Below are 69778 nucleotides of genomic sequence, written 5' to 3'. Positions count from 1 at the left end.
CTGAAGCAAATGAGGCGGCTAACTTCGCAGCGATGAGTGAAGCTTCTTGCTCAATGTCAGGAGGCGGAGCGTTGAGTCCGTGGGATTTCGAAGTGATGCCGAATCAGTTATTTGTTGATCAGGTGAGACTTTGAAATTTGAGTTAGAAGTGTTTCAAAAGTTGCGTTTCAACGATTGCTAATTTAGAGGACTAAATTTCAGCTCTGATTTTTTAATGAATGTAAGTTTTTCAGGTCCGCGTCTTCGAAATGCCCGGTTCGAGTCAAATAAATTCGTGTTCTGCTTGCAATTCGGAGGGCACCATTCACTGTTTTCATTGTAGAGGATATGGAACAGACAAGTGCTCATCACAGCACCCTATCACTCCAAAATCTACTTTTAAGGCGTCAGCGAGACGGGAAACGCGTCAGAAGTCTACTGTGCGCATAACGCGATAAAAATGTTTTGAAAATGTTTTCACCGGAAAAACCAACTTTTCGGAGATTAAAAATAAGTTTAGGGGAATTTTCGTAATTTTTTTGCTATAAAACACCAAAACTTAACTGAATTCGGTAGAAAACGGCTGATTTAGTAATTTTGGTGTACTGTACAAAAACTTTTTTGCTATGCGCCTTTAAGCCTACAGTAAGAATTTGCACTGCTAAAGCGTCAGCAATGCCATGGGTCATTTGGATGCGTAAGGACCAGTGCTCATTACAAAATGTCAGTCATTGGAAAATATGGAAAATATCGGTTTCAACATCCTGCTATTTTACACCGTCTTTGGAATATTTATTCACTCATACGTATTACCTCGAAAAAATTATCGTAACTTTTCAGAGGAACCGGTATGAAGTCAGGAGTGGCGCACCCGGCTGTCTACACTCATCCAATGATCGCCACATTCCCACATGCAGATCTGTCACGTGGATATGCATCATCGTCGACTGGTCAGGCACGGTGGGTCTGGAAGTGGTAAGCATATTTCGTTCATGCTTTTGTATCTATTTTTGGTTTCATTTTATTGATTTGAATGTAACTTTTCTACTGTTTCGTGTGTGTTGTATTTATGTAGTTGTCTGGAGAGTTCCAATGCCTTCGTTGTTATCCAACATCTATAATTAAATGATTTAGGAAGCAAGTCTTACGGGATCGGAACCCCCATGCATTTCATGTCGAAAACTGGAGTACCACCACCTGGAATTGGTACCCATGATTTGTGTTATATGTGTCATGGAAGAGGAATAAAAGAGTGTCATCATTGCAAGGGAGGCGGGAAGAAGCCGTGTACTTCTTGCTCTGGAACGGGTTCGGTCAGGAATTATACGAGGATTAAGGTTTATTTGAGAGTTATATATTCGTGTGCGGGAATAGTGGAAAATATTCATTTGGAAGCAAGACCACATTTTGAAGCAGTGATTATACCAAACTTGCACAAGGATGTTACTAGATATAATTATTTTTTCGATACGCTGAAGCAATATTTCAAAATCTATCTATTTTGTAAAAGCACAACTTGAAACAGTAAAATGTAACTTTTCAGCAAAAACGAAAAATCCGAACACTACACGGAATGTGAGATACCTGAGAAACTACTATTGCAAGCGGAAGGCAAACGGATTTTCGAAGAGGAACAAGACTATGTGAGTATACTGTTCCAGTATCTATATATTACATTGGGGCTGTTGTTAAATTTAATTAAAATAACTTTTTCAGATCATCCCTATCTCGAAATACCGCCAAGAGGACGTGAATAATATGTCGAAGCTGTTTTGTGCACAACATCTTCAGAAATGTATGGGAGTGTGTCGAGTGATTAGGGATAATTTGTTTCATTCGGCCCATCTTTTTAATTAAGAATTGTTTTATTAATGTTTATGGAACACAGAAACTGTGTTACTTTCCTAATTTCCCATCGAAATGTGTGATTTTGTAATTTATTTCTCTTCAGCTTTTACCGTGCTTTCAGTCGAAAAATGAATTTTTGACCACAGTTTGTTGTTTAGAAGAACGAATGAGTTTCAAACATCTGGCGCAGAAAACTGCCTTCACACCTTAGATATTTAATCAATTTAAAAAAAACGTTCCGAATCTACATTATGCAATTGAAACGGAAAGATTTACATGTTTCAAAGACGAAATAATTTGCTGCTTCTAACCTCAATGTTTTGTAGTAACAGTAGTACATTTAGACTACGTATATTTTGTCAACTGTACAAGCTATTATATTTAACAAAATATTAGAAACAAAAGTCAACATCCAAACATCACGAAACAGTTCATTTCATTCAGAAGAAATTGACCAACTGGAATTATAATTAGTTGGTAAAATCAAACTTGAAGAAGAATGGAATCCGTAAATTTTCTACTAGTTTTTAATGTTTCGTGCATATTTTATTTATGGTTTTTCAATAGGAAGCTGATCCCGAAACTGCTCTACTACCTTTATTTCGGACTTTGATGATGAGCATGCAACAAGCATGTGGTTCTAGTCGGACCCTCTTCTTAAATCGATTTCCTTAAATACTGATACTGTAGTTACACATGTCAAAGTCAAATAGTCATTTTTCCAGAATGAGAAATTCAGCTACACAGTGAAGAAATTTTCGTTCTAGGTTATTCTATAGTTAGACATTAAGGAGTGCATTTATTGTAATTCACTGTAATTCGACTCCAAACAAGACTCTGTGAAACAGAAAATGCATTCAATAAGATGTTTATCAGAGTGAAAACATTGCTGGTTTTTCCCTGTATTACATAGTTTGAGTAATAGCATTTATTTTCGGATTGTAACATTTTCGAAACTGTTCTCGTGAATATCATGTCAAAGTTGTTTTGTGCTCAATATCTTCAGAAATATATGGAAATGTATCGATAGATTAATGTAATGAATTATCTTTTCTCTTCTTAGATAACTATTCTTCCATTTATCAGAAACACCATCAAAAAAGCTAATAAAACAAATGTTAACTTTCTCTGTGTAGTTGAAAAGTTTAGTTTCGTATTGACAGCTGAATCAAAACCATTCAATAAAGGGACCAACAACTGAAAAGTACCCGGTTGAGACAGGAATAATTTTTACTGCTATTTTTTGAATCTATGAAATCTCATAACTGCTACTGTTTCAGCTACAGATGAAAATCACAAAGATGTGTTTCTATTCAGTGTGAATTGTGTTCCATTCATTAATACACTGCCCGACATAAATATAGAGCCACTTGTGATTATTGACTACCTCTCAAAAATGATGATACTTCAAGAAGTTTTCAGAACGGTAAAATATACATTTGTGAACTGTCGCGGAATTAATAGGTCTCAATTCACGACCTAACACAATCTACCAAAGCCACAACGGCTCCAACATAATTACAACTGTCTCCACCAGACTACAACTCCACATTAATAATACACTAACTAACCTACGTGACCCTCCAACCGTCTGGCAATGCTAATTTTCTCGACCACAGCAAATACCCGTGACCTTGGCCTTCAATCGTGACCGCGTGCCCTGGAGATAACGATCTGCTCTACATTTTGGTGCATAAAAGGAAGAAGAATCGACCAGAAGTTCACTCAATCCGCTTCCTGTGAAGCCCTGCTACAACCTGCCGACAAACCGTCTCCGCATCCATGCCGCCTCCACCATCGACAGCCCCGAAGGGAACCGTCCCGAAGAAAGAAGATATGCCGCCACCGCCCATCCCAATGGACACTTCTGAAGCCACTGGCCTGAAGCCGAAGATCCCGCTTGTGAATGAACATGGTTGGTAACGTATGATACAGTGAATTACAATAAATGCACTCCTTAATGTCTAACTATAGAATAACCTAGAACGAAAATTTCTTCTCGGTGTAGCTGAGTTTCTCATTCTGGAAAAATGACTATTTGACTTTGACATGTGTAACTACAGTATCAGTATTTAAGGAAATCGACTAGAACCACATGCTTGTTGCATGCTCATCATCAAAGTCCGAAATAAAGGTAGTAGAGCAGTTTCGGGATCAGCTTCCTATTGAAAAACCATAAATAAAATATGCACGAAACATTAAAAACTAGTAGAAAATTTACGGATTCCATTGTTCTTCAAGTTTGGATTTTCCAACTAATTATAATTCCAGTTGGTCAATTTCATCTGAATGAAATGAACTGTTTCGTGATGTTTGGATGTTGAATTTTGTTTCTAATATTTTTTTAAATAGCTTGTATAGTTGGAAAAAATACGTAGTCTAAATGTCCAACTGTTACTATTATACAAAACATTGAGGTTAGAAGCAGCAAATTATTTTGTCTTTGAAGCATGTAAATCTTTCCGTTTCAATTGCATAATGTGTATTCTGACTGTTTTTTTAATTGATTAATATCTAAGGTGTGAAGGCAGTTTTCTGTACCAGATGTTTGAAACTCATTCGTTCTTCTGAACAACAAACTGTGGTCAAAATGTTCATTTTTCGACAGAAAGCACGATAAAAGCTGAAGAGAAATAAATTATAAAATCACACATTTCGACGGGAAATTAGGGAAGAAACACAGTTTCTGTGTTCCATAAACATAGAATATTCCTTTCTCATTTCCTAATGAAAAGTGTACTTTACTGATTGGAATTACATTCATGTAGTGACGTTGCTGAAAAATAAAAATAGTCAATTGAGAAGAGAAAAGGAAATAAATTACCCTAATCACTCGACACACTCCCATACATTTCTGAAGATGTTGGGCACAGAAGAGCTTCGACATATTATTCACGTCCACTTGGGGTACTTCGAGATGGGAATTATCTGAAAAATTTGTATTTAATAAAGTTTAACAATAGGTACAATGTAATATCTAGATACTGGAACAGTATAATAACATAGTCTTGTTCTTCCTCGAATATCCGTGTCCCTTCCGCTTGCAACAGTAGTTTCTCAGGTATCTCACATTCCGTGTAGTGTTCGGACTTCTCATTTTTGCTGAAAATTCACATTTTACTGTTTCAAGTTGTGCTTTTACAAATAGATCGATTTACCATTATTGTTGGTTTCGCTAACAGTTGTTTTGAAGACACTAACTGATAATTATAGTAACATCTTTGTAGGGTATAATCACTATTTCAAAATGCGGTCTTGCATTCTAGTCCACTACTACCCCAATCAATTTGAGAACTCACAAATGCACCTTAATCCTCGTATAATTCCTGACCGAACCCGTTCCAGAGCAAGAAGTACACGGCTTCTTCCCGCCTCCCTTGCAATGATGACACTCTTTTATTCCTCTTCCATGACACATGTAACACAAATCATGGGTACCAATTCCAGGTGGTGGTACTCCAGTTTTTGACATGAAATGCATAGGGGTTCCGATTCCGTAAGAATTGCTTTCTAAATTAGGAATTATAAGTTGCTATTGCGCCGCAAACAATGGAACTCTCCAGACAACTACAAAAATACAACACACACGAAACAGTAGAAAAGTTCCATCCAAGTATGAAAAATGAAACCATAAAAAAAGAAACCAAAATTGATACAAAAGCATGAACAAAATATGCTTACCACTTCCAGACCCACCGTGCCTGACCAGTCGACGATGATGCATATCCACGTGACAGATCTGCATGTGGGAATGTGGCGGGAATGTGGCAATCATTGGATGAGTGTAGACAGCCGGGTGGGCCACTTCTGACTTCATACCGGTTCCTCTGAAAAGTTACGATCATTTAAAAATCAATATGTAGGTATGGTTGAAGCAATATTCCAAAACCAGCGTAAAAAAAGAAAGATGTTGAAACCGAAGTTTTCAATATTTTTCAATGACTAACATACAAAATGAGCACTTGTCTGTTCCATATCCTCTACAATGAAAACAGTGAATGGTGCCTTCCGAATTGCAAGCAGAGCACGGATTTATTTGACTCGAACCGGGCATTTCGAAGACGCTAACCTGAAAAAAGTTTTGGCCAAATTGAACCCTTTCCCCATTGTTCTGAATTAGCAATCATTGAAACACAATTTTTAATAATTCCAACTCAAACTTTGAAGTTTCACCTGATCAACAAACAACTGATTCGGCATCACTTCGAAATCCCATGGACTTAACGCTCCTCCCCCTGACATTGAGCAAGAAGCCTCACTCATCTCTGCGAAGTTAGCCGCCTCATTTGCTTCAGAAGTCGATCTGGCCTCAGTGAATGACCCCAGAATGTACTGAATACTTGTAGATGTTTCAATCCTGTCGAAATTCAATTTCTTGACTGCCTTGGTCTTCCAGTATCGATGTCTTTTCACTTCTCTTTCCAATGCTTCTCGACATTCAAACTCTCCAAATAGAATGATGTCGTCGAAGTATTGCATTTTACTTGTCGCTGTTGCTGAAAAAGATTTATTCGCGAAAAACTTGTGAGCAATAATCAGCAGGATTCACAGATAATTATCATTACCATGAAACAGTATGGAATTTTAGACGGCGAACCTGATTTGCTATCTCTCACAAAAAATGTATGGCTGATGTACACGGACACTTATAGAACCACCCAGTCACCCCTCCCACTTGGGAAGTAGAAAAAAATTTAAAAGCCATCTGAAACATTGAATCAGTGTAAATGTGGGAATGACTCCTGGTTAGATTGTGTTACTCTCAATGTTCTGTTTTAATGAGAAGATTATATCAATTCGTGAAATATGAATGTTGATCAGCAGAACCCTAACAGTTAATTATCAACGATCAGGTAGAGGGGAGCTTTCGAATACCATAACAATTATATATTTTCAGCACTATACGACACAAATTATAAATGTGTAACATGGCAATAAGAAACAGAAAAAACAGAAAACAGAAAAAAAGAAAAATGAAACCTTTGTCAGTTTCTGAATCAGAAAGCATTTTCAGCAAAAATTTCAGTTTCAGGAAGAAATTAAAAGCTAGTTATCAATTAGTCCTAGTTTCGCGAAATCATGATATCTGTTCTGAAAATTAATTCTACTCCATTCAAACCTAAAGTTGCCCGCTCTATACTTGGTATTCTCTTATTTCAAACTTGAACCTGATGACAAAAATCACAATTGCAATTGTTCAGTTTCAGTCGGCTCCGAAAAATAGCCTGACACTGAAACAACCATTGGTTGGTTTATGTCAAACTCATTAATTTCTAGAAAGGTCGGGTTATTTCGTGATATGGAAAGAGGATCGTAACGACCTAGAAATCACCAAAGTAAAGTGAAATTCACAACATGCCACTCTCATGAACGAATAATGTCTAACTTCTGGCGCATCTCACTTCCCTTTTGGCGCATCTCACTTCCCCTTCCTTAACACCTATGTCAGACTCTCAAACTCTCCCAGAAGACCCATGGCTCTTGTCTATCTATGTCCTCTATCTGATAACTTTTTCTCTTTTACTGTTCCGTTTTGGAATGCCATTACCTACAATGTAAATATTTTTCTTTCTCCCTCACAATTTATTATTTTACTTGATTCCTCAATCACCCGGTTCTAATATTTCTTGCCCCCTTCTTGTTGCATAATTAACAGTTTTTTCTATTCCCTGCCTTTAATTGCCTAGTTCCTTTAATTCCCCTTGATCTCAATTCCATATTTCAGTTCTAACCCGTTGTAGTCATTTCAATTGTTTCCTTCCCCCCGTTATTCTTTTTATGACATGCACCTTATTAGTCCTATTTTTTTTTCTTTACTTAAGACTATCTCGTGAGGGATATGTTTCAAGTCTTCTTTGTATCTTATAGTCTCTTATCCCTTGAAGTAAATAAATAAATAAATAACTTTCTTTCCCTCAGATTTTTCATTTTTTTTGGAAAACCAAAATTGGAGAAAGAATGAAAAAAAACTGAAAATAGCGAAACTAATTTTTCTGTCTAAACACTAAAAATTTTCAATTTGCGTGTTCTGAACTTCACAAATTTATCTTCTGCTTCAGTTGTGTTTCAAAAAAAAAGTCTGCTATACAAATTCACTGTCTTGTCTCTATTATAAATTCACAACACTGCACCGCATGGCTTTAAAGGCGCATCTAATTTTTCGAACGGGTCTCGCAGCGAAAACTTCTTACTGTAGTTCATTTTAGTTATTTTTCTCGTTACTTTAGTTTTCTCTTCTCGTGAAATTGACAATAAACAGGAACTATTTAAAAAACCATTTTTTGAAATTGATTTTAGCTGACAAATTCATGAGAAACCCTATAAAATTAACTACAGTAAGTTTACGGTGCGAGACGCATTTGGCATGTTTCAAATTCAAAAACCGTACAAGTTCACTCTTTCTATCAGTAAACCCACAGAATATTAGTGTTCCCAATGAGCAAATTGAGCCTGAGACTTACTAAAACTGTGCTTCTATGTTTCAGAATTTACAGAGAAGTTTGATTTTTCAAGTAAAGTTGTTGTGAAGATTTGATCACTACTTATCTATCAAAGGATAAATATTTTCTGAACTTTTGTAATTCCCTCTCTTCCATTAAACGAACGAAATTCTTCTTTCCCTTTTTTCCCTATCTTTGAGATTAAGATTAATTCCGCACACTTTGTCGAGTCAATAAAACAACTCATTAAAACAGGAGTTTAAAAAAAGCTATAGTTTCAATATTTCATGAAAAAGTTATCGGTGAATATTGGAAACTAGTTGTATTCAGCATTTCAATTCCGGAAACTAAAAGCCACTCCTATTGAAAATGGATTTGTGTTGTGTTTAACTTTTCCTCAAATGACGATCTCTTTCAGATTTACGATGAGTTAGTAATTTGAAAAGCATTTTTGTTGAGAAGGAGTAATGGAATTTCTCTCTAGTCTTCTTCTTTGCCGCTCAAAAGGAAATCATTGTTTTTTTTCAGAAATTGGCAAGAATCAGTTCCCATGGATAATATCGCCGTACTGTAGATTTCTTTAAATCAACACTTTGAGATCATAGCGCAACAGCAGAAATGTTTCCATATTTCATACATGTTGTATTTTTTTCAAAATATCGTTTCAATTATTAGCTTTTATCGAAAACTTTGAGCTATTCTTGAATTTAATTATAAAGACATTTTCAGATAATTCCCATTTCGAAGTACCCTCCTCAAGAGGACGTGAATAATATGTCGAAGCTGTTTTGTGCGCAACATCTTCAGAAATGTATGGTAGTGTGTCGAGTGATTAGGGTAATATATTTTCTTCTCTCTTCTCAATTGACTACTTTTATTTTCCAGCAAAGCCACTACATGAATTCAATTCCAATCAGAAAATGAGAAAGGATTCAGAAATGGTTGTGGCAAAGAGAAACTGAAGATCGTCAATTTGAGTTTTTTCAGTTTGATTCTATATATCGTTTTATGAATATATTTTTAGATGTATTCCCCCCTCATCCAGTTTTCTCCCGAGAGTTAATAATTTTTCAAGGTTGTAGATGTATTATAATAACCTATCTTTTCCTACATGCTCATACGCACATTGACAGTGTTCTTGTTGTTTTTTAAAAAGTTGTAAGAGGGCATGGGCTACTCATAATCTTTTTATAAACCTCAATCCCATCAAAAAAAAAGATGATGAATATCTTCAAGTTTTCAAATTCCTTTTTTTCTCATTATCGGAACTGACAACTTCATCACCATCTGCATATCTGTTGCTTATCGATTTTGTCCAACCCACTTTATACAATAAGGAATTGCTGAAACTCGGATATTTTTTTAAATAAAGAATAACGCAGTTACACAAAAATACTTTTATGATTCATCCTTTTTTTTCTAACCAATAGAAAATGATCGTTTTTCAATTATATGGATTGCAAAATTCGGCGCAGAGGAAATCTTCACAAAATTTCAAAGTCGACTTGTTCTTTAAAATTTTTTTTGAAATATAATAAACAGCTTGTAGAATCCACTGCGAACTTCTTGATGGAACATTAAAACATTTGCTATTCGCATTTGAAAATAATGTTTCAAGTTATCAATTAATGAGCAAGTCGCTTCAATATGTCATTAGTGAGGTTATCTTTCTGAATAAATTACCAGAATAACAGCTATTGTTTCCGAAAGCTGTTTTAATGACACGACAAGGAGTTATATTAGTATGTAGTAGAGTGTCGTATCGCGAGACGATTCCAGCTGATTCCAGCATATTCTCGCAATCGTCTCGTTTTGCTCTGTCTCGTTTTGTCCAGCATAAAGTTCAGCATATTCTCGTTCAGCATAGTTCAGCAAAGTTCAGATCAGCAAAAGTTTAGTTACAGCATATTCCAGCACGTTTCATTTATTTTTCATTCCCGCATAATTTCTTGCTGGACATTGCGAGAATCTCGCGAGACGAACGTGAATTATTTTTCTGTGAGAAAAATAGAAAAATCTATGCTAAAGTGTTATTTCCGTGATCTTTCATTGTGAATCAAGTACAGTGTTCCTTCATTTTGAACTTTTTTCGAAGGTCACGGTTCTAAAAATGTCAATTTTGCTTTATTTTCAACATTCATTTTGTAAAAATCTGCATGAAAAAATGAGTAGAAACGTCAAAATTATATTCTTTTATACAAAAGAAGGACCACGTTTGTCTCACGAGATTCTCGCAATGTCCAGCATGAAATTGTGCGGGAATGAAAAATAAATGAAACGTGCTGGAATATGCTGTAAATGATTTTTTTCTGAACTGAACTTTGCTGAACTATGCTGAACGAGAATATGCTGAACTTTATGATGGACAAAACGAGACAGAACGAAACAAGACGATGCTGGATTCAGCTGGAATTCTCGCAAAGTGCTGTAACTGATTCTCGCGGGACGACACTCTAGTATGTACAGTACCGCTCAATAGGATATGAAGTTTTGGTTTTTGGGCCATAACTTCTTTCAAATTGGCCGTATTGCCTTGGAACTTTGGGAAAACATTTATTGCTGAGTTTCTGTTATAATTGATTAACATTCTGTAAAAAATCATGTTTTACAAGTTTTTGTAAAATTTTCGAAAATCGTGAAAATTCGAGAAATCGCAAATTTTTATTTCCATGACCGGTGTATCAAAAACAGGATAGAAAAGGTCTTGATTCTCATTTTTTGACCACCGGACCACCACTCTTTACTTGTTACTCATATCTCCCGGGCTGTCAAAGTTTGGTAGTGATAATATATGGAGTTTTACACTTCAAACCCCTGTAAAACTTGTATTTTTGTAGAAAACAGTACCAAATTTTGCAAAGCTATTGAGAAAAGTGTGAAGAACATTTACGTAACACTCTTTTTCTGATAGAACCTCTTAATTAATTTTTGGAGACCTCCAATCGTCAAATGCTATTCATCTGGTTTCGATGCCAAACTCATTCCGGAGCGAAATTATACATTTATCCGGTACCTTTGGTCCTAAGTCTTACTGATAAGAAACTACTGTTTAGCCATAAAGCTTCGCTCTAAATCATACAACTGTTTCAGAAACTTAAAAAAAAATACATTTTTTACTTCACTGTATGTTTTCTTTTAACAATCTTAGGAAAATTTTATTTTGCTGAAAATTGCTACTTGTTCGGAGAACTCAAAAACTTTCAAATGTTTTGTATGTTTTTTTACTAAACATTCCAGTTTCGAGGAGTCTGTTTCTGGGCTGACGGTTAGTTTGCAAAAGTTAACATTCGAAAACAAAGTTTTTTTTAATTCTTGACATAATTCGGAAAGATATTGAGTTCAATTCCAAATTACAATAGTCTTCTCTAGTACTGTTAGTTTTCATATAAACTGCGAGATTCTATTATTCGTTTGTTATGTTCTTCAATAAGTCAAAAGATGCGCGAGAAACACCTAATTCCATCTTCCAAACAGTTACAGAACTTTTGTAACATTAAAAATATTGAAAACATCGGTATTCATTCTCATCTATCACTTTATCCCCAAGAGTCTTCTCATTGAAAGTATTTTTGTCCTGTGTTCTATTTTTTTAACAAATTGTAAGTCTGACCTTTTCTTTTTAAACGCTTTTCTTGCTGTACATGAATCACTCACATAAAGTTTTAGATTTTTAGGTTCAAACGTTTGTGAAACTACCATGCATTATGACGTTATTTCAAACTTAACGTCTGCTTCAGTTACTTTTTGTACAGAGCTTCTTTTAAGTGGGACGTAGTTACAGTACTCAACTAGTTTCCCGTATTCACCCATAACTTTTTCACAAAATTATGATACAGTAGTTTTTTACTCCTGTTACAATGAGTTTTTTATTTGACTTGACAATATGTGAGGAATTATTTGTTCTCTGAAAGATAGGGAATTACAAAAGTTGAGAAAATTTCTATCCTTTGATACTCTCTAAAAACTCTATTATAACGGCACCACCTGTGGTGCTCAAAATTCATGGCTTGTAATCTCCAGAGATTGGTATTCACATGTTTGATATACATATTTGGAATTTTCAGTTGAAAACGCCCAACTTTGATAGGCTGTCATGGTATCGATTTCTGCACAAAGTTAATTTTTTTGAGTTGAAAGGAACAATTAGTTTCCAGTATTCACAGATAAATTTTTGATGAAATATTGAAACAGCAGTTTTTTTTAAACTTCTGTTTCAATGAATTGTTTCATTGACTAGACAGAGTGTGCGGTATTGTTATCTGAACAATTTGGGATCACAAAATGTGAGAAAACATTTATCCTTTGTTACATACTAGTAATCCGAACGACCGAACAACTTGACTCGACAACTCAAACTTATCTGTAAATTCTGAAACATAGCAGCACAGCAGACTTTTGCGGAAGGGATTTTTTTCTAAAACGGAAGTCTGAAGTAGATTTTATCGCAAAGATTCGAAAACCTTAAGAGAAGAGATTATAAAATTCTCAAAAATCTGGGAAAGTTAGTTTTTGGCAGAATAAAAGCCTAATTTCTGTCCTTTTAGAAAAAAATTTTTCGGGATTCGAAATTCCGAACAACTCTGCAATGCGACACAGCTCTGTCTCAAGAACTGTGATATAGAGCTCTGGACTACTTGGTTTCCAAACACCTGGTTTCACGATCCATATTTTCTGTTTCAATTTTACGTTTTCCGGGAGAGTTTTCTACAAGTGTCGCTGCTTTTATTCCTATATACATAGCTACAAAACTTTTGAGTCATTCTGAATACATAGATTAATTAATTCATACTTTCTATATTTCTCACTTCTCATCACTCCCCTGAGTCACATTTTCTAATTATTCAACTGCTCTTTTCTATCCACCCATCCACACATCAATAACGTCATTTCCCCCGAACGACTTCTTTCCCTCCCATCTCTTTCCTTTTTCTATCAATCAGCACCTCCCCGTCTTCTTCTGCTCTCTTCCTCACATAAGATTGCATGTCAACACCATTTGCCCCCCTCCTTTTCCAATCCAAAATTGTCTCTGTTTCTTCTTTTTCCCCTTTTGCGCTCTCTTCTTCCCCCCCTTCTCCCCAGTGCCTCATCGATTCATTCACTCTTTCTTCCTCACTTTACTCCTTTTCTTCCCCCCTTCTTCTTCTACTTTTTGCTGGAGCTGCTGACTGACGTGTGGTGGTGTTGTGGCGGAGCAGTTGTAGCCATTGCTTGAATTCGGAATTTATTTGAGCAAGGGTGACGGGGAGAGAGCGTAGACATAGACATCCCCCTTTTCTCCTCTTTTCCTCCCCAATACTTTTCGACGGGTCCCCCCCCCCCCGAACCGCTTTTGTGTCGATTTTTTTGTTCCCTTCCTTTTCTTTTTCTTTCGTTTTTTTTAAGTCGAACTCCTACTTCTTCTCCTTTTTTGTTGCTCAACTTTTCACGCGAACTGGGTAAATAGTAGGTTCCAGAAGAGCTGAAAAGAATAGGGTACTCCAGAATCCGGTTGAAAGTTCTGAGAATAGTGAAACTGAATTTTTCGAAAAAAGAGAAGAAGCGTATGCCTTCACTATTTTCATCCATTTTTATACTTTTATGATTGGTTTTATGACCCCTATTGTAGTTTTTCGCTTTTAGTGTAAACTGTTTCCCAGAAATTTGTCCCTTGAGAATATTATTACTGTTTCGAAAAGTAGATATTTTGGGGTCATTTAATTAATCCGCTAATTGATCAATAAAGTTACAACATATTTTTCGGAAAAAAATGACTATTTGTCATCAATTTTTTAGGATTTCATAATCATTCATCAGGTTAATGAAACCGAAACATTTCCTGTGAGAACTTCAAAATTTCAAGTTTTTTTACTGCATAAAAAAAAGTTTTTAGTTTCGGTGGTTTTGTTTTTAACTATTGATTTGAAGCTAACTCGATGCATACAATATGTCGGATGACTCATTTTTTGTGCAGTTAAAAAAATAGCTTCACAAGGTCGTAGTCCCCTAAAAACACGTATTTTCTGATTTAGCTCATAAAATTTTGAATGTTTCAAAAAGACGTTTAACTTTCTTGCTGATGATTTTTGATGATAGTTCGTTGTCTTTTCAAACCATTTTAAATCTCATAGATATTTTTTCTCAATTCAGCATTCTCGAAGACTATCCCCAAATTGTTTGTTTCACTAAAAACAGAAAAATTGTGTAGTTCTCCTCCCACCATTTTCTGATTTTATGATTCCTTGTTTCCTGCTAGCTATGGAATCTTCTTGAACACCTTTTATTTTGTTCTGTGTGGAAGTTCTAATTTCCATACTTGCAACGGCCCGGCCCGGGCCTTCGGGCCTTGCCGGGCCGGGCCGTAAATTTGCAAGTATGCTAATTTCAAAATCTGTTTTAAAGTTGATTACCGTAACATATCCGAATATTAGTGACAACTTCTTTCGAATGTCAAATCACTTATCTGAAACAGTGAATATACATGTGCATCAAGTTGCACTTTGACCACCGAAACCAGTAGAATTTTCCGGTTTCATTGCAAGAGTTTTAATCAGGAATATCTTTTTTCATTGATTCGAAAGCATTTTGTTTCTAGGAATATAACTTAACGACTACAATGCTAGATGGTTATTTTAATTATACTCTTCCTGAAACGGAACTTTGAACTGAAAGTAAAAAACTCGTATCCCAAAACAGGTACTTCGTTGTTTCACGTTTTCCAACCCACAATATCTGCTAGACCATATAAAAAGTATCTGATTGAAGCTCATGACCAAAACTGATTGTTTTGACTGTGACAATAAACCTATCACAATCATCTGTTTTTCCGTTTCATGACGTTTTCTAATTATTTACTCGTTCTTTTTCACCATTCATGTATTATCATCTTCAATACATATTGATTTTCAGTCATTAACCTCACCATATGGGCCAGCAGAACTCGGGATTCGTGGTCGAAATCGCTAGTCCGAGGCTTGGACGATTTCAGGTAGGATCATTATTTGGTGGCAGAAACAAGACAGTATGTTCAAAAAGTTATAAGCCAATTGATCAAAAAAATTTCAGTTAAATATATCTGATATCTTTGAAACACTAATGTTCTTTTATAGTGGAACTCAAAAAACCAACTATATTTATTTTTAAGAAGTCTGGAAGTCTGGAAAGCCTAGTGTTGATAGAATTATCAATGCAGATATTTGAAAATTGTTTCATCTGTCCCCTGAAACTGTTATCAAAAAAGTCGAATTTAGTTTTATAATAATAGAGTGTGATTTATTTTATGTTCACGTTCAAAATTTTCGTGTTCGATTTTATCTGATAGTCAAATAGCCCTTGTGTTTTTAACACCCACCAGTATTTGCGAAGTGCCACCCACAAACATTTTCTGTTTCTCGAAGAACAAAAAAACCGATTTAGATATTGGTTCTGATCTCTTAGTTTTTTCAAAGATGCAAATGGTTTCCTCTGCAAGAAAAAAAGAGATCAGGGATAAAGCGGTCCTATTTCGATATTAGTACAGTTTCATGAATACGAGATAAGCTTAATTTTTGTTTCGTTTCAATTCGATTCTTCTTAATTCATCGAAAAGTTTTAAACCAGCAGGTCCACCGAAAATGTTCTAGATTTTTCAACCTTCAAAATCGGCTCAGGTGCTCCAAAGCTATGCTCATAAACCTTTTTTCCGATTCCATCCAATTTACCAACAAACTTAACGGAGCGAGACCACCAACCAATCTTCTCTTTCATTTTATTCATTTCCTTTCTCTTCTTTCATCATTCCCCCTTGGGAAAATTGAAAAACCAGACCAATCTCATCTTCTTTCACTCCAATTTCCCTTTTCTCCCCTCATTTTCCATTTGAGCACACCACTACCTCAATCTTCACAGAGAAAAAAGGGGAGATTTATGATGAAAGGAAAGGGGACCGAGGCTATAAAATAATGGAAATCGTGGGAACTGAAAATAGCCAGAGGGGTAGAAAAGGGTTCAGAAAAAGTGAGAAGTAAAAAAAAACAAAAAACTAGGGTTACTGTCAACAAAATTCTACAGAAATAGAACATAGAAATTTTCACGAATATATGGAGACTGAGAAACTTTATCAAAATAAAATTTTTACTGAAAAATTTCAGGCGGTCCCTCAAAAAGACCCAGATGAAAGCAATCCGGAATGGAGGATTACTGTAAACCCGGCAGCCGAACTTGTGGGATCACCTAGGCTACGAGCACTTATCGACAGGCTGTACCATCATCAGAAGCTACTGACCGATTTTGATGCAAAGCAGGTAATGCAAACTTTTTGGAGCACTAGTGTCGGGTAATCTTCATGTTGGGTTATATGTAGAGATTTTGAAACTGGTTTCGATGGATAAGTTACTAAATACTGACTGGATGTAATAACACTTTCTTTTTCAACAAACTATCAAGAGTCCATGAAAAATTTTTATTTTGCTCTTCCCGTACTCAAACGAGTTTTCCAGATTCTCTCCGCCCTACAATGTATGGACCCTACCGCGGAACTCCTCCTCCCTCTCCTCACTGTTCTATCAAATGCAACTGCTTATCCATCGAATCAATTACTCATGAGGGAATTCCGACTGACAAATCGAGTGGTAGAGATGCTACCGGACTCAAAACATTGGCCGAGGTCTACCAGAGTAATACTGTTACAGTGCATTGCTAATATGGCAGTGTCGTCGGATAATATGGTCAGTCTGAGTCATTATGTTTAAGATTATGATGACATTTTTTTCGTTTCCAGGAGGTCATGAAACTTGCCTTAAACCATATCGTGTCCCGCCTGACATCAGAAGATGAGATGGAAGTCGTGGTTGCCATGCAAGCCCTCACCAACCTGTCAATCAATATTCGAAAAGAACAAATCCCAAAATTTGTCCCCGTGATTCCTCATTGCTTGAACCGGCTATGGATCCGTGGAGAAGTGAACCTGAATGCCCTTCGACTACTCGTAAACCTCTCATGCTGTCCGGATATGGTTCCGTATCTTCTTGGAAACAAATCAGTTTCTGGTCTTCTAAGGATTCTGGATACTGACAGAGAAGAAGTATTGATTAGGGCGGTGACATGGATTCTGTGTACGACGTCGGCAGTGGATGCATTAAATTTGACCTATGATCGGATAGCGGAGCATAATTTGGTAGGATTAATAAAATTTTTCTCCAATGCAAGAACAAAAATTTAGCTGAAATGTGCAGTATGGAAAACAGGCATTTTATTTTAAAAAAAATGTATTGCAGGACCCATTCCACAACCCATCTCACACTTTATTCTTCTCAATATACGGACCAAAAGGAAGAGAAGAATTGGAACTACAAGCGAGACATCTCACTAATCATTCGAATAAGGATGTGGCCAGTAAATCGGTCAGGCTACTGGAAACTCTAGCTAATGTGAGTTGGATTTTTATCGTCACTTAATAAATATAATGACCCAGCACATGTATATCGGTTCACTGAAACAGTATTCTTCTAATCCTCCCTTCACTTTTCAGGTTCCCCCGTTCCCAATGGCTGGAAATCATCTAAACCGTCTCTAACTCCATTGCTCCTTTGACTTTCCATTAACTATGATCAATACGTGTTCAACGAAAAAAGAAACAAGACGAAAAAACAAGCACTTAAAAGAAACAATTCACTTCGGTGGCACCCACCGGGTACTGATTGGAAATTTGACGAATTATTATTCGATGAACGAAAATTAAATAAATGAGATTCCATTGAAGATTTCTATTATGTTGTCATTAAATTAATGATAAATGTTCTGATTTTTTTGGAAAGAAAAACAATATACACAAAAATTATTATCAGTGACAACATACTGTCGAAACAGGAAAATTTATTGGAAAGATCAGATGTGGATTTCAATTCTCGATTTGTCAAAAATTTACTATTTATGTTTTTATCAAGCCGATGAACTATTAACATATATTCAACATTGAGTATTGCATTCTGTTTCCAAAGATACAAATTTCAGTTCCAGTAGTCGTGTTTCATTTTATTTTTCATAGTTTTTCATTCTATTCCTTAAGCTTCCAAAATTCAAAATTTTGAGATTCATTTTGTTAATCATTCGTCTGGAGCTTTCTCGTGCAAAGTCTAACACCCCTCTATTGGATAGCATCCATACTATCTTGCTCTTTTCCATTCCTCTTCTCAGTGACAGTTTGAAACAGTATTCGACTCCTCCCTACTGTTGACTTTCTTTACTGTTACCAATATCACCTTCCTTCATAGAGAGGGCTCTCATTTTCATATTCTTCTTTTTATCCTAACTATCTTGCAATTCTAATGTATTTACAAAAATGATGTTTGGAAGATTTTCAATAGAGTTAGTTCCGATAATCATTTTTTATGTTAATTTTTTTTCTTTTTTACGCGTTCCCCATTTTTACTGCCTCTCAGAGCAACATATGAAAGATAGATAACTGGGAAATCGCACACAGCACACATCGTTTTGTTCTGTTGTGAATGGCTGTTATGGGGACTTTGAAACAGTAAAGTAGTGGTGCTACCTCGAAACTTTCAACTGGAATTCAAAGTGAAATAAGAGAAGTGATGCGCCCAAAACTACAAGTATAAATTAATGAAAAATATAACCCCAGATTAAACAGTGTCCGTAGTTTTTCAACAAATGTCAATTCCACTCTCCCACACTCGTCTACAACTTTTGCGTGCACGAAAACGATTAGTTTATTCAAAATTTATGAAATTTTTGACACACAATCGAAACAGAAGAAAATTTTAGAAAAGTCCGATATCAATTTCGCTTCTCAGTTTAACATACACATTGATGAGATAATGAACAGAAAGATGGTAATACTGGTACTGTCTCGTGTTCCAAACACGGGCTGCTCTCCCTCCGATTCTTCTTCTGTCATTGTAGTGATGGCTAGTTTCTGAAGGTTCCTGGGATACTTCTTCTGATGACTCGTCTTCATCTGAATCTTCGGAGCTGTCTTCTTCGGAATCCTCTCTTTCATCATTTTCTTCTTTCGATTGGTTTTCATTACTACCGTCATCTGCATCGTTATCGTTATCATCTTCTTCAGTCACTACACCCTCCTCAATAGCTTCATCTGAAACAGAATTCTCCTCGTCGTCTTCATCTGAATCCTTGACGCTGTTCTCTTCAGAATCTGTTGCGTCATCATTGTCTTTTTCTTTCGAATCATGGTTGATCTCGTCATACTCTTCTTCCTGATAATCATAATCTTTTGAAACAGAATCTGAATTCAAACCACGTAAAGCATGTTCAGTATCCAATAGATATCTCTCCACTTCAGTCAATTCGTCCCAACTTTTCCGTCCCAGCTTCTCATAGTCGACCTGGAATTTATGTTTTGATGGATTAGAAAACAAAGGATATTAAAAACTTACAGATTGAATTGTGGCAGAATCATACCATTCATTAGTTTTCTTGACTATAAGGTTTATTCTGCGAGCAGTTGCAATTGCGAAGAAACCAAGAAAAAGGATAAAAACAGGAAGTAGTGAGCGCATTTTGAGCAAGTCGTCTTTCCAAGAGGAAGAGTTGCTAACCGTATCCAAGAGTGAGTATGCCTTCTGTTAGATAATACAGTATAATGGAAAACCACGCCCAAAATAGTATCACCCACCTGATTATGGAGACCATAGCGGCGATGGGAATGTGACATCAAAGGGCGGTCTTTTGTATCATGTCGTGGGAAGACTGGGATTGAGCTCGATGAGAATTGACATTTATTCCGTTCTCAGGACGTCATGAAACTTGCCTTAAACCACATCGTGTCCCGCCTGACTTCAGAAGATGAAATGGAAGTCGTGGTAGCCATGCAAGCCCTCACCAACCTGTCAATCACTATTCGAAAAGAACAAATCCCAAAATTTGTCCCCGTGATCCCTCATTGCTTGAACCGGCTATGGATTCGTGGAGAAGTGAACCTGAATGCCCTCCGCTCGTTAACCTCTCTTGTTGCCCTGATATGGTTAACCTCTCTTGTTGCCCTGATATGGTTCCATATCTTCTTGGAAACAAATCAGTTTCTGGTCTTCTAAGGATTTTGGACACTGACAAAGAAGAAGTTTTGATTAGGGCGGTCACATGGATTCTGTGTACGACGTCGGCAGTGGATGCATTGAATTTGACCTATGATCGGATAGCGGAGCATAATTTGGTATGATTTATGACCCCTTCTTATTAGTGCAAAAAAATTTAGCGGAAATATTCAGTGGGGAAAACAGGCATTTTATTTTAAAAAATATATATTTCAGGACCCATTTCACAACCCATCTCACACTTTATTCTTCTCAATATACGGACCGAAAGGAAGAGAAGAATTGGAACTACAAGCAAGACATCTCACTAACCATTCGAATAAGGATGTGGCCAGTAAATCGGTCAGGCTACTGGAAACTCTTGCTAATGTGAGTCGGATTTTTACAGTCACCTAATAAATATAATGACCCAGCACCTGTATTATCCGTTCACTGAAACAGTATTCTCCTAATCCTTCCTTCACTTTCCAGGTCCCCCCATTCCCAATGGCTGGAAATCATCTAAACCGTCTCTAACTCCATTGCTCCTTTGACTCTCCATTAACTATGATCAATACGTGTTCAACGAAAAAAAAGAAACAAGACGAAAAAACAAGCACTTAGAAGAAACAATTCACTTCGGTGGCACCCACCGGGTACTGATTGGAAATTTGACGAATTATTATTCGATGAACGAAAATTAAATATATGAGATTCCATTAAAGATTTCTATTCTGTTGTCATTAAATTAATGATAAATATTTCAATTTCGGAGAAAGAATAAATTCTAATTTGAACACAAAAATTATTATCAGGGATTTATTATCAGTGAAAATTATTATCACTGCCAAAACAGGATAATATGATGGAAAGATCAGATGTAACCTTCAATTCTCGATTTGTCAAATAAGTTGATGCGGCAAAAATCAGAATGTGTATAATATTGGTACTGTTTCGTGTAACAAACATACTTCTCACTCTGTTTTGCGATTTTGGTCTTGTCTTAGATAATATTTTTCCTTTTGCTTGTTCTCAGGGCTCTGAATCAAGTTCTTAGAGTTGGCGCATTTTACGAAAAAGCTGAAAAAGATTTTTTCAATGTTGGATTTTCAAAATTCCACTTCATTTTGTGAAGGAATCACTATTTAAAGGTGGACTAAACTCAACTCTGATATTTTCATAGAATAATGTATGAGTACCTGTGAGTTCATTTCCATATCGAAAAAATTTTAAAAATCGGTCCGAAACCCACTGAGAGCGATCGCCGGTCAGTTTGGGCATTTCGGTGGCCGGTGAAAAGTGGTGTTATGGCCCAGAAATATGACTTCGGCCGTATGTTCATTTGTTCATTTCCGTGAGTCCATTATCATATTGAAAGAATTTTTTAATTCGGTCCATTCCCCGCTACGAGCGGCGAAACAGTTTGGGCATTTCAGTGGTTGTGGAACATTCTAGAACTTTTTCGAAAATGTTGTTTTTTTCGAGTTTTCTTCGTTTTTTCTACCGTTTTTGTAATAATTCTATCAATTTTTGCCGTTTACTTTCAAAATTATTGAAAAAAAACAACAAAAATGAACGAAAATACCGACAAACTTTGAAAAAATCAACATGGCCGATGTCGAATTTCTAGGCCACCGAAATGCCCAAACTGACCGGCGATCGCTTTCAGCGGGTTCCTGACCGATTTTTAAAATTTTTTCGATATGAAAATGAACTCACAGGTACTCATACATTATTCTATGAAAATATCAGAGTTGAGTTTAGCCCACCTTTAAGTTCAAAAAACTGACATTCATATGTTTTGGTTAACTCGATTTGCTTTGAACTTGTAAACGTCCAAAAGTTTCTTTAACTAATTCTGAAAGGTATCATCAAAATCACTATTAATACTTCAGTTTCCCTGCAAAAGTTTGAAAAAAGCCTATCTGCTCACACCGGGAAATGAAGTTTTGCGATTTTTTGATCAGATCCGTTTGTGAAAATAGAAAGGGGATTTAACTAATGCGAATCAGTCTCAGAGCAATTTACATAAAAGATAGATCACAGCCAAATATCGTTCAGTTCTGTTGTGAATAACTGTCATGTGAAATTTGAAGCATGAAAGAAGCGGTGCTATCGCAAGGCTTTCAACTGGAAGTCAACTGTGGAATGACAGACGAAATAACAAGTATGAACTAATGAAACAATTAACATCATTTTGAAACAGTGTCTCTACTTAAGCACCAAAAACAATTCACCTTGTTAGAAAATTAAAATCGGTGTGATTGGTTTATTCGAATTTATAAAATTTTGTGACTCACTATCGAAACAGAAAAAGTTCTCAAAATGAGATATAAATATTGTCATCTCAAATATTGTTATCTTGCTTCTTTCTTATTCCAAAATCTAGGAGAACTTCGTGTAAACACTTTCAGTTGTAAACATGCGTTGCAACATGAAACAAAAATAATTCAAGACTTGGTTAAACTCCGGCAGAAACTAACAGAAGAAGCAGGAAAAATAAAGAAGTGAGCTATAAGGAACCAATATTCAAAAAGTCAGATTTACATTGAGGGATGACTATAATTAAAGATATTTTGTTTCTTGAGAAAGTGAAAAAAGAGGAAATGAGAAATTCCGAGGATTTTCAATTATATACCTGGCCAAAGTCTCCCCGGCACCATTGTGACATAGAACATGAAGGCGGCAGCTATCAATGAGTAGAGTACAATAACATTGGGGAGCCATTTCTGATAAATGCGCCTGATTAATGGAAACGTGAAGTTTTGATAAGTGGAAAAGAAGGAGTTGAAACACGAATTTATGAAAAAGGCTCTTTCTGGGGGATCGGGTGCAATTATAATTTGTATATAATGTTTGTACCAGTCTGTTCACAATGCTTCCGACTAAATGAAAATATTGAAACATAAACTCACAACAACATGATCACTATCAAATCCACCATGAAAGAACACCCAATGAACTGTCGGACAGATTCCGAATGTGATGATGATACAATAAATTATGTGAAGTAAACCGACTCGGGTGCCTGGAAATATCAATTTTTGAGATTTTTTGACTGTTTCAGATAGCTGTTAATGTATGAACTGTTTTTTCCTAACTGTTCTTTCAGTAACTTCGTTTGATAGACTCACCAACAATCTTTCGCTCAAAGAAATCTTGCCGAGTCGGTACATAAGCAGACGAATATGCCGAGAAGAATGTAAATGTAAGATGTTAGGTGGTCCTGAAAGAATTTTTGTTTAGGAATGTCAAAGAATGATCGTTTCCCCCACCCGATCCCTTCAAATATGCTCACCTGGAAACAGAAAAACGCAGTGTAAATTCCATTCAAATACATTCCAAGTAGACCCGCCGATATTCCGAATATATCCATTTTCAGCCATTTCTGTCTCATCTCAATACTTGTACACCCGAATGTATGATAACTTGCTGAGAGGAGCATACACATTTGCATTCCAAATATTGATAGAGTGAACACGAAATGATCAGCTTTATGAGATCCAACTGATGGGAGAACTATGTAGTTTGTGTAGTATTGTTGATAGGTGAAGTAGATGAATCCTAGTAAATGACTCCAGATATTGATTGTCTCGTTGTTGATGTGGAAGGCGCTGAAAGATGACGAATATGTCAAGTAGAACGTATAAAGTTTGTAAACCAGTAGAAACAGATAATTTCCCTTCTCACCTCTTTGCACACATCTTTCTTTTGTCATTGCTGGAGGCATGTAGTGATTGATGACGTAGTCATTTTGCCAGAGGGTTTTGTGAATTTTATGTCATAAAGTACATTTCAAAATGATCGAATTTTCAAAAGTTCCTACTATTTTGAATTTTCAATGATACAGAAAAAAAATGTGTAACTCACTTGCTGACGAGTACCTTTCATGATTATGGCAGACGTCTGTGTGGTTGCATTTCAGACATCGTTCCCTCATTTTTTGGGAACTGAAAAGTGGTTTGGTTTGATGAATTTAGAATTCAATCTGCCGGTTCGTTGTTAGGAAACAAACGGTATCAAAGGAAAAAATTTGAAGAAACTTTCATGAAACGTCATCGAAACGTCGAAATCTTACTTCCACAGTCATGACCTGTCAGTGTGTGGTTGTAAAATGAATAATATTGTTTTCTATCTCACTTTTGAAAAAATGAGTTATCATTGTAGCTGTAATTTTTTATTTGTGATTCAAGAGTTAGAACTTTTCAAGTTCTTTGCAGTTCTTTTTTTAAAATCAAAAATAATCCTTCAGGCGTAAGCGTCCTCAGGAATATTCTTGGCGTCGGTGTGTGGTAGAATGCTTTTGGTGTGGAGAACCTCAAACTTGGGTAATTAAACCATTTATATAACTAAATAACAAGAGTTAACAAATAAAGAAAAGATATAACAAGAGAGGGGATAAAAACAATGGAGAACATAAAAAATAAGGAAAATAAAATTGAGAGAAAAAAGAAGAGACCGTCTTAACACGACGGTCTCAGAACAATGAAATGATGGAAGGGAAGAAAAAGGGGGCTCTGTCTGTCGGGGGGCGGGGCTACAGACAGAGCAAAAATGTTATGTGTCATAACTGTTAGAGAGTGTGGACAGTGCTGGAGTTGCAGCATCTGTCCAGGACAAGGGTTCCATCTTCATCTTCCCCCACACAAGCAAGAAAGAGCTTGTGATAGGAAAGATCAAGATGTCGTAATGTAGAGCGTGGGTGAGGAAGAAATAGTATAGACAGTTCTGGAGTCCCAGTATCTGTCCATGACAAAGTTATATACCTGTGGCCTCTCCCACACAAGCATAGAGAGCTTGGGCTGGAGAAGCAACAGATATATGAGATAACATTATAAGAATGATTGGAATGTGGAAGGAGGAGAAGAAAATAAGAATACACGATAATAATAATAATAAGAAAGTAAATAAAATTAATAGAATTATTATAATCGAGTATACTCCCGGCTCAGCGATTAATGTCTCCTTTCGTCCTTTCGGTTATCTCGGGACTGCTCACGGCGGTGTCCTCCTCTTTCCCTTGATTGGTCCCTACGAGGGGCGTGGCTGTCTCTTCGGCGACCATGTGATGGTCCCGGGACATTCGGGTCCTCCGAATCGTGGCTGGAGCTTCGTCCTCGGCGGTTTCCCCGAGGGGCGTGGTTGTCACCTCGGTGACCATTTGTGCTCCATTGATCGTCGTAGTCTGGCCTTCCTCGATGTCCCCGAGGGGCGTGACAATGTGGTCGAGTCGGATTGGCTGGGACGTAGTCCTCTGGAGTCCGGTGAATGTGGACTGGGTAGTCACAGAGCGAGTAGTGATGCTCTGTGACTCGTTTGCAGTACCGACAGTGTGTAGGTCTGCAGTTGCAGAATCCGTGTGCGAGGGGTTTGATGCAGCGAGAGCATCTTATTCCTCTGATGGAGTCGCGTCTATCGTCCGCTGACTCGAAGTTCTGACAATTGTCAGAATAGTGGTTGAGCCCACAAAAGGCGCAATCGTTCTTGATCGCTTTCAATTCGTAGTCGCGTGGGTAGATCCATCGTTTTGGACGAGATGGATCAACTCCCTCGTCTCTTCTTTTTGGGGGTGGCGATCTCGAACGTTGACGGCGCTCATCTTCATCTCTCTCTCGATGATCGTCTTGTCGTTCCGGCGAGCGACGCTTGTCCTTTTGCTCCTGGGATGGCCGATTGTCCCTGCGATCCGCATACTGTCCTGGCGATCCTTCACGAATACGTTGGGCTTGTCCTGGCGATCCTTCACGGCGATGTTGGGCTTGTCCTGACGATCCTTCACGGCGATGTTGGGCCTGCCCAGGCGATTCTGGAGCCGGCTCAACTCCGGAGGAGCCTCCCCGGCCGTAATACCGGATAGCTTCAATATCATTGGTTGTTGCCTCGATAGAAGTTTTCAATTCTTCAATTACATCCGTGTGTTTCTTGATGGCACTTCTTGCTTCATCCAGATCTCCTTTTATGATCTTCAAGAGGTCGACCAACTCTACTTGTTGCGCCGCCATGTCGTTATGGATATCACGGAGTCCCGTAGTGGCCTCCGCTGATATTGCGGTGAAGAACGTCCTTGCGCGAGCGATATCTGTCGTTACCTCACTTAAGCTTAATCCACGGTTGGCGAGATATCCTCGGATTTCCAAGTCGTCTGCGATTCCTAGGTCCTCTAGTCTCCCCAATGCTGCTCTCTGGCGTTCGAACTCCTCGATTGCCTGTAGGGTCTTTATGAACTCTCCAGTGATCTCGGCGTTCAATCCAACAATCTGGTGGATTTTGTCCTGATTGTTTAATGTGTGGCTGTGGATTATTTGTCCAATTTGTCTGCTTGCATCTGCAGCTCTCCTTTCTCGTCTATTCATTGCGTCTTTTGCCCTTTGCAATTCATTTGCAATGCGTTCTAGTTCCCAATGGGGCGGTCGATCTTCAGGGTATTGTTCTTCGCGTCTTGTTCTGTTCATGATGGTGAGTGTGTTCGCTGCAATTTGAACAGATTTAGTGACTGAATATTGGAGCATGCAAGGAGACGAGTAATTGTACGAAGGCATGCACATTGGACGAGATAATGTAGAACTGGGCATGCAGAAAAAGAAGATAAAAACTGTGGTTTTTAAGCCACGTGTTCCGTTTTTGGCCGACTTCTGGCGCGTCGGCGCTTGAAGAAAAAATAAATCCAACATATGATCTCGATTGGCATCATGATGATGAAAAGTATTCCTTTCAGGATGTTCTTGACAACTTTGAATCCGGCTCTTGTTATCATCGTGTATGTGAGAAGGAATCCAATTCCGACTATTACTAATACCGTGATGACCGTCTTCATGTATCCAAGGTAGCTGTCGATGACATGTCCGATGTCCGGAAAGTTGATCTCATTATAGAGCGTCGAATCTCCTCGAATTGCTCTGTAGATCGATGTCCAGATTGAACCGGAATACTTCAAGTTTCCATTGATTTCGAATCGTTCACTGTTTCCTCCGCAACTAATCGCGCATGATCGTCTAAGCTTAGCGTTGCTCGAGAAAAATGTGAGGTTCGTGTTGTATCCTTTTGGAGTACATCTGATGGCGAAGACTTCTTTACCGCAATCCACAGATCCATGGCGACTTCAGTGAACACTTCACATTGTCCTTCGTTCTCTTGAGAGCAAACTTTCTGGAATTGTGTGTAGACATCGATCTGTTGACATCCTTGCGTGAGGGGTGTCATCACAACGGCGAAAAGTAGAACGATTGTTCTCATCCTGTTGTATCGTCGTCGATTCGTTCCAGTCCAATTGCATTTGCATCTCATCCAGATGGCCATGATCAGCGCTGATGTGCATAACCATATGAATCGAGTGAGTCTCCATCCGAGTATGAATGTAGCCACTAGTTTGATAGGCGTAAAACATACCGAGTGGATAATCAGTAGACCAATGAATGCCGTTGCTGCCAGTCCCAATATTGCCCACCAAATGTGGCATTCCGGATTGAGCACGTTTGTCCAGCAAATCGTACAATCAATCGTGTCGCAGAACTGTACCGCCTGACATTCCAACTGCCACGTCTTTATCGTTTTTCCGTCGAAAATTTTGATCGTAGCGTGGTGTGGCCTTATCTTCTTGTCTTGTGGGATCCATACATCGTATTCGTTGTTGTTGTTCCATTTGATTCTGTGGTAGTTGGTGCAATAGTCTTCTACACATGCCTCAAATGTTTCGAATCGTCCTGTGATGTGTATCCCGTGGTTAGAGCAATATGGCGTAGTCGTTGCAACAGGGTTGTTTCCTCGGACGTCCTTTCCAAAGGCACTTCCTACTAGACCCATTAGCATTATCAATGTGATTGGCAGGACGGAGGAGAATGTCATTGGTGAGCTTTTTGAGAAGCAGACTTCGTGATCCACGTCTTCGGCGTAGTTCATAGCCTTTCTTTTTCTCAAATTATACCTTCTCTCCTGGTCGTCCTCTGTGACTGTCGGCGTTGATACGTCTTCCGGCATTTGACTCGTCTCTTCCGTGTCAGGTGTTTCTTGCGCGTCCGGTTCGTCTAACTCAAGTGGAATCAAGTGGTTAATCGACTTACGCAGCTCATTTCCTGTGACTGTCTTGACGATTGCTTCTCGAATTGATCCATCCGGTGTCTTCACCAATTCCTTGATCTGTCCGATTTTCCACACATTCCGAGGTGTTGGTTGTTCTTCCCAGAGAAGAACGCATTGTCCGACTCTGGGTCGACTGGCTGATCCTCGTTTCTTGTCCATTCTTGACTTGTGGTGTGTCCTGAGTTCCGTGAGGTACTCATTCGAAAATCGTCTCCAAATCTTCTCTGACGCATTAATTGATGCTTCTAGCATCTTAATCGTCCCCTTTCGTGTCTCAACTGCTTGTGCTTCTTTTGATGGCATGTAGTCGTCCAGCGAAGTGAGCGTTGATTCTATGGGCAGTGTAACTGGAAGTCTTGGCGTCATGAAGTCGGATGGTCGGATTGGATTTTGTGTTCCAATCTCGTTGTCTGGATACGTGAGCGGTCGATCATTCATCATCGCCGCCACCTCATGGAACACAGTCTGGAGCTCTTCCAAGTTGAGCTTCTGGAGACGTCGTTCCTTCATGAAGGACTGCTTCGCGATCTTCACCATCCTCTCATACATCCCTCCTTTCCAGGGGGATAGTGGTGTGATGAATTTCCATTCGATGTCTCGGATGCGTAAGAAGTTTCGTACTTCTTCTGTCAAGTCCGAGGAGTCAATTGCGTCCTTTACGATCTTGGATCCCAGCGTGAAGTTCGTTCCATTGTCCGTCAATATTTTTGTCGGCATTCCTCGAATTCCGATGAATCTTCGGAGTGATTGCAGAAATGACGACGCTCTCTGATCGGTGACGACTTCTATGTGGGTTGCTCTGGTGACCATGCATACGTAGATGATCCCGTAGGCCTTCTGTGTCGTTCCATCTGGTCCTTTGTAGTCGATCGGTCCGAATCCATCGATCCCGATATTTCCAAAGGGGCGTGTTTTCGTTACTCTCATCGCAGGGAGTGGTGCCATGTCTGGGTACTTGTATGGTAACTTAGATACCCGTTGGCAAGGTACACATTTCGCCAGATGTTTTTTCACTTGTTGACGAATCTTCGGGAGACAGTACTGCTTCCGTATCGCCGTAATGGTGTGATTTTCAGACAAATGGAGCTTTCCGTGTTCGTGGAGAATGATCATCTTTGCCAATGCTGAATTCGGTTGCAGCAATATCGGAAACTTTGTTTCTTGCTCCAATTCGGCGTTCTTCATTCTTCCAACACAAACCATGACTCCTCTGTCATCCTTTGTTATTCCAAGATCGTTCCACTTTTTGAGTTGTTGTGGCGTAATGAGTTTCTGTTGATCTTTGATAAGGATCTCTCTTGCTTTCTTGAATTCCTCCGTTGAGATTGTGGGTGAATCCGTGAATTCCATCCACTCGGGGATTTTCATTCCAAGCTTGTCCTTTCCTGTTGCCAGGCGTCTTTTCAGAAACTTCATCGCGTATGCCACAATGTGGATCATCTTGGTGTAGTCATTAGTGACGTCGCAATTGAATATTGTGACTTGTTCTTGTCCATTCGTGATCATACCATATGCGTGGTGAACCTCCGTGTTGAGGTGGAAGGTGTCTCGTTCTTGAACCCATTGTTCCAACGTTTGTCCGATTGGAATTGGTCCGTTGAACCACAGTTTGTTGTCTGCCAGGTCTCGGTTGCATCCTCGCGTTCCAATATCAGCTGGGTTCTCTTCTGAAGCAACATGTCCGAAACTCACTAGAATTCCCATGTCCGTGATTTGATCCACTGTGTTGTAGATGGATTTCAATCGATTCGCGACAAGGATTCCAACCACTTTCTTGTCCGTTGCTCCTTTCACCCAGCTGAGTGCGATCGTGGAGTCCGTGAAAATGTTGATTTCGGTGACGTTGATGTTGCCAAGTTTCAGAAATTCAATGGTCTTCAGGGTGTTGACTGTACCCATTTCAAGTGCTTGCATCTCCAATTTCGGAATCGTCCAAATTTCTTTCAATGGTTTGACTTTCGATTTGGCGTATATCAGGTGGCATCCCATCTCGTTGACCACATAAATTGTCCATGCGGTAGCTTCCTTCGAGGCGTCCGTGAAAGTCACTAATTTGTTGTTAAGCGACTTACTGATTACGTGACGTGGTATCCTCTTGCTGAATCCTTGGATGTCTTCCACCAATTGTTGCCATTGGATCTCGTGTTCCTTGTTCAAAGGTGTGTCCCAATCGTACTCATCCATCCATAGTTCCCTCTGGAACAGTTTCATAGGCAGGACGAGGGCTGCTAGCGATCCGAGTGGGTCGAAAATTCCGTGTATCACACTCGAAACGGTTCTTCTCGAATTGGATTTGCAATTGTCCAGCTTCACTTCCATGATCAACTGGTCTTCTTTGATGTCCCATGGTATTCCCAATACTTTGGGCGTGGTTTCTTCTGATGCGTCTTTCTCTGGAATCATCTCTCGCAGTTCCTTGGAGTTGGTTGTGAATTCTCGTAGATTCATTCCCATTTCATTGAACGTCTCCTTGGGGCCACTGTATAGTTTGATGATGTTCCCTGGATCCTTATCCGTTGTCATCAGAAGATTGTCCACATACAGGTTGTTCGACATCTCACGGGCCATGTCCTGGTCGTTGATTGTCTCCAGGTGATGGTTAATCGTTGCTGCTAACAAGAAAGGGCTTACATTTAGACCGAAAAGGACTCGAGTGAAGCGGAGCACCATGATGTTGTCTCCTGAGAAGTCCTTGTTGATGTCTTTGACCCACAGCAGTCTTGTAGCATCTCTGTCATCCTCATGGAGATAGACTTGCAAAAAAGCCTTTTCGACGTCCGAGGTGACAGCCGTTTTTCCTGAGCGGAAACGTAAGAGCATACCCATCAAGTCCGGAAGTATGGTTGGTCCTTGATGGATCTGATCGTTGAGGGATGATTTGTTCTTGAAGTGTGCGGAGCCATCTACAACCACTCTGCATTTTGTTGTTGTTTTCGTTGGCGTGAAGACTGGTTGGTGCGGATTGTAGTGTACAAGTCTTTTCCCCGTTCGTTCGTGTGCGTTAACGATTTCCAGTATTCCTTTCTCGAGTTGGTCTTTGAATACTGTGTCGATCGTTTTCAATACTTCTTTCGAGTATTGGCGTCCTACACTAATGAGTCTCTTCTCAGCGATTGAGTAGTTATCAGGTAACTCCTCGCGATCCTCTTTCATGTGCAAGCGAACGTAATATGACTTATCTCTCTTTTCCACAGTCCTCTTGAAATGTTCCACAGTCGCTCGCTCCATTTCTGCTTTCTCGTTGACAAGCGATCCTGTGAACTCTTCTGGCTTCTTCATGGTGGTGTCTCTCTTCTGCTGCTCCTCGACTCTTTGAGCTTCATCGATTGCTGTGTTTCCAATTGCGGTGAACATGTAGTGTTCCGTTGGATTGAGCTCGATTTGTGAATCTCTCGGTCGTCCAATAGTTGTATTCCCAAATACAGTATCCAGCAGTGCCATTCCTGATGGTAGACGTACCATGTTTCCAGTGAGAATCAGTGTGACGAAATCATCTCCGATGATCATGTCTGGCACGACTGATGTCTCGAAAGCGTCCTTGTTCATCCTGATGTCGTTCTTCAGGATGTACATCATGTCCTCTGGCGGAAGCGTCCTCTTCTTGATCCTTCCTACCAATTGATCTGATATGTAGGGTGCGATCTCCAATTCCTTGTTCGAATTTGGTACTCTGCATTTCACTTTCGTAAGTGCGTATTCTCCTGGTTTCGGTTCTCCTGATTTGAAAGTAGTTAGGGAAAACTTATCTTTCTTTATTATTGGGAGTTTCCAGGTGTTCGCAATCTTCTCCGAAATGAATGTGAGATCGGCTCCGGTGTCGATCATCAGTGAGATGCGTTCCCATTTGGAATTGTGTGGATTGTATGCTTCAGCTTGAATCGTTGGAATAGAAGTTGTGTTGTCCCCGCTTGGACGAGTCGTTGCTGCTGCAGTCTTTTTGTCTTTCGTGTCCTCTTCGTTTGAATCTTGTGACTCATGGTTACACTCCGCGTTGATGCTTGCAGCCATCGTGCGTCCCTGTGTCGGCTTCTGTTTGTCTTTCTTCTCCGTCTTCTTCTGATGAGAAGTTGAGTCATTGTTTGGACAGTTACCGAAGTGGTGTCCCGGCTTGTTGCACTTATTGCAGATTCTGCCAGGGCAATTTGACGTCTTGTGTCCTTTGCGTAAACATTGACCACATCTATCTTCTTTTTCCAAAAATTTCGTACGGTCAATTGGATTGGGCATTGTCCTGCATTGAGACATGTAGTGGTTCTCACGGTTACAGATCAAACATTTCTTCGCCTTCTTCTCTTGGAATCGATTGTTGTCCTCGGAAGATTTCTCATTGCGAGCGTTTGGTCTCTTGTCCTTCCCGTCCTTTCCACTCTTGTCTTGTGTCCGTTTTGATAGCAATTCCAGGAGTTCTTCATCCCTGGTGATGATGTTGTCCAAATCTTTGAGGAGTTGACGGATCGTCCATTCTTCAGATCGATCCAGCTTACATCCGTAGACGTCCTTCTTGATTTGGAACTTGAACTTCTCAATGATGAGTTCTCGTGTGAGCGTGTTGTCTACTGTCGCGTCCATGAGCAGCAACTGGTTGGCTATGGCCATTACTTTGTCCAGTAGTCTCCTTTGGTCTTTGATAGACTCGCTCCTGGCTTCTTCCTTCTTAAGCCTGGATAGTAAATCCGAAACAGCCTTTTTCTTGTCCCCGTACTTCTTCTTCAGGGCGGCAAGTGCTGGTCGATAGTTGGCGTCTGTCAGCTCAAACGATTCGATGTGTTCTCTGGGTTCTCCTTCCAGGGCGTTCAATAGATAATTGAGTTTCAATAACTCACGCATGTTCGTTTTTCCTATGACCTCCTCGAAGATGGTCATGAACCTCTCGAACTCCCATCTATCTCCTTTGAACTTTTTCAACTCCGTTTGTTTGACTGAATTGGCCATTTGAAATCCTTGCAGAATTTCAATGAGCGTTGTGTTATCGTTCCGTACTTCATATGTGGCGTCTTCCTGCAGCGTAACATCTTGGTTTCCTTCTGCTTCATGCAATGGATCCTCTCGGTTATCTTCTGCCTCATGAACGCTTTGTGATGAACGAGTGGATCGATAATCCTCCAAATTCTCCGTGGCTCTTTCGAGCTCAATGTTGAGGTCGTCAAGTACCTCTGCGGCTCTTTCGTATGCATCGGCATACTTTGCCGCATATGCGTCAAGACAATCCACTTCCTCCTGTGTCGGCTCTCTGTCTTCGACCGTCGCATTGAATCCTTTCTCCAGCGCTTCCATGTAGTTCTTGAGCCTCTCCATGGACCTCTGTAGCTTCTTTGCCTCGCTGGTTATGTTCTTTGCGTGATCTCTGAGAGCGTTGTTTTCGAGGGCTTTATATGTCTCAACTGAGCGTTCTGCTTCATCCGCAAGATGCGTCACCAGTGTGGCCGTCTTCGTTACTTGGGATTTCGCAGCTGACAGCATCTTCCTCTTCAATTCGGTCGATGCACCATAAAATCAAAAATAATCCTTCAGGCGTAAGCGTCCTCAGGAATATTCTTGGCGTCGGTGTGTGGTAGAATGCTTTTGGTGTGGAGAACCTCAAACTTGGGTAATTAAACCATTTATATAACTAAATAACAAGAGTTAACAAATAAAGAAAAGATATAACAAGAGAGGGGATAAAAACAATGGAGAACATAAAAAATAAGGAAAATAAAATTGAGAGAAAAAAGAAGAGACCGTCTTAACACGACGGTCTCAGAACAATGAAATGATGGAAGGGAAGAAAAAGGGGGCTCTGTCTGTCGGGGGGCGGGGCTACAGACAGAGCAAAAATGTTATGTGTCATAACTGTTAGAGAGTGTGGACAGTGCTGGAGTTGCAGCATCTGTCCAGGACAAGGGTTCCATCTTCATCTTCCCCCACACAAGCAAGAAAGAGCTTGTGATAGGAAAGATCAAGATGTCGTAATGTAGAGCGTGGGTGAGGAAGAAATAGTATAGACAGTTCTGGAGTCCCAGTATCTGTCCATGACAAAGTTATATACCTGTGGCCTCTCCCACACAAGCATAGAGAGCTTGGGCTGGAGAAGCAACAGATATATGAGATAACATTATAAGAATGATTGGAATGTGGAAGGAGGAGAAGAAAATAAGAATACACGATAATAATAATAATAAGAAAGTAAATAAAATTAATAGAATTATTATAATCGAGTATATTTTTGGAGACTGGGAGACCGTACAACAATAGGTTTTTTAAAATGCTTTTTTCCTATTTTTTGTGATCTCGTTAAGCATCCAAAATTCAATATTTTGAGATTCATTTTGTTAATCATTTGTCTGGAGCTTTCTCGTGCAAAGTCTAACACCCCTCTATTGGATAGCATCCATACTATCTTGCTCTTTTCCATTCCTCTTCTCAGTGACAGTTTGAAACAGTATTCGACTCATCTCCCTACTGTTGACTTTCTTTACTGTTACCATTATCACCTTCCTTCATAGAGAAGACTGTCATCTTCAGACTCTTTTTTTTTCCATCCTAACTATCTTGCAATTCTAATGTCTTCACAAAAATGATGTTTGGAAGATTTTCAATAGAGTTAGTTCCGAGAATCATTCCTGCTCGTTGAATTGTTTTTCTTTTCTAAGAAAAGGAAATCGACTTTAACAGAAACTCAAAAAATTTCAAACAGTTTTGAAACATTGTCTGTTTCAACAATTTGAAGAATAAAAACAATTGGCAGAGGGTGCAGTCCAAAAATGGAAAACGGGTTTAGCTAAAGAACACACGGAACGTTCAAATCGTTGATTTCTGTTGTGAATGACTGTTATGTGGAGTTTGAAACAGTAAAGTAGCGGTGCTATCTCAAGACTTTCAACTGGAACTCAAAATGAAATAAGAGAAATGCCTCACAATCAAAACAATACAAGTATGAATTTTTGAAAAATATAAATTTCAGTTTGAAACAGTGTCCCTAGTTTTTCAAAAAATGCCAGTTCTACTCTCCCACTCACGTCTATAACTTTAGACCTTGTTACTTTTGTCTTGGCACCTTGTTAGAAAGTTAAGAAGCCATTATCTTAACATTGGTTTATTTGAAATTTGAAAAAGTTTTGACACATAATAGAAACTGAAAAAAATTCTCAAAATTTCAAATATCAATTTCGCTCCTCAACTTTACAAACACATTGATGAGATAATGGACAGAAAGATGGTAATACTGGTACTGTCTCGTGTTCCAAACTGGGGCAGCTCTCCCACCGATTCGTCTTCTGTCATTGTAGTGATGGCTAGTTTCTGAAGGCTCCTGGAGTACATCTTCTTTTGGAAGACTATCATCGGTTTCTGATGACTCGTCTTCCTCTGAATCCTCGGCGCTGTCGTCTTCAGAGTCTGTAGCGTCATCATTGTTTTTTTCATCTGAACCCTGAGAGCTCTCATCATACTCTCCCTCCTGATAATCATAATCTTCTGAAACAGAATCTGAATTCAAATCACGTAAAGCATGTTCAGTTTCCAATAGATATCTCTCCACTTCAGTCAGTTCGTCCCAACTTTTCCGTCCCAGTTCTTCGTATTAGGTTGATGCATAAGTTTCTTTCTTTTTTGAAGGTGTGACTTTGGCCCCCGTTCTCTAAGCGATGAGGTTGTTTTTCAACCCAAACTTTTTTGCATTTTTATGACCTCTTTAGTGGCTAACACATAATGTTTCAAGTTGGTGCCTAGACAGTTCGTGAAAACGATGGCTTTTTTGATCGCCAACCAAATGCCTGTTTTGGAAAGTTTTTTGATTTTTGTCGCATTGGTATCGAAATAATAAGATCTTCATAAGAAATTAAACGCAATTTATAGAACAAGATTTTATCTTGTTATCTCAATTTAGTTTTTAGTCGGAATGTTGAAAACAAAAAAGTTGTGATAAGACGATCGACAGCAAAGAGAAATCATGGTTCAGCTGGGTTCAAACAGATTACAAAAATATTTGAGAGAACATTTGTACCAAACTATTTGTAAAAGTTAGAGGGGAAAATGAGTAAGTTATGCCATAAAAAAGTTTATGACACAGCTATCAAATTAAGTGATAAAACTTGGCTGATAAATTTCTTATGATTTTTGCGCTTTCGAGAAATTTTGTGTACTAGACCTGAGTGGAGTCTAGGTCTCTTCTGAACGCTCACAAATAAGTCTGAATTATTTTATTGTAAATAATCAATAGTACACACATTGATCTAAAAATGTGCAAAATATCTAGTGGATTGCTTTAGAGGTAGGAGCAGTAGGCCTCATCAAACTCAAAAATCAAGTGGTTTTGATGATGTTGACTTCGGGCTTCCTCCGAAAAAGGACAAGTGATGTGAATATTGGAAACAAAGTAAATTTAGAAAGATCAATGTCTACTTTACTCAATAACCAACATTTCCACCAATTTCCCTATCTACAGTTAAAGAAATATTGAAAATACTCGCACACTCCTAAATTGCTGATCCTAACCTTTCATCAGTTACCCGCACTGATCTATCGTTGCTTAGTTGGAATGCTTTTATTTGCTTTTTATAAATTACTTTTCTTGCTTGTTTTAATTCTGAATAGCTCACCCATTCTTGTCAACATTTTCTAGGAAAAAAATGGAGGCGAAAAATGGTACCAAAAAAGGGTTCCTCAAGTGTTTTGACGTGCCTCCGGCTGAGATTAGGCTGATGGCAGACGTAATGTCACAGGTATAATCACAATGAGTTATGGGTACTAACCAATAATGTTTTATATTATGTGAACTATTAGTCTTCTAGATATTTCATACCAAAAATTACCCAAAAAAAGAAAGAAACTTATGCATCAACCTAATAGTTGACCTGAATTTATTTTTTGATTCATTAAAAGCAAATGATGTTAATAACTTACGGATTGAATTGTGGCAGAATCATACCATCCATTAGTTTTCTTGACTATAACATTAATTCGACGAGCATTTGCAATTGAGTAGAAACTAAGAAACAGGATGAAAACGGAAAATAAGGAACGCATTTTGGGCAAGTCTTCTTTCCAAATGGGAGATCAACTAATCGTATCCAAGAGTGCACATTTTCTGTTAGAAGAGGCAGTGCAGTTGGGAGCCCCCATAACAGTCACACCCACCTGATTTTCCCACGCTCATGAGACCATAGCGGCAATGGGAAAGAGACATCAAAGAGCGGTCTTTTGTATCATGTCGTGGGAAGACTGGGATTGAGCTCGATGAGAATGTAAACGAAACAATAAACTAAAACAATGCTGAGAAATTCAGAATTTCTGACTGTTTCCAATAGTAATTAAAAATGGAAATAATGTCATCTTAAATATTCCTAGCTTGTGAAATTTGAATTTTTGAAAAATATATCCCCAGCTTGAAACAGTGTCCCTAGTTTTTCAACAAATTTCAGTTTCACCTTCCCACACTTGTCTATAACTTTAGTCCGTGTTATTTTTGTCTCTGCACCTTGTTAGCAAGTTATGAAGCCATTATCTTTCCATTATCATTGGTTTATTTGAAATTTGAAAAAGTTTTGACACATAATAGAAACTGAAAAAAATTCTCAAAATTTCAAATATCAATTTTGCTCCTCAATTTGACATACACATTGATGAGCTAATGAACCGAAAGATGGTAATACTGGTTGTCGTGACAATAATAGCCCCAGCTATATTGCCCCAACTGGTACAATCTAACTCGTAGATTATTTCCACGTAATATACAACGGTAAACTTATTGTTACTCTCAAAGGAGGATTACTTAGCCTACCAACAACGTGAAACGAACTCAATACTCTTATCATGATGACATTTGCCACGTTTCAATGTCAATATAAGCTATCGAATCGCTACCAATCAGTATCTGAAGTCAATCGTCTACGTTTCGCCTACTGGACTCTCTTCTCAACTGCACACATCGACAAGTCATTTGCGACCAACAACGCCAATGGACCATCCACCATCGTCAATGCATGAAGAGATTCCTCCAACTATGGTGTTTCTCCTTTCGAGATTGCTCTAATAAACCGTTTGTATAATTTTGTGTTGGTTAACTTTCTAAGTTCACACTCTCTCGCTCATTGCGGTCGGTTCGGGGTTCACCTGCCCAATAACCGTCGCAACACTGGTACTGTCTCGTGTATCAAACACGGACAGCGCGCCCGCCAACATGAAACAAGAAAAATTCAATTTCAAGACTTAGTTAAAGTCAGACAGAAACTGGGTTTTTCACTGCAATAACTAGACAAAGTGTTTTTAAACTAATTTCATTGAATCAAAAAAGGCACTAAAATCTACAATAAATACCCACCGGGTAACCTCGTAAAGCAAACCTTACTTACTAATAAAAAGAAAAGAGAATTAACATTAACTCCAATAATGAGATCAATAAATAATATAAAAGAAACTGGAAAAATAAAGAAATGAGCAATAAGGAACCGATTTTCAAAAAGTCAGATTTACATTGAGGGATGACTATAATTAGAGATAGAATGCGAGATTTCAGAGAAGTTTTGTTGAGGGATGAATCGATGGCAACTATCAGAGAACGATCGGTATTCTGTGAGTAGTTGATTTCCAGACTGTTGCCAATAGATCATTGCTCCGAGAATAAAGATGTGCCACCATTGATGCGAACATCCGACCACGTCGAATTTTCCTGGAACATCAAGATCAATGTTACGAAACAACTATTAAACAATTGCAAAAATCGATTTTTCAGGAAAAAGTGAAACATAGGAAATTCCCGATCAGATTTATTGATAGCATTGTATTCGATACCTGGCCAAAGTCTCTCCGGCACCATTGTGACATAGAACATGAAGGCGGCAGCTATCAATGAGTAGAGTACAATAACATTGGGGAACCATTTCTGAAAATGCATAAGATTAATTGAAAATGGAGGTATTGATAAGTGGAAGAGAATGATTTGAAATACAAATTTATGACAAATGATCTAACTGCAGGATTTAAAACAGAAAATCCTGTGCAATTCTTTCCTGGAGATCCGTTTCAATAACGATTTCTCACCAGTTTTGCAACTATATGCAAATGAAACAAAAAAAAACTACAACAACATGATCACTATCAAATCCACCATGAAGGAACACCCAATGAACTGTCGGACAGATTCCGAATGTTATGATGATACAATAAATTATGTGAAGGAGACCAACTCGGGAGCCTGGAAAATTATTAATTTTTGATTTTTTTACTATTTCAGAGAACTAGTAATGAAGGAACTGTTAACTCAAACTAGTCCAAGGGTATCTTTTGCAAAGAAAGTTCACTCGAATCTAGTATAGTTACAATGAACTCACCAACAATCTTTCGCTCAAAGAAATCTTGTCGAGTCGGTACATAAGCGGTGATGACGAATATGCCAAGTAGAATGTAAATGTAAGATGTTAGGTGGTCCTGAAAGAATATTGTTTCGGAATCTTCTGACATTCCGACCCTTCAAATATGCTCACCTGGAAACAGAAAAACGCGGTATAAATTCCATTCAAATACATTCCAAGTAGACCCGCCGATATTCCGAATATATCCATTTTCAGCTATTTCTGTCTCATCTCAATGCTTGTACACCCGAATGTATGATAACTTGCTGATAGAAGCATACACATTTGCATTCCGAATATTGATAGAGTGAACACGAAATGATCAGCTTTATGAGATCCGACTGATGGGAGAACTATGTAGTTTGTGTAGTATTGTTGATAGGTGAAGTAGATGAATCCGAGTAAATGACTCCAGATATTGATAGTCTCGTTGTTGATATGGAATGCACTGAAATAAGACTCTTGGAATCGAAGAAAAATAGATATTCAAAGGTTGTAAACCAGTAGAAACAGATAATTTCCCTTCTCACCTCTTTGCACACATCTTTCTTGTCATCGCTGGAGGCCTGTAGTGGTTGATGACAGTCATTTTGCCAGAGGGTTTTGTGAAGTTTGTGTCTAAAAGTACATTTCAAGATGACCGATTTAAAAACAATTCAAAACATCTTACGTTTTTAATCTCAGGTAATTTTGGGCCACTTTGCCCACAAAATGGGCAGTATGGCCCGCCTTACGCGGGCCATCATGCCCATATTCTGGGCCACATGGCTCATTTCGTGGGCAAAGTGCCAAAATTCGGTTCCACGCGCAGCATTCAGCTCCCTTCGCTCCCTCCCATTCCTCACAATAATTAACTAGATTACACATTTTTGTTCTTTTCTACTATTTATTTGTCAAATTTAAACACAAAATAATTAATTAAGTAATTATGGGAAGTAATAGGAGAAAATAAGCTATAATTGGTCAAAATATACTATGGGAAATAGGAATACATAAATAATACAGGAGAATGAAATCATTTTCAGTAATAACTACAAATATAGAAATTTCAACAAATAATCTACAGGAAATGCGAAAATTATCAGAGACGAGAAGTGGAGCAGCCGGAGCGCGTAGTTGATGATGATTCTCGTATTGCTGAATTTATTTCTTGCTCCGCTGAAATTTGACAAAAATTAAAAGATAAAATAATAATATCTTACCTGTTTGATCGAGATTCTCTATTATCTTCTTTTTGAATAAGTAGCATAAAATAACAGGACGATAAAATTGAAAAAGAAACGAAATAAATAAGAAAAATCGTGGCGAAAAATCAGAGTGTGCAGTAGAGCGCGATTTATCCACTTGTGCCCACTCCGTGCCCATGCTGCGCCCATTCATCCTCACCAAGCGCCCAAACTGTGCCCACATCCACCAAGTATTTCCTAACTCTCAACCTGTGGCCCAACCTGCGCCCAACCTGTGCCCACTGGGTCATGTGGCCCTTTTTGCGGGCTCTGTGCCCTATTCACTGGCCACATGGCCCAATCGAAAGTTTCGTTGCCCAACCGCTGCCCAAAAATACCTGAGATGATACAGAAATAATTACTCACTTGCTGACGAGGTGAAGTTAGAAATTTTCTTGATGAGAGTGCGCTACGAAATCTTTTAAGCTCATGAAACGTCATCGAAACAGAAAAAAACTAGCAAATGACAGAAAACATTGAGAATCTTCGAGTAATTGAGTATCAGAATTGAAAGTGTATTAAGGTCTGTTCTGATGTTTTCATATCGTGATGTATGCGTTCCCAAGAGTGCAGTAATTGAGAGAATTGTTAAATTCAGTCCAGTACTTTCTGAGGACGAGCGGCGGTCTGTGAAATGGCCGAGAAATTCGACTTCGGTCATGTTGTTTATTTTTCAAATTTAAAAGTATTTTCAATCATTATTGTTGTTGTCTTTTATTAAATTAAGTGAAAAACGACACAAGTTGATTCTAAAATAAAAAAAATGGTAGAAACAACTACTGTCAGCAACTGAAAACCAAAACGACCAAAGTCAAATTTCTCGAATGTTCTCTCAGACCAAACTTGTCAAAAATCAAAATTATTCCTCCTACTATATAACTTCATATTATTAGAGCTTGAACATATTTTCTTAATACTTGTACTTTGAAATTGTACATTAATTGGAAACCATGTCAATGTTCGGAAAACTGAAAATTTGATGCCTTGTTATACATAGTTTGCCGGTTAACAAGATATGGAAAATCAGAAAAAAACACCGTGTTACAGAATCTAAAAGTTTGAAAACAGAATTACATTTTCTCAAGTATCCGTCGGTTCACTGTTTCAACTTTGATTGAATCCACGTTTGAGTTTGAAATACTTTCCTTCATACCATACTTGCAAATTTACGGCCCGGTAGAGAATTTTCAAGGCCCGGCCCGGCTTCAAAAAAAGGTACCTATTTTTTACCAAAATGTTTGAATTGTTTTGAAATTTTACATTAAAAATTTTAAATTGTTGATAACTATCGTTTGATTGAATCCTGAAGTATAGTCAAAAGTTCGACATTTTTGGGAAAAAAATCAAAAAAAATTCAAATTTTCGTTCAAAATTTCAGTTCAAATTTTTCAGCCGGGCCAGGCCTCGGGCCCGGTCCGGCCCGTTGCAAGTATGCTTGATACTGATAAGTTGAATGGTACAAAAGCTGAAATGGGACAAAGAACCATTTTCTAGCAATTTTTTGTCACCTAGCTAGGTCTAAAACAGAACAATTTTATATTTTCAAAATTCTTTAGCACGACTATTGGTTCCCGTCTTTTCCCACCATTTTCTGTTTTCATGATTCCTTTTCTCCTGCATTTCTGGCAGAAGGTGACCAATCAAGTCCAGATTTTTTTCGTCAGTTCAAAAGAAGGAATAATAAATTGTTTTATTGAATCAAAAAAGGCACTAAAATCTACAATAAATACCCAACGGGAAACCTCGTAAAGCAAACCTTACTTACTAACAGGGTGCTCCACCGATACTTCAATACCGATTAAAATCGGTTTTTGGTAAAAAAAAATCGGTTAAAATATTCGTCGGTTTTTAGAAAAATAAATCGATTTTTCTCCGGGGAAAAATCGGAAAAAATCGATTTTCTTCGATTGTGTTTTGAAAAAAAACCGTTCGATTTCGGTTTTCATCGGTTTAGAAACCGGTTAAAAAACCGATTATTCTTCGATTTTTACCGATTTTTTCCGATTTTCATCGGTTTTTTTCTTAAAGTTCAAGTTCTACAGTAGTTTGTCACGTTTCTATCATATTTTGCACTGTTCTCAATTTAGATTTTATGTTAAAATTAATAATTTCTCATTTTTGTTCAAGTTTTCTATAAAAATAGAAAAAACGTGTGACGTTATTGAAACGTGACAAACTACTGTAGAACTTGAACTTTAAGAAAAAACCGATGAAAATCGGAAAAAATCGGTAAAAATCGAAGAATAATCGGTTTTTTAACCGGTTTCTAAACCGATGAAAACCGAAACCGAACGGTTTTTTTTTCAAAACAAAATCGAAGAAAATCGATTTCTTCCGATTTTTGTTTTTGAAAAACCGGTTGAAATTAACCGATTGAAGAAACGATTTTCACCGGTTGAAAAAAACCGGTTTTTCTTCGATTTTACCGCCGGTGGAGCACCCTGGTTACTAATAAAAAGAAAATAGAATTAACATTAACTCCAAAAATGAGATCAATAAATAATTCAAAGGAAACAGAATAAATAAAGAAATGAGCAATAAGGAACCGATTTTCAAGGAGTCAGATTTACATTGAGGGATGACTATAATTAGAGATAGAATGTGAGATTTCAGAGAAGTTTTGTTGAGGGATGAATCGATGGCAACTATCAGAGAATGATCGATATTCTGTGAGCAGTTGATTTCCAGATTGTTGCCAATAGATCATTGCTCCGAGAATGAAGATGTGCCACCATTGATGCGAACATCCGACCACGTCGAATTTTCCTGGAACATCAAGATCAATGTTACGAAACAACTATTAAACAATTGCAAAAATCGATTTTTCAGGAAAAAGTGAAACATAGGAAATTCCCGATCAGATTTATTGATAGCATTGTATTCGATACCTGGCCAAAGTCTCTCCGGCACCATTGTGACATAGAACATGAAGGCGGCAGCTATCAATGAGTAGAGTACAATAACATTGGGGAACCATTTCTGAAAATGCATAAGATTAATTGAAAATGGAGGTATTGATAAGTGGAAGAGAATGATTTGAAATACAAATTTATGACAAATGATCTAACTGCAGGATTTAAAACAGAAAATCCTGTGCAATTCTTTCCTGGAGATCCGTTTCAATAACGATTTCTCACCAGTTTTGCAACTATATGCAAATGAAACAAAAAAAACCTACAACAACATGATCACTATCAAATCCACCATGAAGGAACACCCAATGAACTGTCGGACAGATTCCGAATGTTATGATGATACAATAAATTATGTGAAGGAGACCAACTCGGGAGCCTGAAAAATTATTAATTTTTTATTTTTTTACTATTTCAGAGAACTAGTAATGAAGGAACTGTTAACTCAAACTAGTCCAAGGGTATCTTTTGCAAAGAAAGTTCACTCGAATCTAGTATAGTTACAATGAACTCACCAACAATCTTTCGCTCAAAGAAATCTTGTCGAGTCGGTACATAAGCGGTGATGACGAATATGCCAAGTAGAATGTAAATGTAAGATGTTAGGTGGTCCTGAAAGAATATTGTTTCGGAATCTTCTGACATTCCGACCCTTCAAATATGCTCACCTGGAAACAGAAAAACGCGGTATAAATTCCATTCAAATACATTCCAAGTAGACCCGCCGATATTCCGAATATATCCATTTTCAGCTATTTCTGTCTCATCTCAATGCTTGTACACCCGAATGTATGATAACTTGCTGATAGAAGCATACACATTTGCATTTCGAATATTGATAGAGTGAACACGAAATGATCAGCTTTATGAGATCCGACTGATGGGAGAACTATGTAGTTTGTGTAGTATTGTTGATAGGTGAAGTAGATGAATCCTAGTAAATGACTCCAGATATTGATAGTCTCGTTGTTGATATGGAATGCACTGAAATAAGACTCTTGGAATCGAAGAAAAATAGATATTCAAAGGTTGTAAACCAGTAGAAACAGATAATTTCCCTTCTCACCTTTTTGCACACATCTTTCTTGTCATCGCTGTAGGCCTGTAGTGGTTGATGACATAGTCATTTTGCCAGAGGGTTTTGTGAAGTTTGTGTCTAAAAGTACATTTCAAGATGACCGAATTAAAAACAATTCAAAACATCTTACGTTTTTCATCTCAGGTAATTTTGGGCCACTTTGCCCACAAAATGGGCAGTATGGCCCGCCCTACGCGGGCCATCATGCCCATATTCTGGGCCACATGGCCCATTTCGTGGGCAAAGTGCCAAAATGCCGGGCCGGGCCGGGCCGGGCCCGCTAAAAAAATCTTCCGGCCCGGCCCGTTCGGCCCGTCAAAATATTGAAAAAAAATCAGCCGATGATCAGAATCAGGATCAAGAACTTGCTGGAGGCTTCTGAAAGTAGTCTTATCGAATCCCCCGACCTCTTTTTAGTATAAACCGAAGAAAAAATTTAATTTCCAAGACTTTCAATTCTATTTTTCAAAAATAATTTTTTGCTGCGGGCCCTGCGGGCCGGCCCGGGCCCTGAAATTTTCAGCGAGCCCGGCCCGGCACGGCCCGCGGGCCGGCCCGTGATTTGACAAGTATGCTGGATTCTGATCCAAGTCTGCTCCAGACCAAGGAGAAGTTAGATGCGTTGAAGGCGATAACCGGAGGGACGTCGGAGGGTTCGATAAATCAGTCCGACATGACGTCGATTCTCTTGTTTCTAAGTCATGAAAACGTAAATTTTGTTAATTGATTACTACTATCTAGATTAGAGAGTCGCAGCGTCCGATCTAGCAAGTTAAGTAACGTTGACTACAGTTAGTAGGTTCGAACCCACGTCAGGACGTGTTGTCCGTTTCCGGATTGATCCACGCCATGAAAAGATACGGCCCGTTTTTTTTAAAGTGACGCCGCGGAGCCCGCTATTCAACTAAATGGTTTGCATTTTTGAACATGGACCAATCTTCTGGTTTTCTACGAGATCGCCTGAAGAAACAGAAAAAAAGTGGCCCACGATCTTTTTTATAGCTTTACATACATGTGACATACTTCTGATCTACCAGTGCCGCGACTCTTACGTGTCGGTAAAAAATGTCGGAACTTTTTTATTCCGATAATACCTCCATAAAGAACACGTCATTTTCATACTCTACTTTTCATTTTTGGAAGAGTTGTTAGTTCCAAGAATCATTTCTAGGTCTTTTTGGGAAACCCGTTTGGGAGACAAAATTTCTTGTGGTCACCTTTATGAAAACTACAAAAAAAAGATTTTTATGACTTCATTAATTATCCGAAAAAGTCAAGTTATCACAGAAGAAACAGGGGAACTGAGGCTGTAGATTAAAATGCATGTACGAATCGTTGATTTCTGTTGTGAATGACTCTTATGGGGAGTTTGAAACAGTAAAGCTGTGATGCTATCTCAAGGCTTTCAACTGGAAGTCGAAATGAAATAAGAGAAATGACGCACAATGAAAACAAAGCAAGTTTGAATTAATGAAAAATATAACTACTGCTTGAAACAGTGTCCCTAGTTTTTCGACGAATTTCAGTCCCGCTTTTCTTAGTAGCTATCCTTTATAATTATTTTGCCACAAACCATTCAATTTGGAGTAATATCGGTAATAGTTTATTCAAAATTTAGGAAACAGGAAAAATAAAGAAATGAGCAATAAGGAACCGATATTCAAAAAGTCAGATTTACATTGAAGGATGACTATAATTAGAGATAGAATGCGAGATTTCAGAGAAGTTTTGTTGAGGGATGAATCGATGGCAACTATCAGAGAATGATCGGTATTCTGTGAGAAGTTGATTTCCAGACTGTTGCCAATAGATCATTGCTCCGAGAATGAAGATATGCCACCATTGATGCGAACATCCGACCACGTCGAATTTTCCTGTAAAGTCAAGGTCATAGATGACCATATGAGACTATAGTGAATTATAAATTTCTAATTTTGGAGAAAGTGAAAGTCTGAGTTCTTGATAATTTTCTGACTTGCATACCTGGCCAAAGTCTCTCGGGCACCATTGTGACATTAAACACATTAGAAGGATTTGAAATACAAATTTATGAAAAATGATTTAAAAAAATTATGTGAATGAGACCGACTCGGGAACCTGGAAATCTAATTTTTGAGATTTTTTTACTGTTTCAGAATATTTTTGTTAAAGCAGGAGCTGTTCACTCGGAACTAGTTTGATATCTTCTCTTCTTGTACTCACCAACAATCTTCCGCTCAAAGAAATCTTGCCGAGTTGGTACATAAGCGGTGATGACGAATATGCCAAGTAGAATGTAAATGTAAGATGTTAGGTGGTCCTGAAAGAATTCTTGTTTGGCAAATGTCATAGAATGATCGTTTCCCCCAACCGACCGTTCAAAAATACCCACCTGGAAACAGAAAAACGCGTTCCATTCAAATACATTCCAAGTAGACCCGCCGATATTCCGAATATATCCATTTTCAGCCATTTCTGTCTCATCTCAGTGCTTGTACACCCGAATGTATGATAACTTGCTGATAGAAGCATACACATTTGCATTCCAAATATTGATAGAGTGAACACGAAATGATCAGCTTTATGAGATCCGACTGATGGGAGAACTATGTAGTTTGTTTAGTATTGTTGATATGTGAAGTAGATGAATCCGAGTAAATGACTCCAGGTGTTGATTGTCTCGTTGTTGATGTGGAAGGCACTGAAGCAAAAATTCCATGAACGAGTGGATACATTTTATGGCAGAGATCTGTCAAGTTGTATTTCAGACATCGTTTCCGCACTTTTTGGGAACTGAAAAGTAGTTTAGTTTGGTGAATTTGAAATTTTTAATCTATCGGGGCGTTCCAGAAAACTTCAAATATCAATGGAAAAAGTTAAAGAAACGTTCATGAAACGTCATCGAAACGGAAAGTGATCGCAAACTGATAGAAAATGTTGAGAATAATCGAGTAATCGAGTGTCAGAAGTGAACTTTTATCATAACGGAGACAAATTTCAATGAAAACATGAGTAGATTTTGCTCAATTTTAATACTGGTACTTTGAAATAGTGCAATAAATTGGAAACCATGCCAATGTTCCAAAAGACTGAAAAATATTATGGATAGTGATCCTCTCAAAAACTGAAAATTATTAAAAAAAAATAACTATCACACAATCTAAAAATTTGTAAACAAAACGAGGACTATGACCCAAATTTCTTTTTCGATAGTAGCTTTTCGCTTTTTGTGTGAACCGTTTGTCAGAAATTCGTCCCTTGAGAAAATGGTTATTGTTTCGAACAGTATATATTTGGGGGTCATTTAATTAATTCGCTAATGTGAAATCCTACAGTTCATGACATTTTTTTAAAAAAATTTACAGAGTCATCAATTTTATTGGATTTCATATTCTTTCATCAGGTTAAGAAAACGGAAACATTTCTTGTGAAAATTTCAGAATTTAAAATTTAAATTTTGTTTACTGTAACAAAAATGTTCAGTTTCAGTGGTTTTGCTTATATTCGTGGATTTGAAGCTAACACGATACAAAGTCTTGTTTCATTGAACTCATAAATCTTTGAATGTTTCAAAAAGTCGTTTAATTTTCTTGATGATAAATTTTGATTAGTTCGTATATCCATCATTTCTTACCTTATTTGACATGTTTAATCTCAAATTAATTTTTTCTTCTATGCAGTATTTTGAAAGACGATTCTGAAGTTTTATATTTCAGTAAAAAAACATTTCATATTTTCAAATTCTTCATCATGAATATTGTTACCTGTCTTTTCCCACCATGTTCTGTTTTTATAATTCCATGGTTCCTCCTAGATATGAAATCTTCTTGAAAAACTTTTATTTTGTTCGAAGTAGGAGTTCTGATTTCAAAATTTATTTTAACATTGAGTGATGTTCGATCATTAGTGACAACTTCTCTCAAAAATGAAATCACCTATCTGAAACAGTGGTGATATGTTTCAAGTTCCACTTTGACCATGCGAAACCATTTGAATTTTCCGGTTTCATTGTAAAAGTTTAAAAATATAACCCAAAACTACAGAATTTTGAATTGAAAGGTAAAATACTCATACCCCAAAACAGTTATTTTATTTTTACATGTTTCCCAACCCAGATCTCACTATCTATTAGATCATATTGAAATTTAAAAAAAAAGCTGATTAAAGCTCATAACCGAAACCGATTGTTTTATCTGTGTTTCTTATTTGTCCGAGGCTTGGACAATTTCAAGTAGGATCTTTTTTTGGTTGCAGAAATATTACAGTAAAAAATGGTATATACACTGTTTAAATTAAATTCTAGTTCAACTTTCTGCTTGAAACATTGATTTTCTTTCATAGTGGACAAACTTTTATTCATTTTTGAGCATTCTGGAAAGCGTAGTGATGACAAAGTTAACGAGATAAAAAAAGTTGAACCCTAGTTTTGGGAAAAATTGAAAAAAAATTGCTGTTGACCTTTTTACAGTTTCATTGAAAAGATATTTACTTGACTTTTCTATTCTCTGATCATGAAATCTACGCAAAATTTCGATCTAGACCCACTTAGAAATTTAAAAATCCGTATTGTAGAACTTTAGATATTTGATGTTTTATCACGAAATATGCTGAAAATCCTTCAAAAAATTCTCCTGAATTTAAAAAAATCACGTCAATAATATATTCTCCTATTATCAGCGTCACATTTGTGTTCATTTGGTTCAGTGGATAACACGGGGTGGTTTTATTCAAAGAGTTTCTGGTTCGGACTTTCCCAATTTTTGCCAAAATTTGACGGATTGAACGTGAAAACAGAAAATGTTTTTTGCGTGGTCAGGAAAACGAAAGAATTATCCAAGAGAATTCAGTAGAAACCATGGCTGACTAAAAGGTCCTGTAACTTCGGAGAGTGTGAATATTTTCGGGAAAAATTTTGTGAATGTACTTCGATATACCTGAAGAACAGGCCAGGATGGAAATATTAATGGAAAATTGAGTTTGAATAAAATGTTGCGGTCTCTATCTATATGTGCATCAATTCTAAAATTTAAGTTAGTGAACTTCCTGTTTATGAGCTGCTCTTCTTCATTCAGCCACCACGTATCCTACTATTTCTAGTACACTCAGTCGGCTCAGGTGCTTCCAATCGCCTCCCAAAACTATCTCCAATTTTCCGACAAACTTAACGGAGCGAGACCACAATCTTCTATTTCATTTTATTTATTTCCTTTCTCTTCTTCTTTCATCATTCCCCATTGGGAAAACTGAAAAATACCAGACCAGTAGAATGGTGTTCTGGAAGACTCAGAAATAGGAGTAACAAAAATTGAGGTTACAGACAACAAATGGGACTTGAGAAACTGTGAATAAGGGGAATAAACATTGGACGTGTTTTGTAAACGAAAATATGAAGGCTGTGAAAATGTATCTATATCAATTTCCAACAATAAAATTTCAAGCGGTCCCTCAATAAGACCCAGACGAAAGCAATCCGGAATGGAGGATTACTGTAAACCCGGCAGCAGAACTTGTGGGATCACCTAGGCTACGAACACTGATCGACAGGCTGTACCACCATCAGAAGCTACTGACAGATTTTGATGCGAAGCAGGTAGCGCCAATAAACACACTAACATTTTCTTTTTCAACAAACTATCTAGAGTCTATAAAACATTTTTATTTTGATCACGATCTCCAGGGGTGTGCGGAACGGAATTCGGAATTCCGAAAAATTCCGAAAATCGGCTCATTTTCGGAACGGAATTCCGATCGGAATATTCCGAAAAAAAAAATTCGGAACGAAATTCCGATCGGAATATTCCGATAAAAAATTTCGGAATGAAATTCCGATCGGAACATTCCGAAAAAAAATTTTCGGAATGGAATTCCGATCGGATCGTTCCGAAAAAAAAATTCGGAATGGAAGAGAAAGTACTGTATTAAAGGCGCATGCGCACTTTTCATGACGGGTTTCGAACAGATTTTTTTCCGCAGTTTTCAGGCGGTTTTTTTTAAATTTTCGTCTTTTCGCAATGTTTTTTTTAACAAAAAAACGGTTTTCAGCATTCGATATGGGTAAATGGGACAATCTGTTGAAAAAAAATTCCGAAAGTCCGAAAATCGGAATATTCCGACATTCCGAAAGTCCGAAAATCCGGAATTCGGACAATTCCGAAATTCCGAAATTCCGAAAATTCGAAATTCGGAATAGTCCGAGATTCCGAAATTCCGAAATTTTGAAACTCGGACATTTTTTAGTGTCCGAAATTCCGAAATTTTCCTGTCCGCACACCCCTGACGATCTCACTGAACCTACAGGACTAGTGTCGGGTATTCTTTATGGGTTTTGATGGATAAGTTAATAAAACACATATTGGAATCCGAAGTAACAGTTTCCTTTTGAACAAACTATCAAGAGTCTATGAAACATTTTTATTTTGCTCTTTCCGTACTCAAACGAGTTTTCCAGATTCTCTCCGCCTTACAATGTATGGACCCTACCGCGGAACTCCTCCTCCCTCTCCTCACTGTTTTATCAAACGCAACTGCTTATCCATCAAATCAATTACTCATGAGAGAATTCCGACTGACAAATCGAGTGGTGGAAATGCTACCGGACTCAAAACATTGGCCGAGGTCTACCAGAGTTATACTGTTACAGTGTATTGCTAATATGGCAGTGTCGTCGGATAATATGGTTGGAGTCTTGCTCAGAATGTTTAGGATTACGATGACTCTTTTTATTTATTTCCAGGACGTCATGAAACTTGCCTTAAACCACATCGTGTCCCGCCTGACTTCAGAAGATGAAATGGAAGTCGTGGTTGCCATGCAAGCCCTCACCAACCTGTCAATCAATATTCGAAAAGAACAAATCCCAAAATTTGTCCCCGTGATTCCTCATTGCTTGAACCGGCTATGGATTCGTGGAGAAGTGAACCTGAATGCCCTTCGACTACTCGTAAATCTCTCATGCTGTCCTGATATGGTTCCGTATCTTCTTGGAAACAAATCAGTTTCTGGTCTTCTAAGGATTCTGGATACTGACAGAGAAGAAGTATTGATTAGGGCGGTGACATGGATTCTGTGTACGACGTCGGCAGTGGATGCATTGAATTTGACCTATGATCGGATAGCGGAACATAATTTGGTAAGATTTTAGGAAAGCCTTCGAAACGACCGCAAGTAAAATTAAGCTGAAATATTAATTATGGAAAACAGGCATTTTATTTTAAAAAAATTATATTCCAGGACACATTCCACAACCCATCTCACACTTTATTCTTCTCAATATACGGACCGAAAGGAAGAGAAGAGTTGGAACTACAAGCAAGACATCTCACTAACCATTCGAATAAGGATGTGGCCAGTAAATCGGTCAGGCTACTGGAAACTCTTGCTAATGTGAGTTGGATTTTTATCGTCGCTTAATAAATATAATGACCCAGCACCTGTATATCGGTTCACTGAAACAGTATTCTCCTAATCATTCCTTCACTTTCCAGGTCCCCCCATTCCCAATGGCTGGAAATCATCTAAACCGTCTCTAACTCTTTTGACTATCCATTAACTATGATCAATACGTGTTTAACGAAAAAAGAAACAAGACGAAAAAACCAAGCACTTAAAAGAAACAATTCACTTCGGTGGCACCCACCGGGTACTGATTGGAAATTTGACTAATTATTATTGGATGAACGAAAATTAAATATTTGAGATTCCATTAAAGATTTCTATTATGTTGTCATTATATTAATGATAAATATTTCAATTTCGGAGAAATAATAAATTCTAAATTGTACACAAAAATTACAATGGCCATTCTTGTAAAAGTTCACATATCAAGTATTTTTATAAACAGGAAAAAATATCGCGACAAAAGAAAGTAAATTTTTACAAAGGGAATACTAATGTATTTATTTAATATGGGGAACAGTGAGAGTTAAATTAATGTCGTCTTCTACCAATTGTGAAAGGAGTTCATCAGAATCACTATTAATATTTCAGTTTCACTTCAAAGGTTTGAAACAAGCATCTCTGATTTTAATGATTTCACATGAAAATTGAAAACTTTCAAAGTTCAACAACTAAAACTGTTCTTAAACAAAATTATATAATTCACTTACTTTTTGTTACAAATTTGTGACTACCGACTCTGTTCTGACTGTCGATGTCAAATTCTTAGAATACAACAAGATTTTTCGTAGTGTGAAAATACTGAGACTTGATATTGTTCGAAAATATGAAAAGGTCAGGTTCTACCTTTCATATCTAATTGTTCATACTTTCACAGGCATAGCCTATCAGTGTGTGTTTTTTAATTCGTTTTCATACACATTTCTTTCTATCTCACCTTTGAAAGCATGTGATACCATTGTAAATAGCTGTAATCATTTGTTCATGTTTCAAAAGTTAGATATTTTCCGTCTGTTATTTTCCACTAGTCACTTCAATAATAGGTTGTTTCGTTTTATCCTATTTCCAGTTTACGTTTTTTCATGTTTTGTAAGATACGCAGTTTTAGTTCAAATAACTTACAATAGAATTGATTTTATTAAGCCAATTCGCTACTAACATGTATTCATCATTTTAATGAAACTGGAAATTTCTTGTAAGTTTTTCAATATTTCAGTTACATTTTGGTTATTATCTGTCTGAATCATCTAACATCCATTACTGAAACTCAAGTTGAAATGAGAGAACTCCGACAATGATCAAAACAACAAATGCGAATTAATGAAAAATATATTCCCAGCTTGAAACAGTGTCCCTAGTTTTTCAACAAAATTCAGTTCCACTCTCCCACACTTCCTATCAGCTGTTCTTAATAATTATTTTGCCAAAAATCACTAAATTTGGAAGTAAGTACATTGAGTATATTTAAAATTTATAAAACTTTTGACACACAATCGAAACAGAAGAAAATTGTTGAAAAGTCAGATATCAATTTTGCTCCTCAACTTGACAAACACATTGATGAGATAATGAACAGAAAGATGGTAATACTGGTATTGTCTCGTGTACCAAACACGCGCAGCTCTCCCTCCGACTCTTCTTCTGTCATTGTAGTGATGGCTAGTTTCTGAAGGTTTCTGGAATAGATCTTCTTTCTGAAGACTCTCATCTGTTTCTGATGACTCATCTTCATCTGAATCCTCGGTGCTGTCTTCTTCAGAGTTTTCGCTTTCACCATCTTCTTCTTTCGATTGATTTCCGTCGCTACTGTCATCTACGTCATTAAGATTATTATCGTCATCAATCCCTTCACCCTCCTCAACATTTTTACCGGGAACAGAATTGCCCTCGTCGTCTTCATCTGAATCCTTGATGTTGTTCTCTTCAGAATCTGTAGCTTTGTCATTGTCTTTTTCATCGGAACCCTGAGATATCTCATCATATTCTCCCTCCTGATAATCATAATCTTTTGGAACTGAATCTGAATTCAAACCACGTAAAGCATGTTGAGTTTCCAATAGATATCTCTCCACTTCAGTCAATTCGTCCCAACTTTTCCGTCACAGTTTTTCATAGTCGACCTGGAATTAATTTTTTGGTTGATTACAAAGCAAAGGATATTAAAAACTTACAGATTGAATTGTGGCAGAATCATACCATCCATTAGTTTTCTTGACTATAACATTCATTCTCCGAGCATTTACAATTGAGAAGAAACCAATAAATAGGATAAAAACAGAAAGTAGGGAACGCATTTTGAGCAAGTCTTCTTGCCAAGTGGGATCTGCTAACCGTATCTAAGAGTGAATACACTCTCTGATGGTAGAGACAGTACAATGGAAAACCACGCCCAAAGTAGTCTCACACACCTGATTTTCCCACGCTCATGAGACCATAGCGGCAATGAGAGAGTGACATCAAAAGGCGGTATTGTCTATCATGTCGTGGGAAAACTGGGATTGAGCTCGATGAGAATTAAAACGAAACAACAAAGTAAAACAGTTCTGAGAAATTCAGAATTTCCTACTGTTTCCAATTTTAATTAAAAATGGAAATAATGTCATCTCAAATATTCCTAGGTTGTGTGGGCTTCGAAAATCTGGGAGAACTTTCTGCTAACACTCGTAAAGCAAACCTTATTTACTAAAAAACAAAAGAAACGTTAACTCCAAAAATGAGATCAATAAATAATTCAAAAGAAACAGGAAAAATAAAGAAATAAGCAATAGGGAACCGATTTTCATGAAGTCAGATTTACATTGAAGGATGACTATAATTAGAGATAGAATGCGAGATTTCAGAGAAGTTTTGTTGAGGGATGAATCGATGGCAACTATCAGAGAATGGTCGGTATTCCGTGAGAAGTTGATTTCCAGATTGTTGCCAATAGATCATTGCTCCGAGAATGAAGATGTGCCACCATTGATGAGAACATCCGACGACGTCGAATTTTTCTGGAAAGGCAAGTATGACCATATGAGACTACAGGGTGGCTGATAAGTATTGAGACACGTATTTCCCTGATTTCCCTGCATAGAAAAAAACTCAAGGTGTCCATTTCAGAAAACAACTATATTTTTCGAATCAGTACAACATTATGACCAGCTTTTGAAAAAAAAATACTAGGTTTGATTCCGTGGTCGCGTGCCAGACGCCCAGATGTGACAAGGGAAAAGTGACTCTGCGCCGCGGGTAAGAATGTTTCACGATCAACCAAAGATATTCAATAATATAACGGTCAACAATAATTCGATTGTCCCATTATTGGTCTAAATAGCTTACGGTAGACTTTCTGAACATTTCTCAGCCCTCAACTTGAATTTTTTGAAATTGAGGAGAGTGGGGGCCTCTCTGATATCCGAAGGTCTAGTTTTTAAAGCAAATAATGGAAAACCATGATTATCAACTCATGAGAATGCGATAACCTGCTAACAAAATGATCAAAACATGTATTAGACATTGTGAATTCAGTTCAGAATTATTGAATTCTTCCTATATTCTGTCCTCAATTTTTGTGACGGTTTATCTAAAAACTCGCTATTTTGTTCTTTTTTCTCAATACTGCAAGTTGCACTAGAAGCCATCGTGGGTCCGTGACCATGCGTTTATCCGTTTTTTTGTATTAATATAATTTTGAGGATAACATCTCAGCTGTCACCAACCAAATTCCTAATCTCGAAAAATTTGTGCTCCTGTAGATATGAGCCAATGAATGTGATAACTACCTACGGCGCAGAGTCTCTTTTTTCTTGTCACATCTGGACGTCTGGCACGCGACCACGGAATCAAAAGTAGTACTTTTTTTTTAAAAGCTGGTCATAATGTTGTACTGATTCAAAAAATATAGTTATTTTCTGAAATGGACACCTAGATGTTTTTCTATGCAGTGAAATGCATGTCTCAATACTTATCAGCCACCCTGTATAGTGGAATTAGAAATTTCTAATTTTGGAGAAAGTGAAACAGAGGATTCATGATAATTTTCTAACTTGCATACCTGGCCAAAGTCTCTCCGGCACCATTGTAACATAGAACATGAAGGCGGCAGCTATCAATGAGTAGAGTACAATGACATTGGGGAACCATTTCTGAAAATGCGTAGGATTATTATGAAAAATGATCTAACTGCAGGATTTAAAACAGAAAATACTGTGAAATTCTTTCCTGGTGGATCCGTTTCAATAACGATTTCTTCCCAGTTTTGCAACTATATGCAAATGTTGAAACATAAACTCACAACAACATGATCACTATCAAATCCGCCATGAAGGAACACCCAATGAACTGTCGGACAGATTCCGAATGTGATGATGATACAATAAATTATGTGAAGGAGACCGACTCGGGAGCCTGGAAATGTAATTTTCGAGATTTTTACTGTTTTGGAGAACGGGTAATGAAGGAACGGTTCACTCGAAACTAGTCATCATGAAATTTTATCCAGAACTCACCAACAATCTTCCTCTCAAAGAAATCTTGTCGAGTCGGTACATAAGCAGTGATGACGAATATGCCGAGTAGAATGTAAATGTAAGATGTTAGGTGGTCCTGAAAAAATAAATGCTCTGGAATCTTCCGACATTCCGTCCCTTAAAATATGCTCACCTGGAAACAGAAAAACGCGGTGTAAATTCCATTCAAATACATTCCAAGAAGACTCGCCGATATTCCGAATATATCCATTTTCAGCCATTTCTGTCTCATCTCAATGCTTGTACACCCGAATGTATGATAACTTGCTGATAGAAGCATACACATTTGCATTCCAAATATTGATAGAGTGAACACGAAATGATCAGCTTTATGAGATCCGACTGATGGGAGAACTATGTAGTTTGTGTAGTATTGTTGATATGTGAAGTAGATGAATCCGAGTAAATGACTCCAGGTGTTGATTGTCTCGTTGTTGATATGGAAGGCGCTGAAATGAGACAGTTGGAATCGAAGAAGACCAGATATTCAAAGTTTGTAAACCAGTAGAAACAGATAATTTCCCTTCTCACCTCTTTGCGCACATCTTTCTTGTCATGGCTGGAGGTCTGTAATGGTTGATGACGTAGTCATTTTGCCAGAGGGTTTTGTAAAGATTGTGTCTAAAAATGGTTAATGATTATCAAATTTTTAAAGATTCCTACTATCTTAAATTTAAAATGATACAGAAAAAAGTATAACTCACTTGCTGACGAGTCGATACCTCTCATGATTATGGCAGACATCTGTGTGGTCAGACATCGTTTACGTTTTTTTTTCTGGGAACGGAGCGAAATATCAAAGGAAAAAAGTTAAAGAAACGTCATCGAAACGAAAAATGATCGCAAACTGAAAATGTTGAGAATCATCGAGTAATCGAGTGTCAGAAGTGAACTTTTATTATAACGGAGACAAATTTCAATGAAATCATGAGTAGATTTTGCTCAATTTTAATACTGGAACTTTGAAATAGTGCAATAAATTGGAAACCATGGCAATGTTCCAAAAGACTGAAAAATATTATGAATAGTGATCCTCTCAAAAACTGAAAATTATTAGAAAAAAAATAACTATCACACAATTTAAAAGTTTGTAAACAAAAAGAGGACTATAACCCGAATTTCTTTTTCGATTGTAGTTTTTCGCTTTTTTGTGTGAACCCTTTCTCAGAAATTCGTCCCTTGAGAAAATGGTTAATGTTTCGAAAAGTATATATCTGGGGGTCATTTAATTAATTCGCTAATTAGTGGGGGGCCGTAGGCTGCGTCAACCGACTGGTATATAAAAATGATAGTCAGTTTTATGTCCCGTATTTCTTTTTCGATAGTGGTTTTTCGATTTTAGTGTTAACCCGAAAATTTGTCCCTTGAGAAAATTGTTACTGTTTCAAAAAATTGATATTTTAGGGTCATTTAATTAATCCGCTAATTAGTCCGTGGAGTTACAGATATATTTTTCGGAAAAAAAATGACTATTTATGATCAATTTTATCGGATTTCATATTCGTTCATCAGGTTAAGGAAACGGAAAGATTTCCTGTGAAAATATCAGAATTTAAAATTTAAATTTTGTTTACTGTAACAAAAATGTTCAGTTTCAGTGGTTTTGTTTATATTCGTGGATTTGAAGCTAACTCGATACAAAGTCTTGTTTCCTCGAACTCATAAATCTTTGAATGATTCAAAAAGTCGTTTAATTTTCTTGATGATAAATTTTGATTAGTTCGTCCATTATTTCTTACCTTATAAGACATGTTTATACCTTATTAGACATTTTTCCCCCTTGGGAATATTGAAAAATACCGGACTAGTAGAATGGGGTTCTGGAAGATTCAGAAATAGTAGTAACAAAAATTGAGGTTACAGACAACAAATGGGACTTGAGAAACTGTGAATAAGGGGAATAAACATTGGACGTGCTTTGTAAACAATAATATGGAGGCTGTGAAACTGTATATATCTCAATTTCTAACAATAAAATTTCAGACGGTCCCTTAAAAAGACCCAGATGAAAACAACCCGGAATGGAGGATTACAGTAAACCCGGCCGCCGAACTTTTGGGGTCACCGAGGTTACGAGCACTTATCGACAGGCTGTATCATCATCAGAAGCTACTGACGGATTTTGATGCGAAGCAGGTAATGAAAACTTTTACTGGATCACTAGTGTCAGGAATTCTTAATGTTTGGTTATAGAGATTTTGAAACTGGTTTCGATGGATATGTTACTAAATACTTACTGGATGTAGTAACATTTTCTTTTTCAACAAACTATCAAGAGTCCATAAAACATGTTTATTTTGGTCATCTTATTCATATGCTTTCCAGATTCTCTCTACAATGTGTGGACCCTACCGCGGAACTCCTCCTCCCTCTCCTCACTGTTCTATCAAATGCAACTGCTTATCCATCAAATCAATTACTCATGAGAGAATTCCGACTGACAAATCGGGTGGTAGAGATGCTACCGGACTCAAAACATTGGCCGAGGTCTACCAGAGTAATACTGTTACAGTGCATTGCTAATATGGCAGTGTCGTCGGATAATATGGTACGATGGTTGTCACTTATCCCGTTGACTAATCCATACTTATTTCCAGGACGTCATGAAACTTGCCTTGAACCATATCGTGTCCCGCCTGACTTCAGAAGACGAGATGGAAGTCGTGGTTGCAATGCAAGCCCTCACCAACCTGTCAATCAATATTCGAAAAGAACAAATCCCAAAATTTGTCCCCGTGATCCCCCATTGCTTGAACCGGCTATGGATTCGTGGAGAAGTGAACCTGAATGCCCTTCGACTACTCGTAAACCTCTCATGCTGTCCGGATATGGTTCCGTATCTTCTTGGAAACAAATCAGTTTCTGGTCTTCTAAGGATTCTGGATACTGACAGAGAAGAAGTTTTGATTAGGGCAGTGACATGGATTCTGTGTACGACATCGGCAGTGGATGCATTGAATTTGACCTATGATCGAATAGCGGAACATAATTTGGTATGATTTACGACCCCTTCTTATTAGTGCAAGAAAAATTTAGCGGAAATATTCAGTGGGGAAAACAGGCATTTTATTTTAAAAAAAATTATATTCCAGGACCCATTCCACAACCCATCTCACACTTTATTCTTCTCAATATACGGACCGAAAGGGAGAGAAGAATTGGAACTACAAGCAAGACATCTCACTAATCATTCGAATAAGGATGTGGCCAGTAAATCGGTCAGGCTACTGGAAACTCTTGCTAATGTGAGTCGGAATTTTTTGTTGTTAAGAATTCCCTATGTAGTAAACATAATAACCCAGCACCTGTATTATCCGTTCACTGAAACATGATTCTCCTAATCCCTCTTCACTTTCCAGGTCCCCCCATTCCCAATGGCTGGAAATCATCTAAACCGTCTCTAACTCCATTGCTCCTTTGACTTTCCATTAACTATGATCAATACGTGTTCAACGAAAAAAGAAACAAGACGAAAAAACAAGCACTTAAAAGAAACAATTCACTTCGGTGGCACCCACCGGGTACTGATTGGAAATTTGACGAATTATTATTGGATGAACGAAAATTAAATATTTGAGATTCCATTAAAGATTTCTATTATGTTTTCATTATATTAATGATAAATTTTTTGATTTTTTTGGAAAGGAAAACAATATACACAAAAATTATTATCAGTGACAACATACTATCGAAACAGGAAAATTTACTGGAAAGATCAGATATGGATTTCAATTCTCGATTTGCCAAAAATGTATTATTTATGTTTTTATCAAGCCGATGAACTATTAACATATATTCATCATTGAGTATTGCATTCTGTTTCCAAAGATACAAATTTCAGTTCCAGTAGTCGTGTTTCATTTTATTTTTCATAGTTTTTAATTCTATTCCTTAAGCTTCCAAAATTCAAAATTTTGTGATTCATTTTGTTCATTATTTGTCTGGAGCTTTCTCATTTTTCAAAGTCTAGCACTCCTGTATTGATATCGTATCCAAACTATCTTCCTCTTTTCCATTCCTCTTCTCAGCGGCAGTTTGAGAAAGTATTCGACTCCTCTCACTACTGCTGAGTTTCTTTACTGTTACCATTATCCCTTTCGTTCATAGAGAAAACTGTCATCTTCAGACTCTTTTTTTTCATCCTATCTACATATCTTGCAATTCTAATGTCTTCACAAAAATAATTTTCGGAAGATTTTCAATAGAGTTAGTTCCGAAAATCATTCGTGCTCGTTGAATTGTCTTTCTCTTCTAAGAAAAGGAAATCGACTTTAACAAAAACTCAAAAAGTTTCAACCAGTTTTGAAACATTGTCTGTTTCAACAATTTGAAGAATAAAAACAATTGGCAGAGGGTTCAGTCCAAAAATGGAAAGCTGGTTTAACTAAAGAACATGGAACGTTCAAATCGTTGATTTCTGTTGCGAATGACTGTTATGTGGAGTTTGAAACAGTAAAGTAGCGGTGCTATCTCTAGACTTTCAACTGGAAGTCAAAGTGAAATAAGAGAAGTAAAGCACGTAAACGAGGCAAGTATGAATTTATGAAAAATGTATATAACCCCAGCTTGAAACAGTGTCCCTAGTTTTTCAACAAATTTTAGTTCCATTCTTCAACACTCGTCTACAACTTTAGACCTTGTTACCTTTGTCTTTGCACCTTGTTAGAAAATTATCTTGACCCTGGTTTATTTGAAATTTAAAAAAGTTTTTGACACATAATAGAAACAGAAAAAAATTCTCAAAATTTCAAATAACAATTTTGCTCCTCAACTTGACATACACATTGATGAGATAATGAACAGAAAGATGGTAATACTGGTACTGTCTCGTGTTCCAAACACGGGCAGCTCTCCCACCGATTCTTCTGTGATTGTAGTGGTGGCTAGTTTCTGAAGGCTCCTGGAGTACATCTTCTTCTGGAAAACTCTCATCAATTTTCGATGACTCGTCTTCATCTGAATTCTCAGAGTTGTTTTCTACCGAATCTTCGTTTTCATCATCTTCTTCTTTTGATTGGTTTCCGTTGCTACCGTCGTCATTATCTTCTTTAATCTCTTTTCCCTCCTCATCATCTTCATCCGAAACAGAATTTTCCTCGTCGTCTTCATCTGAATCCTCGATACTGTTCTCTTCAGAATCTGTAGCCTCATCATTGTCTTTTTCTTTCGAATCATGGCCGATCTCGTCATACTCTCCCTCCTGATAATCATCATTTTCTGAAACAGAATCTGAATTCACACCACGTAAAGCATGTTCAGTTTCGAGTAGATATCTTTCCACTTCAGTCAATTCGTCCCAACTTTTCCGTCCCAGTTTTTCGTAGTCGACCTGGAATTCATTTTTTAATGAATTAAAAAAGCAAAAGTTGTTAAAAACTTACAGATTGAATTGTGGCAGAATCGTGCCATCCGTTAGTTTTCTTGACTATAACATTAATTCTACGAGCATTTGCAATTGTGCAGCAGCTTACTATAAGAACCAGAATAAAAACGGAAAGAAGGGAACGCATTTTGAGCAAGTCTTCTTTCCGAGTAAGATATCTGCTAACCGTATCTAAGAGTGAGCACACTCTCTGATGGTAGAGACAATACAATGGAAAACCACGCCCAAAATAGTCTCACACACCTGATTTTCCCACGCTCATGAGACCATAGCGGCAATGAGAGAGTGACATCAAAGGGCGGTCTCTTGTATCATGTCGTTGGAAAACTGAGATTGGTGTCGATGAGAATGAAAATGAAACAACAAACTAAAACAATGCTGAGAAATTCAGAATTTCTGACTGTTTCCAATAGTAATTAAAACTGGAAATAATGCCATCTTAAATATTCCTAGCTTGTGAAATTTGAATTTTTGAAAAACCAGTCGGTTCACGTCGCCTAACGGCGACTAAACCTCCTTCTCCACACCACCCTTCTGGGTGTTGCAGTGGATCGTAATTACCCGGAAACGGACAACACGTTCGGTATCCTCTAATTTTTCTGAATCCGATGATATCAAAAAATCCTTCACGTCGTCACTTTTTAGAAAACGGCCTGTATCTTTTTATGACGTGGGCCAATCCGGAAACGGACAACACGTTTGGATTCCTCTATTTTTTCTGAATCAGATTGAGCTCGATGAGAATGAAAAAGAAACAATAAAGTAGAACAATGCTGAGAAGTTCAGAATTTCCGACTGTTTCCAATTGTAATTAAAAATGGAAATAATGTAATCTCCAATATTCCTAGCTTGTGTGGGCTTCGAAAATCTGGGAGAACTTTGTATTAGCACTTTTTAAATCAAGACATAACACTTAACATGAGGAAAATTCACTTTTACAGTTTGATTTTATCAACCAAAACTTGGATTTCGCACTATTTTGATTACTCAAAGTGTTTAAAAATTAATTTTATTGAATAAAAATAACTAAAATCTACAATAAATACCCACCGGGTAACCTCGTAAAGCAAACCTTACTTACTAAGAAAACGAAAAATAAACGTTATATCCAAAAATGAGATCAATAAATAATTCAAAAGAAACAGGAAAAATAAAGAAATGAGCAAAAAGGAACTGATTTTCAAAAAGTCATATTTACATTGAGGGATGACTATAATTAGAGATAGAATGCAAGATTTCAGAGAAGTTTTGTTGAGGGATGAATCGATGGAAACTATCAGAGAATGATCGATATTCTGTGAGCAGTTGATTTCCAGATTGTTGCCAATAGATCATTGCTCGAGAAGGAAGATGTGCCACCATTGATGCGAGCATCCGACCACGTCGAATTTTCCTGGAACATCAAAATCACCTTTAGTCTGAAAAACTATTAAAGAATTTAAAAAACGATGTTTCGGGAAAAAGTGAAACATAGAAAATTCCCGATCAGGTTTATTTATAGCATTGAATTAGATACCTGGCCAAAGTCTCTCCGGCACCATTGTGACATAGAACATGAAGGCGGCAGCTATCAATGAGTAGAGTACAATGACATTGGGGAACCATTTCTGGAAATGCGCCCGATTTATGGAAAATTGAAGCTTTGATAAGTGGAAAAACTGATTTTTAAACAGAAAATACTGAACAATGATTCCTGGAGGATTGATTGCAACACGAGGGACTCATCAGTTTGTTCACCATGTTTCGACTATATGCAAATCTTGAAAAATAAACTCACAACAACATGATCACTATCAAATCCGCCATGAAGGAACACCCAATGAACTGTCGGACAAATTCCGAAAGTGATGATGATACAATAAATTATGTGAAGGAGACCGACTCGGGAGCCTGGAAAATTAATTTTCGAGATTTTTACTGTTTTGGAGAACTGGTAATCAGGGTGCTCAACCGATACTTCAAAACCGATTAAAATCGGTGAAAATATGAGCCGGTTTTTAAAAAAGAAATCGGTTTTTCTCCAGGGAAAAATCGGTTAAAATTCGATTTTCTTCGATTGTTTTGAAAAAAAACCGATTTTGTTCGGTTTAGAAACCGGTTAAAACCGATTAGTCTCCGATTTTTACCGATTTTCACCGGATTTTCTGAAAGTTCAAACTCTACGGCGGTTTGTCACGTTTTTATCATATTTTGTTCAAATTTTCTTTAAAAATAGAAAAAAACGTGTGAAGTAATCTAAACGTGACAGTTTGAATTTTCAAAAAAACCGTTGAAAATCGGTAAAAATCGAAGAATAATCGGCTTTTTAACCGGTTTCAAAACCGATAAAAACCGAAACCGAACGGTTTTTTTTCAAAACACAATCGAAGAAAATCGATTCTTCTCCGATTGTTGATCGATTTCCTATCGGTTTTAGTTTTTGAGAAATCGGTTAAAATTCTTCGGAGAGAGAAACGATTTTCATCGGTTAAAAAAAATCGGTTTTTCATCGGTTTTACCTTCGGTTGAGCACCCTGCTGGTAATGAAGGAACGGTTCACTCGAAACTAGTCATCATGAAATTATATCCAGAACTCACCAACAATCTTCCTCTCAAAGAAATCTTGCCGAGTCGGTACATAAGCAGTGATGACGAATATGCCGAGTAGAATGTAAATGTAAGATGTTAGGTGGTCCTGAAAGAGTATTGTTTCGGAATATTCTGACATCCCGACTCTTCAAATATGCTAACCTGGAAACAGAAAAACGCAGTGTAAATTCCATTCAAATACATTCCAAGTAGACCCGCCGATATTCCAAAAATATCCATTTTCAGCCATTTCTGTCTCATCTCAATGCTTGTACACCCAAATGTATGATAACTTGCTGATAGAAGCATACACATTTGCATTCCAAATATTGATAGAGTGAACACGAAATGATCAGCTTTATGAGATCCGACTGATGGGAGAACTATGTAGTTTGTGTAGTATTGTTGATATGTGAAGTAGATGAATCCGAGTAAATGACTCCAGATGTTGATTGTCTCGTTGTTTATGTGGAACGCACTGAAATAAAATTGACGAATATGCCAAGTAGAATGTATAAAGTTTGTGAACCGGTAGAAACAGAGAATCCTTTCAGAAAGTATCTATAAATCTCACCTCTTTGCGCACATCTTTCTTGTCATGGCTGGAGGTCTGTAGTGGTTGATGACGTAGTCATTTTTGCCAGAGGGTTTTGTGAATTGTGTATCTGGAAAAATAATTAAATGATCGAAATTCCGAAGTTTAAGTGAAATATTTACGAAAGAGGAAAAAATGTATTACTCACTTGCTGACAAGTCGATACCTCTCATGATTATGGCAGACGTCTGTGTGGTTGCATTTCAGACATCGTTTACGCATTTTTTTGGGAACTGAAAATTAGTGGTTTGATCAGAATTCAATCTGCTGAGGCAATCCTAGAAAACGTTGAGCATCAAAGAAATAAATTGAAGTGAAGACATTAGCCTACAAAATCGTTTAAGGTCATGAAACGTCATCGAAACGGAGAAAAAAACTAGCAATTTGACCAAAAAACGTTGAGATTCATAGAGAAATCGAGTATCTGAATAAATGTCTTTAAAGGTCTGTTCTGATGTTTAATATCGTACTGTATGCCTTAACATGAGTTCATTTTTAAATTGAAAAAGTTTTTTAATTCCGCCTAGAACTCACTGAGAGCAAGAGGCAGAATGTTTTTAAATAAATTAATTGAAGGTGTATTAAGGTCCTGATGTTTTCATATCGTGATGTATGTGTTTATGTGATGTGAGTTCATTCCTAAATTCCAAGATTTCTCAAATTTAGACCAGAACTCGCCGAGAGTGAGCGGTGGAAAGTTTGGTCAGTGAAATGGCATAGAGAATCTGCGCGGTGGCCTAGAAATTCGACTTGTGAAAAAAATGTAGGAGCAACGACGAAAATCTTAGCCAACTGGAAAACCAACAGGGCCAAAACCATGTTTCTTGAACTTTCTCACTGACCAAACTTTCCGCCACTCGCTCTCAGCAAGTTCTGGACTGGTTATAAGAATTTTTTTCTATTTAGGAATGAACTTACGGGAACACAAACACTACATGAATAAACCAGAACAGACCTCAATATGTACACCTTTAAATTTTTGGTACTTTATGGTTTAACGGGTGTTTATTTAATTAACGGGTGTTTTGAGAATTAACGGGTGTTTTGAGAATTAACGGGTGCAATACCAAAATCTAAGAATAAACGGGTGTTTATAAATCATTTTTTCAGCAGTTTTTATTTTTTCTATTCATTCACTGTTTTACCGTTTTTTGTTATTTTCTATCGTTTTACATATATAATTTCAATTATTTCGTCCGCAATCACTGATAAGAGTCTCCGAATAGAACTGATAAAAGATTGTTACTAAATTCGTAGTATTGTAAACATGAAAACACAGATGATCGTCTGATATTCTCTAAGAAGTCTTATATACATATGTTTATTCATAGATAACTTAAAAGGATATAATACAAATATTTTTCATTCTTCATAACTTCCATATTCCGCTTCGTTCTCCTCAAGTCCAGAATATCGATAAAGTTGCACAGTTTGTACCATTACGTCTCCGAAAATAGATAAAGTGTGTGCAAACGCCAAACTCATTTGTTTTTCATAGATCATTACCCAGTCATTATTGATTGTAACCTGAAATAAAAACATTAGTCAATGCCTTGTAAAACTTTCAAACCTTCCAGCCGATTTTTAACACTTCAAAATTGATCAAAAGTTGACTAGGAAGGACAAACGGGATTCTTCTTTTTTCGTCGTAATCAAAGTCTTCAAATTTTCTGGAAGTTATGCTCAGTTCCTGTAAAACTATTTATTAAACATATCAAAAATGAAAAAAAAACACCTTTTTCCAGTGATTTACTATCAATGCAATTGGAACGAAAAACTCATTATCCGAATGAATGAAAATTTTGAATCTGAACTTATTGTTTAGGTGCATAAATGAATCTCAATTTTTTCTTACGATTGTTTTGCATGAATAATGATTTCTAAAACATCTCCGACCGCTAGTGGTTTGATACCAACTGAATGCACTACTTTTCCATGGACTCATTCTATTCATGAAGACGGAACAGAGCGACTTTCAGAAGATAGCACTGCCGTATCCAATAGAAATGCGAGACCAGTGAAACCAGTCTAAATACGATTATTCAGAGAATGAAATTTTGAGTTCTTACCGCCAGTGCATTAATAGAAACTGCAACAGTAGAAACCGAAAACAAAACAAAAATCAAAACGAGCAGCAGTTTCATCTGGTCAATCTGTTAGTTGATTTAACGTCAATAGAATCTTGTTTTATAGTGGTGATTATAATTGATTGATATATGCATGGTACGGAACCTGGAACGACTCTTGTTTATTGTGCCTAACACAATTGCAGTGGTCAAATAGCCCATATGTTTCTAATTGATAAATTGATCACATTCGGGAGAAACACTGAGATAACAGAGCCCATGTTATCAATTGTTTACACGCAATTGATATAAGCATGGTACGAATTAGAGATAGACTCATCAATCAACGAATGGTACTCAAAAAGGAAAGGAAACAAAAAGAAGACGAACTGGAGCAGTCAGAGTTCCCGGAGGAAAGAAGTCTCTCGCCATCAGGAATGTCAGATGAGCAACAAAATGAAAAAAATCATCAGCTGTCGCGTAGGCTTCGAGGAGATAGAAATCGGAAACATCAAAGAGGACCATGTGGCCGCTCGCAGAGAAGAGGACCATGTGGCACACAGGTGGTCGATGGACGCAGGAGCCCAATCAAATTGCGTGCAAGACCACCGACTGAGGCTCCTACGACAAATCAACGAGGAGGTGGCGGAAGAGGAGGAAGAACAAATGGTGGAAGAGGAGCTAGAAGACAATTTGGAAGAGGGAGAAAAAACTGAAGTTTTTGGTTGGGAGCCAAAAAAGCATCAAAAAACTCATTTTTATAAGGTCCAATACTACAACACTAGCATTCATCTATTATAAACTCGTTGCCATGAAACCACATCTACCTCAATTATTCTGAACTATACTCGGTTGTATTTGATTTGATTCTTTTCTTCATGCTTCTTTAGTCATACTTCAAACAAATAAAATAACAATATACATGTGTTGGTTTACAAGAACTACATACATATGCGTCATGGGGTTTTGACTTTTTTTGAAACCAATTTCTCATCAATCCGAGTAACTTTTCAGCTTAAAAAATAAAAATGATTTTTGTGATCCAGAATCCTTTACATTATCATTGACTGATTTGTCAAGACGTAGTAACTAATTTTTTGGAAACAATACATCGATTGAAATGAAAAAATCAAAGCATCTTTCTATTTTACTTTAAAGTGTGACAGGTTCTGTCTTCAAAACGATTTTAACAGAAAATAAAGCGAGTGAAAAACCGTTTTTGGAATAGTGCTTATCAGTTCCACGCGTGCAATGCTAGGAGACTCTTATCAGTGATTGCGGACGAAATAATTGAAATTATATATGTAAAACGATAGAAAATAACAAAAAAACGGTAAAACAGTGAATGAATAGAAAAAATAAAAACTGCTGAAAAAATGATTTATAAACACCCGTTTATTTTTAGATTTTGGTATTGCACCCGTTAATTCTCAAAACACCCGTTTATTATATAAACACCCGTTAATTAAATAAACACCCGTTAAACCATAAAGTACCAAATTTTTACCAAAACGGAGACAAATTTTTCATAGAAAAATGAGTACATTCTGTTCAATTCCTTATTGTCTTGTCCAACATATGAAGAGATGAAGAAAGGGAACATTGTATAAAGTGTGATCTGGAATCAACGGACAGATAATTCTCACTTTCAATGTCTGCGTCTCCACACACACTTCTATCTCTCACCCTTTGTTATTGTCACACCATTCGTCCTCTCCCGTTTGCCCTACGCCCGCGGGCGCCAATGTCTTCCACCCCCGCACCAGTATATAAGGCCGAGCGAAAGCTCATACCAGGCCGATCTTCATGATCCGAGAACTGACTCGCACGATACAGACAAAACAACAAGTATCATGCCTCGTTTTTAAAATTTCCTCTCAAAGTTTCAATTTTTGGAATTTTGAAATCGAATTTAACAAAAACTCGAAGAATTTTAAAAACAATTTCGGCGAAATCAGGGCCCGGGCAAATTGGCGCGAAAGTCAAATTTTCAAATGTTTTCAAATTTTTCAAATTTTTTTGATTTTTTTCGCGAAAAAGTCAAATTTTCCGACTATCAGTCAGAATTAGAAGAAATTCTGAAAAATAGTCAAAAATCGTCACATTTCCGATGAAAAATTGAAAAAATTTCGAAAAAAAAATTGGGAAAAAAAGGGTCATTTTTTGAAGCCGGGCCGGGTCTTGAAAATTTTCTACCGGCCCGGCCCGGCCCGGCCCGGGCCTTCGGGCCTTGCCGGGCCTTGACAACTATGGTTTAGCTAATGTAAATCAGTCTCAGAGCAACATATGAGCAGGTAGAGTACAGGTAAATTGAGCATACATATCGTTTAGTTCAGTTGTGAATAACTGTTATGAGGAGTTTGAAACAGAAAAGTAGCGGTGTATCT

At 37.5% G+C, this 69778-nt stretch overlaps 19 protein-coding genes across 19 annotated transcripts in view; 7 read left to right on the top strand and 12 right to left on the bottom strand.

Moving 5' to 3' along the window:
* GCK72_013010 (uncharacterized protein) overlaps positions 1 to 134 on the top strand; it is a gene marked incomplete at both ends in the record, with an annotated part of 2238 nt that extends 2104 nt beyond the window's left edge. The window contains one exon of the mRNA XM_053729576.1: positions 1 to 134. This exon is cut by the window's left edge and continues 190 nt beyond it. Coding sequence (XP_053584348.1) covers positions 1 to 134 — 134 coding nt within the window.
* A 695-nt stretch (positions 135 to 829) lies between these two features.
* On the top strand, positions 830 to 1836 carry GCK72_013009 (uncharacterized protein; the record flags this gene model as incomplete). Its single annotated transcript, XM_053729575.1, has 3 exons — positions 830 to 939; positions 1523 to 1622; positions 1696 to 1836. 3 exons carry the CDS (start codon positions 830 to 832, stop codon positions 1834 to 1836), a joined length of 351 nt encoding a protein of 116 aa, XP_053584347.1.
* Positions 1837 to 4465: 2629 nt separating this feature from the next.
* On the bottom strand, positions 4466 to 6306 carry GCK72_013008 (uncharacterized protein; the record flags this gene model as incomplete). The annotated part of the gene is made up of 6 exons (XM_053729574.1): positions 4466 to 4603; positions 4652 to 4755; positions 5164 to 5337; positions 5509 to 5654; positions 5775 to 5896; positions 6001 to 6306. 6 exons carry the CDS (start codon positions 6304 to 6306, stop codon positions 4466 to 4468), a joined length of 990 nt encoding a protein of 329 aa, XP_053584346.1.
* An 8865-nt stretch (positions 6307 to 15171) lies between these two features.
* GCK72_013007 (uncharacterized protein) lies at positions 15172 to 17799 on the top strand (the record flags this gene model as incomplete). Its single annotated transcript, XM_053729573.1, has 6 exons — positions 15172 to 15234; positions 16376 to 16528; positions 16724 to 16951; positions 17005 to 17400; positions 17501 to 17653; positions 17755 to 17799. The coding sequence occupies 6 exons, from the start codon at positions 15172 to 15174 to the stop codon at positions 17797 to 17799; spliced, it is 1038 nt and encodes a 345-aa protein (XP_053584345.1).
* Positions 17800 to 19003: 1204 nt separating this feature from the next.
* Positions 19004 to 19762, bottom strand: GCK72_013006 (uncharacterized protein; the record flags this gene model as incomplete). The annotated part of the gene is made up of 2 exons (XM_053729572.1): positions 19004 to 19588; positions 19640 to 19762. The coding sequence occupies 2 exons, from the start codon at positions 19760 to 19762 to the stop codon at positions 19004 to 19006; spliced, it is 708 nt and encodes a 235-aa protein (XP_053584344.1).
* Positions 19763 to 20160: 398 nt separating this feature from the next.
* On the top strand, positions 20161 to 20812 carry GCK72_013005 (uncharacterized protein; the record flags this gene model as incomplete). Its single annotated transcript, XM_053729571.1, has 3 exons — positions 20161 to 20415; positions 20513 to 20665; positions 20768 to 20812. The coding sequence occupies 3 exons, from the start codon at positions 20161 to 20163 to the stop codon at positions 20810 to 20812; spliced, it is 453 nt and encodes a 150-aa protein (XP_053584343.1).
* A 2611-nt stretch (positions 20813 to 23423) lies between these two features.
* GCK72_013004 (uncharacterized protein) lies at positions 23424 to 23979 on the bottom strand (the record flags this gene model as incomplete). Its single annotated transcript, XM_053729570.1, has 3 exons — positions 23424 to 23501; positions 23574 to 23889; positions 23966 to 23979. 3 exons carry the CDS (start codon positions 23977 to 23979, stop codon positions 23424 to 23426), a joined length of 408 nt encoding a protein of 135 aa, XP_053584342.1.
* An 11504-nt stretch (positions 23980 to 35483) lies between these two features.
* On the bottom strand, positions 35484 to 39888 carry GCK72_013003 (uncharacterized protein; the record flags this gene model as incomplete). Its single annotated transcript, XM_053729569.1, has 5 exons — positions 35484 to 35803; positions 39119 to 39209; positions 39415 to 39521; positions 39658 to 39754; positions 39811 to 39888. 5 exons carry the CDS (start codon positions 39886 to 39888, stop codon positions 35484 to 35486), a joined length of 693 nt encoding a protein of 230 aa, XP_053584341.1.
* Positions 39889 to 39894: 6 nt separating this feature from the next.
* GCK72_013002 (uncharacterized protein) lies at positions 39895 to 40267 on the bottom strand (the record flags this gene model as incomplete). Its single annotated transcript, XM_053729568.1, has 2 exons — positions 39895 to 40126; positions 40209 to 40267. The coding sequence occupies 2 exons, from the start codon at positions 40265 to 40267 to the stop codon at positions 39895 to 39897; spliced, it is 291 nt and encodes a 96-aa protein (XP_053584340.1).
* Positions 40268 to 43470: 3203 nt separating this feature from the next.
* Positions 43471 to 44562, bottom strand: GCK72_013001 (uncharacterized protein; the record flags this gene model as incomplete). The annotated part of the gene is made up of 5 exons (XM_053729567.1): positions 43471 to 43670; positions 43793 to 43883; positions 44083 to 44195; positions 44332 to 44428; positions 44485 to 44562. The coding sequence occupies 5 exons, from the start codon at positions 44560 to 44562 to the stop codon at positions 43471 to 43473; spliced, it is 579 nt and encodes a 192-aa protein (XP_053584339.1).
* Positions 44563 to 44568: 6 nt separating this feature from the next.
* Positions 44569 to 44896, bottom strand: GCK72_013000 (uncharacterized protein; the record flags this gene model as incomplete). Its single annotated transcript, XM_053729566.1, has 2 exons — positions 44569 to 44800; positions 44883 to 44896. The coding sequence occupies 2 exons, from the start codon at positions 44894 to 44896 to the stop codon at positions 44569 to 44571; spliced, it is 246 nt and encodes an 81-aa protein (XP_053584338.1).
* A 1672-nt stretch (positions 44897 to 46568) lies between these two features.
* On the bottom strand, positions 46569 to 47346 carry GCK72_012999 (uncharacterized protein; the record flags this gene model as incomplete). The annotated part of the gene is made up of 3 exons (XM_053729565.1): positions 46569 to 46768; positions 47097 to 47193; positions 47266 to 47346. The coding sequence occupies 3 exons, from the start codon at positions 47344 to 47346 to the stop codon at positions 46569 to 46571; spliced, it is 378 nt and encodes a 125-aa protein (XP_053584337.1).
* Positions 47347 to 51525: 4179 nt separating this feature from the next.
* Positions 51526 to 52402, top strand: GCK72_012998 (uncharacterized protein; the record flags this gene model as incomplete). The annotated part of the gene is made up of 4 exons (XM_053729564.1): positions 51526 to 51549; positions 51607 to 52002; positions 52104 to 52256; positions 52358 to 52402. 4 exons carry the CDS (start codon positions 51526 to 51528, stop codon positions 52400 to 52402), a joined length of 618 nt encoding a protein of 205 aa, XP_053584336.1.
* Positions 52403 to 53788: 1386 nt separating this feature from the next.
* Positions 53789 to 57539, bottom strand: GCK72_012997 (uncharacterized protein; the record flags this gene model as incomplete). Its single annotated transcript, XM_053729563.1, has 7 exons — positions 53789 to 54288; positions 56305 to 56395; positions 56545 to 56657; positions 56759 to 56855; positions 56913 to 57228; positions 57311 to 57400; positions 57484 to 57539. The coding sequence occupies 7 exons, from the start codon at positions 57537 to 57539 to the stop codon at positions 53789 to 53791; spliced, it is 1263 nt and encodes a 420-aa protein (XP_053584335.1).
* A 1764-nt stretch (positions 57540 to 59303) lies between these two features.
* Positions 59304 to 60183, top strand: GCK72_012996 (uncharacterized protein; the record flags this gene model as incomplete). Its single annotated transcript, XM_003095718.2, has 4 exons — positions 59304 to 59327; positions 59377 to 59772; positions 59872 to 60024; positions 60139 to 60183. 4 exons carry the CDS (start codon positions 59304 to 59306, stop codon positions 60181 to 60183), a joined length of 618 nt encoding a protein of 205 aa, XP_003095766.2.
* Positions 60184 to 61526: 1343 nt separating this feature from the next.
* On the bottom strand, positions 61527 to 62289 carry GCK72_012995 (uncharacterized protein; the record flags this gene model as incomplete). Its single annotated transcript, XM_053729562.1, has 2 exons — positions 61527 to 62108; positions 62161 to 62289. The coding sequence occupies 2 exons, from the start codon at positions 62287 to 62289 to the stop codon at positions 61527 to 61529; spliced, it is 711 nt and encodes a 236-aa protein (XP_053584334.1).
* A 1204-nt stretch (positions 62290 to 63493) lies between these two features.
* On the bottom strand, positions 63494 to 65498 carry GCK72_012994 (uncharacterized protein; the record flags this gene model as incomplete). Its single annotated transcript, XM_053729561.1, has 6 exons — positions 63494 to 63580; positions 63940 to 64052; positions 64740 to 64836; positions 64893 to 65208; positions 65305 to 65395; positions 65474 to 65498. The coding sequence occupies 6 exons, from the start codon at positions 65496 to 65498 to the stop codon at positions 63494 to 63496; spliced, it is 729 nt and encodes a 242-aa protein (XP_053584333.1).
* A 1189-nt stretch (positions 65499 to 66687) lies between these two features.
* On the bottom strand, positions 66688 to 67156 carry GCK72_012993 (uncharacterized protein; the record flags this gene model as incomplete). Its single annotated transcript, XM_053729560.1, has 3 exons — positions 66688 to 66852; positions 66896 to 67015; positions 67061 to 67156. The coding sequence occupies 3 exons, from the start codon at positions 67154 to 67156 to the stop codon at positions 66688 to 66690; spliced, it is 381 nt and encodes a 126-aa protein (XP_053584332.1).
* Positions 67157 to 67741: 585 nt separating this feature from the next.
* On the top strand, positions 67742 to 68107 carry GCK72_012992 (uncharacterized protein; the record flags this gene model as incomplete). The annotated part of the gene is made up of 1 exon (XM_053729559.1): positions 67742 to 68107. The coding sequence occupies one exon, from the start codon at positions 67742 to 67744 to the stop codon at positions 68105 to 68107; it is 366 nt and encodes a 121-aa protein (XP_053584331.1).
* Positions 68108 to 69778: the final 1671 nt, after the last annotated feature.

The sequence above is a fragment of the Caenorhabditis remanei genome, chromosome IV (assembly GCF_010183535.1).
Source record: "Caenorhabditis remanei strain PX506 chromosome IV, whole genome shotgun sequence".
Taxonomy (NCBI): Eukaryota; Metazoa; Nematoda; class Chromadorea; order Rhabditida; family Rhabditidae; genus Caenorhabditis; species Caenorhabditis remanei.
The sequence above is the reverse complement of the archived record's forward strand: the minus strand, read 5'-3'. Positions and strand labels throughout refer to the sequence as shown.